The following is a 72,089-nucleotide window of genomic DNA, read 5'->3' as shown; positions in this document are numbered from 1 at the left end:
AAATGGTTAATTTGCATGTTTTGAGATTAGAGACTAAATTATATAAAAGTAAAATGTTGGGGAAAATTTTGTAAAAATGTCAAAAAGGACTTAATTACATAAAATGAATTTATTTTTCTGTTAGAATTGGTGAATTGAATGGGATTATTATTTTATATTAAGAACGAGTGGAAAATCGAGGAGAAGAGAAAATTACCAAATAGCCCCTGTACTTAGTTGTTGTTGCAGTTTAATCAGGTAAGTTCGTATCAACTGTAATCATTATAATGTTTTTTAAATTAAATTTTTACTATGTTGTTTGTACTGTAAATGAATCAATATATATATATATATATGAGTGTATCCATATTATAATGAATTGACGGATATCAAGCCCTGGTTGAACCTTAAGAATTCATAGGATACAAATGACATGCCGTTAGGGATTTCATGTTTCGGGTACTGGTTTTGAATGTCCTATCGATGGCTGAGTTCCTACATTTTTTACGGATTCTCCACAGTTTCTGTGAGCAGGCACATTTCACAGCTCGTGTGAGCAATGATATAAAGGAAATGTTATGGTTATTTGTAAAGACACACTTCGTGTGAGCTTTCCCAAGTATCTGATGTAATTCTAGATTGTTCAATGGGTAAGAAAAGGAATGGAACAATAAATGATTTAATAGAAGGATTCATGACTTTATGAAAGGGGTTGATTCATATGTAATGTATCTTATGAAATTTACTTATGATGTAAATGAGTTTATATGTGTTGTTGATGAACCTACTAACATGTGAGCTTGATGATGCTTGAATAGGCTTATATTAAACTCATGGCATTGGTATTGATTTATGTTTAATCTTTGAATTGTATTATTGGGAATGGTAAGTATGCAAATAGAATGAATCATGATCTCATGGAAATATTGATGAATTAAATGATATGTTTACATATGGAAATCTACTTATCTTATGGTTAAATTTATTTGAATCATGGACAAGTATACTAACTTGTGAGTTGATGATGTTGGATAGGCTTTTATCAAGTTATGGCATTAGTAATGACTATACTATTTCTATGAATTGTATAAATGAAATGGTAAGTTATGTTTAAAGTTTATACGAGCTTACTAAGCACTTGTTGCTTACGTAGTTTCTTTTTTTTTAGATTATCAGAAGCTTGATCTATTTGGAAGCTCGTCGGAGACCTATCACACTATCTAGTAGACAATTCAGTAGTGTTTGAGTAACATGTATAGGGTGATTTGAAATGGTATTATGGTGTATGTGTTAATGGTGTTTTTTCATGTATAAGCTTTGGAAAGCTATGTTTATTTGGTACACTTTGATGCCTTACCAAGATATGTGATTTTTGTTACTTTAAAGTGCTTGTTTATAACGTTATCTTAGCATGTTAATGCTGGCTTGAAAATGATTGCTTGTGACATGTTTTAGTTCATATTTGAGTTACGTTATCATGTATGGAAATGGCAATATTATCATGATAGGTCGTTTGTATTGATAGCTCATGGATATATTAAATGGTTGATTTAGTAAGTTTATGTCTTTGAATTTTATGTTTAGTTGAATAACTTATATTGCTTATTAAGTAATGTTTTTTTTACTACTTTAGCGTAATTGAAAGGTATGGTATTTTGGTATGCTAGTCGTGGCTTGAAAATAGTAAATGTGATGTGTTTTGCTAGGTGTTTGAATTAGGTTATTATGTTTGAACAAAATGGCATGTATTGATAATTGATGTTTTGGTATGTTTGTAGCGCCTATGAATGGTCTATTGTTTAGGCAAGTTAAGATGTTTTGAATGGTATGTTTAAGTGTATTTGGATGATGTTTGAGTCCCTTGAAAGTGTGTACACATGGATTGGATGTTTATGCATGGTTTGGTTATGAAATGGTTTGATCTTAAGTGAATTTTGGGTTCGCACAGCCTGAGACACGGGCTGTCACACAGCCGTGTGAGACACATAGCCTAGCGACATGGCCGTGTGTCACTTGTGATTCATTAGGGTACTAAGTCAGTGAGTTACACGAGCATGTGAGGCGTCTCAGAGAGTTACACGGGTGAGGACACAGGTTAGGACATGGCTATGTATCCCTTGTTCGAAAGTTGCATGGCCTGGGGTGATTCCACACAGCCGTGTGACCCTTGTTTCCAATTTTTGCAACTTTTTCCTAAACTTTCCATTTTGTTTCAAATTGGTCCCGAATTGGTTCTATGTTATTTTTAAGGCCTCAAGGGCTCGATTTAGGGATAGAATGCATGTAATTGAATGGACAATGATATGATTAATTTATTTAAATATTATTATGTTAAATGTTTCTGATAGTACGGTAATGCTCCGTAATCCTAGTTCGACAACGGAGACGGGTTAGGGGTGTTACAGTAAATGTCTTATTTTTACTCATTTTAATACTCAAATTGGCCAATAGTGTCATTGGGGGGCCTAACGTATGGTTGAGAGAGTAAGGACATGTTGGAGCTAAAACCAAGCGAGAATAGCACCAAAGGAGAGGGTATTGCGATATCCAAACCATAGAATCGTAATACCTCTAACAGACCTGAGATTGGGGACCACCCTTCAGTGGTATCGTGATATCCACTTTGGGTATCATAATATCCACCCTCCAAGAAGTTCCCCAAGTTTGAAACTTTCTAAGGTATCGCGATATCCTCTTCCTTGTATTGCGATACTGATATCATGAGGAGACAAAAAAGAAAAAAAAAAGGTAGTCTTTGTCCACCCGAAGCACCAATCATTGAAGGCCTATTCAAGGGTATTTTGGGCATAAGAATTGGGTCATAATAGCTGCTATATCAGCCAAAATTTGGCTGAGAGAAAAAAAAGAGGCCAAATTACCTTAGTGTAGGCTTAGTTTTCTTTAGATTTTCTTTTAGCTTTTCTTCCTTTTTACTAGGGTTTCTTATTTTCATTTCCTTAGTTGTAGATTTTACATTTCCCAGCAACTTTTCTTCTTGTTTTAGTTGTTCCTATTGTTAGTTAAGTTACTTCTCACTGTAGCTTAACTTTATTTGCACTTTTAGTCCCTGTACCCTAGTTGTAAGACATTTTCAAATTTAGTTTAAAGTATTTCAGTTTCTTTTACTTTGGACTTGTTAAATTTTGTCCCTTTTATGTTTATTGCTTTAGATTTTCTTGTTAAATGCTTCTCTTTACATGTCTTTTAAACTTTCTTGCATAAAAATATGAACTTTTATATTTTTCTCAAGTTTTTCTTTAATGAATTCTTTTCTTTTCATTTTCATGGTTGTTAAATTTATTTCCAGCATGAGTAGCTAAACTTTTAAAAGGGGTTGGTTGATAGAGATGTGATGAGCTGATTTTTGGATGAATAACCAAATTGTAATAAATTGGACTCATTTGAATGAACTTCAAAACTTAGGATCGACGACCCTAAAGGAACATTTAGGCAAGCGAGACGAGAGGAGATCTTGTTTGGCACCAATTCATTAGTCCCAGGTTAATCGGTGAGATCAAGAAATAATCCAGATTAATTTATCTAACATGGCAAAATGGAAACCAAGAGGTAAAATGGAGTCATTTTGGGAGTTTAAGCGATTTGGATCGCTAATTCGAGGATTAGTAAACCACATCAATGTCAACCAATCACTTTTCATTATTTAATTGTTAATTTTGTAACTTTGCATGTTTTACAATTTAGTCATTGCTAGTTAGATAGTAGAGTAGATTAACTTATTTTGACTATATGATTTTCCCTAATATAACTTTTGCGATTAGTTGGTTAAAATTTTTATTTTACATGCACGCTATTTAGAAATTATTGAATCCATGATTCTCTTGGGTTCGATTCTTGGAATACTCCAGTGTTCTATTCTAACACTATAAATATTACAACCGATCTATCACACTTGGAGTAAAGCCGCAATAATTATATTTTATTTTAATTCTCGAATGTTGGTTTTCATATCTCTCTCTTTTCGTTCGCAATGACAAAGAGAGAGAGAGAGAGAAGTGGTCACCTCTCAGCCTCTACTAATTAATTACTCGACTAATACTTATTTATCTCTCGACTTCACTTTCCTAACCAGGATAAATCACGATTTACTCAACAAACTTATCTATCGACCTCGTTTAACCTAGATTACTTCCTAGGGTCGTCAGACCTGGGATTTAAGCATGCATAAATTTATACCAACTAACTCACATGAGAAACCCTCATTCTTCTGTTAATCACTCCCACATCCACTTGTTAATCTCCCTAAGGGACTTAGCTACTCATCTATTCAATTACCATCTTCATTAGAATTGAATTAATCATGCAAAACACATGAATTAAATTAAAATGAGAGAAAGATATAAATTGATAAACTAGATTTGCTTAGATTTGTGAAATCTTTTAATAGTTGTTGAGATGTTGTTTGCAAGAGAAACGTAAAAAAAATGAAAATACTAAATAAAGAAAACTTGGACTTAAATTGAATCCAAGTTGAATAATAAGAAATAAAAATATTTTAAAATAAATAAAACTAAAAAAATATTTTAAAATAAAATAAAACTAAGTTAAAATCCTAAACTACTAAACTAAAACCCTAAAATGGCTTGACAAAAGCTCCCTCTAGTTGAGCAAAAGCCTCCTATTGTAGGCAAAGTTAGCAACCCATTTTAGGTCAAATACAAGCCTTAAACACACTAAATATGGATTGTGCAGATGGAAACACCCTTAATTAATTTTTTCCCTCCATCAGACCTATGTAGCAACACAGCCTAGTGCGTGTCGCGACACACAACTTCAAATATAAATTCTTGTATTGGTTCAGTTTTGTTGCGACACTAGATGCTTGTGTTGCAACTTAGTTGTTGTTCTTGATGCTTTTAGGCCTGAAAATAGGTGTCTTGCACACTCAATTAGATTGTTAAAACTACCTTAAGACTAGTATTGGCCCAATAGGTAAACTAACTCGAACTATTGCACGAATTACTTAGCCAAATTACTTAAACAAATACCGTACGAATCATCGAAATCGAAAAATCATCCATGAATACCTCAACAAAATTTTCAACCATATCAATAAATATTGCCATCATGCATCATTGAAATGTTGCAAGTACATTACGTAAACTGAAAGGCATGTGTCTAAAAGCAAACGTAGCGTACGAGCAAGTAAATGTTATTTTGTATTGGTCTTCTAGGGCTATAGGTATCTAGATGTACCTCGAATATCTATCTAAGAAACAGTAATATTCTTTACCTGCCAGCCGGTCCAACATTTGGTCCATGAAAGGAAGTAGGAAGTGATCCTTCCCGATTGTCTTGGTCAACTTTCTGTAGTCTATACAGATTCTCCAGCCTGTAACCGTCCTCATTGGGATTAATTCATTATGCTCATTTACAATCGTGATTCCACCTTTCTTTGGTACACACTATACCAGATTTACCCATGAACTATCTGAGATAGGGTAAATAATTCCCGCATCTAACCATTTGATAACTTTCTTCTGAACCACCTCTTTCATTATAGGATTGATTCTTCTTTGCCCATCAATTCTAACTTTCTCGCTCTCCTTCAATATAATCTTGTGCATACAAAAAGAAGGGCTTATTCCTCGGATATCATCTAAAGTCAAACAGATTACCTTTTTGAATTTCTTCAAAACTTTAATCAACTACTCCTCTTAGCATTTTGTTAATCCTGCTTAAATAATCATAGGAAAAGTAAAACAGTTACCTAAATAAACATATTTCAAATGAAAAGGAAGTACCTTTAATTCAAGTTTGGGTGGTTTCTCGATTAACTTTGGTTGTGTGTATTCCTGAGATTCCAACTCTAATGATTCAAAACGTGCTAGTTGTACATAGCCTTTTGGATTAGCTTCCATTAAAGCCATATTTTCCTTACCTTATTCATCTTCTAGTGGCTCAGACCCTAAAGTGTTTTCCAAGGGGTCTTCTACAAAATTGCACTATCATTCTCTAGAAATTAACGATTCTAGCTCCTCATTGCTGAGCATTCTTCCACCGGATCAGGGAATTTCATGGCTTTAAGAACATTAAAAGTCATCTGATCATCTTGAACTCACATAGTGAGTTCACCTTTCTACATATCTGTTAATGTTCTCCCCATTGCTACAAAAGGTCTCTTCAAGATGATTGACACTTCCTTATCTGCTTCAAAATCTAAAACAATAAAATTAGCAGGAAAAATAAACTTATCTACATGTACTAGAACATCTTCGATCTTTCCTTCCGGGTATGCTAGAGATCGATCTGCCAGTTGGAGTGTCACAGTTGTTGGTCGAACATCACCTATACCCAATATCTTAAAAACATACATTGGCATCAATTTTATGCTTGCTCCTAGATCGCATAGAGCTTTACCACAGTAAGATTCTCCAATGTTACAAGGTATAGCAAAGCTCACGGGGTCCTTCATTTTCATAGATAGCTTGTTCTGTAGGAATGCACTACACCCCTTTGTTAATGCTACAATCCCAAACTCGCCAAGCCTCTTCTTCTTGAAAAAAATGTCCTTCATGAACTTGACATAGTTAGGCATTTGTTCTAAGGCTTCTACCAATGGGATATTGATATGAAGCTGCTTAAGAACATCACTAGATTTCTTGAATTGCACCTATTGTTTCTATTTCTTAAGTCTTTATGGATACGAAGGTGATGGAACCTTGGCTTGGATCGGATAACTTTTCTAAGGTATTGTATCTGCATTTGAAAAAGGTGTTAGCTTATCAGAATTGACTAGTTTAGATTTTATCTCTTCAGAATTTTCAGAATCTGGAATCTGTAGTGCATATATTTCAATTTTCGGTTGATTTTCCTTTTTCTTGGCAGGTTCAACTTCAACCTCAGCTTCCTTAGGTTTCAAAGTCCTTTCGCTTCGTAAAACAACTGCTTTGTAGTGTTCCTTACCCGTATTCCTTGGATTTTCTGTGTCACTTAGCAAGGCTCATTGGGGTATATTACGAAGCTCCGTAGCTAACTGACCTATTTGGTTCTCTAAATTTTTTAGTGTTATTGCTTGGCTTTGGATTAAGGCGTCATTCTTAGCCATGTACGCCTTCAACAAATTCTCCAAATTATTGGAAGGCTCAGCTTATGGTGGTTTCCAAACTTTTTTATTGAACCCTGGAGGTTGATTTGATCTAAGTTGTATGCAGGTGTTGTTCGATCTAACTCCTTGGTTACTCCAAGAAAAGTATGGATGGTTTCGCCATGAAGGGTTATAGAAGTTGGGCTGTGGTCCTTATACACTTCTATTCTGGTTTTGATTTCCTACGTAATAAACAGACTTGGGATTTGATGGAAAATTCTCAAACAAATGTCCATCCCCATAGTATATGGAGGAAATAATGTTTAATTAACTTGGTGGTTAAGTTGCAACATTATTTAGACCATTAGTAGAAAAGTTTTTAAGCATTGAAAAAATTGAAAATACCTGAGCTGCAAGTGAAGTGAGAGCATCCACTTCATGCACTCCTACTACTCGTCTTCCTGGAGCTACTTGATTGGTCTGTCATTGATAGTTGTTACTGGCTACTTTCTCGATAATTTCATAAGTCTTATTATAAGACTTAGAAAGTACAGAAGCATCTACCACCGTCCTAGTGCGTACATTGAGACCATTATAAAATGTCTTCACCTTAATGCAATGCGGAATCCCATGGTGAGGGAATTTACGTAGTAACTCTTTAAATCTTTCCCATGCCTCGATAAAGATTCATCATCCATTAGCTGAAAATTAGTGATCTTATTCTGTAACTTAGCATTTTTGCTAGGTGGGAAATACTTAACCAGAAAGCGTTTTGCCAATTCTTGCCATGTAAAAATAGAATCGGGTGGCAATGAATTAAGCCATGCTCGTGCTCTATCTCGCATTGAGTATGGAAACATCTTCAATCTCAATGCGTATTCAGATACATTGGCTATCTTGAAGGAATCATTCACCTCTAAGAGCAGTCAAAGGTGAAGGTACGGATCTTCTGTGGGCATTCCACTAAATTTACCCACTATTTGAAGCATCTGAAACATCACAGGCTTCAATTCAAACTGTGGTATCAGGACCACAAATCCGATTAGGAAAATTTTATTTTTATTATATTTCTATGGCCTACAATTTCACGAAAATATTTCGTGAAAATTTCGCTCAAAAATTTTGACGTTTGGGCACTCAATTTAGTCAAAATGACTAAATTGTAAAAAGTGCAAAAGTTGAGTTCTATATGTTAGAGGTGTCCAATTGTTATGAAATTTTAAATTGGAGGTCTTTATATGGTAATTAGACCATTGGTTAAGTTGGTGGACAAAAATGGACATGGTTAGGCATGTTTCCAAAGTTTTTCATTAAGGGTATTTTAGTCATTTAGTTATTAAAATGAATTAAAAACAAAATTAAAAGCCAAGTTTTGATCATCTTCTTCATTAGGCTGAGTTTAGCAAGCGGAGAAGCCATAGTTAGGGTTTTCAAGCTTCCAAGCTCCATGGTAAGTGATCCCAAGCCCCGTTTTTAATGCTCTTTACGTTTTTGAGATCCCGATAGCTTAATTTAGCTTATTCTAGCAATAATTTAACCTAGGCTTTATATTTGGAAAAATACCCATAGGTGAAAAGTGTTTATTTTGATGTTTTATGGTGGAATATAAAGCTAGGAATTATGTTAAACAACTTTTGCTAGTCGATTTTAAGTGAAGACGAGTATATTGATATAATCGAGAAAAATACCTAATGTTCATAAGTAAATGTTAGAGTAAGAATTTGATGTTGTCATACAAGGGAAAAATGTTCAGCATGTTATAAAACATAAGAAAAAGAGTTGAAGTTTAATTTCCGAGCTTTGGGGAAAAAGTGTAATTCTACATAAGTTTAGGGGCAAAATCATAATTTTGCCAAAGTTAGAGTCGATGGCTATTTTGATTGTGAGTATTAAATGAGTTAAATTTGCTATTTTAGATCAAGAAGAACAAAACTCGAGGTTAGACAAATGAGAGAATAAAGTTGAAGGCTAAGTTGGTGAATTTGGCTATATTTTGTACTGAGGAAAGTTTACGGTAAATAAATACAATATTTCAATAATTATTATTAATATTGTTATTTTCCAGCAATTATGCATTTATTTTATGAATTTATTTAATGTTGACTCAAGTATGAGATGACAGAGAATCGGTGTTAAAAAGCCCCGTTGAAACATGAGGAACGTATCGGAGACAAATGTCATGACATTTGGGTAAAGAGGTCTCATGTAAGACCATGTCTGGGATATGACATTGGCACCGAGATGAGAGGTCTCATGTAAGACCATGTCTGGGACATGGCGTTGGCACCGAGATGAGAGGTCCCCCGTAAGACCATGTCTGGGACATGGCATGGGTACCGATATTAGAACATCCCATGTAAGACCATGTCTGGGATATGGCTTTGGCATGTTATTATCAGAAAAGACCCAAGTGTCCTTATTATTCCAACGTGGCTCAACGGGCTAGTAAACGAATCATGTTAGTGAAAGTTCATTTAAAAGCATAAATGGCAAGCTGTGATGAGTTATAAGAGTTAAGAACTTACGTATTATCAATTGATACTCAATGTTTTAGCAAGAGAAGAATAAGTTACGATCATGAGTTAACTAAGTAAACCAACAAGAGAACGAGAATGAGATTAAATAAAGAGTAAACTAGAGATCTTGACATTTGAGTTTAATTATTTGTGTTAAATGTTGTTATTTATTTGCTAGTAAACTTACTAAGCTTTATGCTTATTTCTTTTATTTTTCTTTCTCTTATAGTATTGTAAAGCTACTTTCAGGAACTTAAAAACGTCGGAGATCGTCCACACTATCAACGATAACAACTCGGTATTTTATGATGAACCATGTTTGCGTTATGGCATGTATAGGGACGTAGTTATTTTGAATGTTTGTATTTATGATTTTGCTAAAAAATGATATGTAATTATTTGATGATGAATGGTTTTTAAAATGGCTAAGTATGAAGGTGTTTGTTGTTACAAATGTTTAGGTGATAAATCATGCATAGAAATCATGAAAGAGTAAAATTTGCCAAGAAACAGATTTCAACCAGCAACAGTGATGTGGATTTGAAAAATCACCTAGGATAGTATAAATTGAATTAGAAGATTAATTAAATATAGAATTAAATATTATTTAGTCTACTTTCATATAAAAATAATGGTGTAGCAAAATAAATTTTATATTTTAAGATATGTGAATTTTAGTGAGATAGGGTCAGAACTGTTTTTGGAGTCCTCTGTTCTGAGTTTAGAAAATCATTAAAAATTTCACAAAAATGTTTATAAGTTTTAGTTTATATTTCTAGATTCCTTGTTGAGTCTATTTTCTGTAGAAGCAATTTATAACACCATATGAAATTCCTACAATGAAAAAGCTTATTTTTAGTGACAAGAGGTCAGGATAGTCGAGTGGTGAAACAGGGGAGACTTTAACAAATAAACTGTGCCAATTGGCTAAACCAAAAATTCTGAAAAATTTATGGTAAGAATAAGTTTAAGTCTAGTTTCAGGGAAAATTTACGGATTTAAATTTTGTATTTCGTAGCTTGAGTTATAACTAAATTAGTAACTGCTGCACAAGTGGACATCTTTGTTGTGAATAGTGAAATTAATTTCAAAAGTAAAATTATATGCCCCGAATTTTTAAGATAAGTAAAGTAATGCCTCGAGCTCAACTCCGGCAACGGTCTCGGGTAAGGGGTGTTACATTTTTTTGGGTATCAGAGCAGGGTTAGCCGGTTCTCAGAATATTTAGCATGAATAAGAGTCTAGCTATACATGCCATACTTTTTTTTGATAGTGTGACGACTCCTGACGATTTTAAAATGTTTTTCTTTTATAGTTATGGATCCCGAACGAGTTGGCACTGATGAAGTAGAGAGTAATGCGCTCGCTCCCGCAGAAGAGACGGTGCCACTATATGTTAATGTTAGTGAAAGGCCCATATCAGTTAGTCAGGGAGGAGGAGCTAGAGAAGCCTTCTTCCAAGCTATGAATGATTGGTTTGCTAAGTTTGGTCGTACGAGTCCGGCTGTGAGACCTCCACCCCCTCATGATTCTCAAGTTCCCCATGTAGCTTCCACAGCTACAGGTATAGTTATCAAAGAGAGACCACCAGTTGATAAGATCCGGAAACAAGGGGATGAAGAGTTTCGGGCTACCAAAGACGATGATGTCGAGAAAGCTGAATTTTGGCTCGAAAATACTATTCGAGTTTTTGAAGAATTATCTTGTACACCTAAAGAATGTATGAAGTGTGTTGTTTCACTTCTTCGAGATTCAGCCTATCATTGGTGGAAGACTCTCGTGTCTGCGGTACCGAGTGAGAGGGTTACCTGGGATTTCTTTCAGGAGGAGTTTCGAAAGAAGTATATCAGCCAGAGATTTATAGATCAGAAAAGGAAAGAGTTTCTTGAGCTAAAACAAGGTAAGATGACTGTGACTGAATATGAACGCGAATTTGTCAGACCTAGTAAATATGCCCCGGAATTTGTGTCCACCGAAACTAACATGTGCAAAAGATTTGAAGATGGGCTTAATGATGACATCCGACTATCAGTGGGTGTATTGGAAATCAGAGAGTTTGTTGTTCTGGTGGAAAGAGCCTGTAAATTAGAAGATTTGTTAAAAGAAAAAGAGAAGGCCAAAGCTGAAGTTGAAGTGCAAGATACAAAAAAGAGGCAAATGAGTAAATCATTTCAGTCTACGTCTAAGAGGCCTAGAGAGCTCTCTAGTGGATCAAATTTTCCAGCCAGATATTCTAGCTGAAGCAGAAGCAGAAGATTTGAGGGTTCTAGAGCTCAAATCACTACAGCCAAGTGCAGGCAAGATTTCGACCTTCTAGGCCAGAATGTCCTCAATGTGGTAGACGCCATCCCGGAGAGTGCAGAGCAAGTGAAAATGTTTGTTTTAGATGTGGTGCACTAGATCACTTTATTCGGGATTGTCCTGAAACAGCTAAGAGAGAAGTTATACACAGTGCGAGATCAGGAAATCTTTCTACCAGAGGTAGACCACAAAGAAACCCAAGAGTTAGAGCGAATAATAGGGGTTTTCTATGATGGCTTCTCCGATGACCCGTTTATTACAGAAAGATGTTAAATTTGAATGGACAGATAAATGTCAGCAAAGTTTTGACTGATTGAAGAAATTGTTGACGGAAGCACTTGTGTTGGTACAGCCTGAATTGGGTAAGGAATTTATTATTTATAGTGATGCATGATTAAATGGTTTGGGTTATGTCTTGATGCAAGAAGATAAAGTAATAGCCTATGCTTCAAAACAAGTTAAGCCACATGAAAGAAACTACCCGATACATGATCTTGAATTAGCTGCTATTGTATTTGCATTGAAAATATAGCGGCATTATTTGTATGGTGAAAAGTTTCATATTTATACTGATCATAAAAGCTTGAAGTATTTGATGACACATAAAGATTTTAATTTGAGACAACGCAGATGGCTAGAATTGATAAAAGATTATGAATTGGTTATTGATTATCATCCGGGTAAGGCAATGTTGTAGCTGATGCTTTGAGCCGAAAATCTCTATTTGCTTTACGAGCTATGAATGCTCGGTTGTCACTGACTGATGATGGTTCAATCATAACTGAAATGAAGGCTAAATCGATGTTTTGTCAACAAATATGTGAGGCTCGAAAAAATGATAAGTTACAGGCTAAATGGGTACATTGTGAATCCGGTAATGATTCAGAATTCCAGATTGGGACTGACGGTTGTTTATTATTCAGAGGTAGAGTATGTGTGCTGAAGGATACAGAGCTCATATAGAAGATTTTACACGAGGCCCACAGTGATACTATGTCTGTACATCCGGGGAGTAATAAAATGTATAATGATATGAAAAAGGTGTATTGGTGGCCAGGTATGAAACGGGATATCTCTGAGTTTGTATCAAAGTGTTTGGTATGTCAACAGGTTAAAGCTGAACATCAGGTGCCTTCGGGGTTACTTCAGCCAATCACTATACCGGAATGGAAATGGGAAAGAATCACTATGGATTTTGTATCTGGGTTACCGATGTCTCCGAAGAAGAAAGATGCCATTTGGGTAATTGTCGACTAATTGACAAAGTCAGCACACTTTATTCCAGTATGTATGGATTATTCTTTAGATAAATTGGATGAATTGTACATATCTGAGATTGTCAGACTACATGGAGTGCCAGTCTCCATTATATCAGATAGAGATCCCCAATTTACGTCTCGTTTTTGGGACAAATTACAAGAAGCTGTGGGTACTCAGTTGCGTTTCAGCACTGCATTTCATCCTCAGATAGATGGCCAATCTGAGCGTGTAATTCAGGTATTGGAAAATATGCTCTAATGTTGTATATTAGAGTTTGAAGGTAATTGTGAAAGGTATCTGCCTTTGATTGAATTTGCTTATAATAACAGTTATAAGTCTAGTATTAAAATGGATCCATATGAAGCTTTGTATGGTAGAAAATGTAGAACACCGTTATATTGGACAGAGCTCAGTAAAAAGAAGATACATGGGGTTGATTTGATCTGGGAAACAGAAGAAAAAGTAATGTTGATTCAGGATAGTCTAAAAGCAGCTTCCGATCGTCAGAAGTCATATGCTGATCTTAAACGAAAAGAGATTGAATTTCAGGTGGGTGATAAAGTATTCTTAAAAGTGCCTCCTTGGAAGAAAGTTCTCCGGTTCGGTCAAAAAGGTAAATTGAGTCCAAGATTTATCGAACCATATGAAATCATAAAAAGAATTGGACCGGTTGCTTATCGATTGGCATTACCACCGGAACTCGATAGAATTCATAATATTTTTCATGTATTTATGCTACAACGATACCGATCAGATCCTTCACATGTTATTACTTCGACAGAAGTGGAGATTCAACCGGATATGACTTATAGTGAAGAACCGGTTAAGATATTAGCACGGGAAACAAAGGAGCTTAGAAACAAAAAGATAAAATTGGTGAAAGTATTATGGCAAAAGCATGGGATTGAGGAAGCGACATGGGAACCGGAAGAGACAAAGAGGAAACAATACCCGAATCTCTTTACTGGTAAGATTTTTGAGGACGAAAATCTTTAAAGGGGGAGAGTTGTAATGGCCCAAATTTAAGGTTATCGGAACAGTAGTTTCGGGACCACAAATTCGATGAGGAAAATTTTATTTTTATTATATTTCTATGGCCTACAATTTCACGGAAAGATTTCGTGAAAATTTCGTTCAAAAATTTTGACGTTTGGGCACTCAATTTAGTCAAAAGGACTAAATTGTAAAAAGTGCAAAAGTTGAGTTCTATATGTTAGAGGTGTCCAATTGTTATGAAATTTTAAATTGGAGGTCTTTATATGGCAATTAGACCATTGGTTAAGTTGGTGGACAAAAATGGACATGGTTAGGCATGTTTCCAAAGTTTTTCATTAAAGGCATTTTAGACATTTAGTTATTAAAATGAATTAAAAACAAAATTAAAAGCCAATTTTTGATCATCTTCTTCATTAGGCCGAATTTATCAAGGGGAGAAGCCATAGTTAGGGTTTTCAAGCTTCCAAGCTCCATAGTAAGAGATCCCAAGCCCCGTTTTTAATGCTCTTTACGTTTTTGAGATCCAGGTAGCTTAATTTAGCTTATTCTAGCAATAATTTAACCTAGGGTTTATATTTGGAAAAATACCCATAGGTGAAAAGTGTTTATTTTGATGTTTTATGGTAGAATATAAAGCTAGGAATTATGTTAAACAACTTTTGCTAGTCGATTTTAAGTGAAGACGAGTATATTGATATAATCGGCAAAAATACCTAATGTTCATAAGTAAATGTTAGAGTAAGAATTTGATGTTGTCATAGAAGGGAAAAATGTTCAGCATGTTATAAAACATAAGAAAAATAGATGAAGTTTAATTTCCGAGCTTTGGGGAAAAAGTGTAATTTTGCAAAAGTTTAGGGGCAAAATCGTAAGTTTGCCAAAGTTAGAGTCGAGAGCTATTTTGATAAATGTGAGTATTAAATGAGTTAAATTTGCTATTTTAGATCAAGAAGAATGAAACTCGAGGTTAGACAAAGGAAAGAATAAAGTTAAAGGCTAAGTTGGTGAATTTGGCTATATTTTGTACCGAGGTAAGTTTACGGTAAATAAATACAATATTTCAATAATTATTCTTAATATCGTTATTTTCCAGCAATTATGCATTTATTTTATGAATTTATTTACTGTTGACTCAAGCATGAGATGACAGAGAATCGGTGTTAAAAAGCCCCGTTGAAACATGAGGAATGTATTGGATACAAATGTCATGACATTTGGGTAAAGAGGTCCCATGTAAGACCATGTCTGGGACATGGCGTTGGCACCGAGATGAGAGGTCCCATGTAAGACCATGTCTGGACATGGCATTGGCACCGAAATAAGAGGTCCCATGTAAGACCATGTTTGGGACATGGCGTTGGCACCGAGATGAGAGGTCCCCCATAAGACCATGTCTGGGACATGGCATGGGCACCGATATGAGAATATCCCATGTAAGACCATGTTTGGGACATGGCTTTGGCATGTTATTATCAGAAAAGACCCAAGTATCCTTATTATTCCAACGTGGCTCAACGGGCTAGTAAACGAATCATGTTAATGAAAGTTCATTTAAAAGCATAAATGGCAAGCTCAGATGAGTTATAAGAGTTAAGAACTTACTGTATTATCAATTGATACTCAATGTTTCAGCAAGAGAAGAATAGGTTACGATCATGAGTTAACTAAGTAAACCAACAAGAGAACGAGAATGAGATTAAATAAAGAGTAAACTAGAGATCTTGACATTTGAGTTTAATTATTTGTGTTAAATGTTGTTATTTATTTTCTAGTAAACTTACTAAGCTTTATGCTTACGTCTTTTTTTTTTCTCTTATAGTTTTGTAAAGCTACTTTTGGGAACTTAAAGATGTCGGAGATCGTCCACACTATCAACGACAACAACTCAGTATTTTATGATTAACCATGTTTGCGTTATGGCATGTATAGGGATTTAGTTATTTTGAATGTTTGTATTTATGATTTTGCTAAAGAATGATATGTAATTATTTGATGATGAATGGTTGTTAAAATGGCTAAGTATGAAGGTGTTTGTTGTTACAAATGTTTAGGTGATAAATCATGCATAGAAATCATGAAAGAGTAAAATTTGCAAAGAAACAGATTTCAAGCAGCAACAGTGACGTGACTTTGAAAAATCACCTAAGATAGTATAAAATGAATTAGAAGTTGAATGATATATAGAATTAAATATTATTTAGTCTACTTTCATAGAAAAATAATGGTGTAGCAAAATGAATTTTATATTTTGAGATATGTGAATTTTAGTGAGACAGGGTCAGAACTGTTTTTGGAGTCCTCTGTTCTAAGTTTAGAAAATCATTAAAAATTTTAAAAAAATATTTATGAGTTTTATTTTATATGTATAGATTCCTTATTGAGTCTATTTTCTTTAGAAAGAAGTGAGAACACCATATAAAAATCCTACAATGAGAAGGCTTATTTTTAGTGACAAGAGGTCAGGATAGTCGAGTGGTGAAATAGGGGAGACTTTAACTAATAAACTGTACTAATTGGCTCAACCAAAAATACTGAAAAATTTATGGTTAGAAGAAATATGAGTCTAGTTTTAGGGAAAATTTATGTATTTAAATTTTGAATTTTGTAGCTCGAGTTATAACTAAATTAGTAACTATTGCGTAGGTGGACAGCTTTGTTGTGAATAGTGAAAATAATTTCAAAAGTAAAATTTTATACCCCGAATTTTTAAGTTAAGTAAAGTAATGCCTCGAGCTCGACTCTGGCCATGGTCTCGGGTAAGGGGTGTTACATGTGGTGCCTCGATCTCCAGTCTCCTAATTCTTGGATTAAGCTCATTAAAAAGTGGCACAACATACTGCCTTATAGCTCAATCCTTGTCATCAGCAATAAGGATTAGATTACGAGCATTAGCAGCTCCATTCCCTTGAACTTTATTTTGATTTTTAGGGTCCATTTTTTCGGCTTGTCTCTAGCTAGTCTTTCTCGTCTCCTTTGTTTGAATGTCCGCTCAATTTCAGGGTCTATAAGGAGTAAATCGATGATTCGATCAATGCTCATAAACACCTGAAAAGGAAACCAGAAAAAATAAAAGATAAATTAAATAATAATAAAACTAATCCAAATTGTAATAAATAATATCACAAATAATGATTAAATTAACAATCCCCAGCAATAGCGCCAAAAAACTTGGTTCGCGACGAAATGTGCAAGTATACATAGTTGTTATCAAGTAATAAGTGAGAAAAAAATATATCGTCTCCACAGGGACTGTGTTGATAATCAGTAATTGTAGAATTAATATTGAACAAGTTAGTTATAAAAATAAAATAATTGAGGGTGATGGATGTTAAATTAAATTAATAATTAATATGCAAATGACATAAAATAAAATGCAATGAATGTTTAGCAGAAATTCACAGGGTTTAACAACAATAACATGAATAAGCTAGAATAATTACAACTCTTAATTTAATTCATTCATAATAAATGTTCCAGAAAAATTCCATGGCAACTCGATCATTTATGAACTTGGAATCTCAATCTTAAGCTCTTTTGATATCTTAGACTTATCACTTTAAAAAATGAGCATATTTCTATGTCAACATTTAACTAAGGATTCCTTAGAATTTATGCAAAGTAATAGAGACGGGTCAGATTTGAAACAATTTAATCACATAAATCTAAAGTTATATAAGGTAATAGTGTTCTTTCAGGATTATTATGAACATCTAATTTATTCTTGATTGGATATAAATTAAGCATGCATCTTCCAATTATTACGTCCATTAATCACCATCTAGGCTGGATTAAGCGATTAATTCTAATGCAGTCAAACATATCTTAATACATGAAAAACATGAATGATTTTAATTGGAAGCATAAACAATTGAGGCATGGAAGAATATAAACATGAATTGAACGAATCAAATCAAGGCATTGCAACCATTCTAGCTAAAATAATTTAAGTCATTATTATTAAATAAAAAGCAATAAAATAATTTGCAATGTTTATAAACTAAGAACAATTAAAAAAGAAAGGAAGAAGAAACTCTGAGATGATTTCGGTGATTTCCCAAGAACTATTCGTGGTGGCTTCCTCCGATTTCCATCATTGCTCTGATGCAAATTACGCCTTGAGGTGGCCAACCAAGAGAGATTTTCTCTTAAGAACTTCTTGCTAAGGGAACTCTCAAAGAAAGGATGGGAAAATGAAGGGAAATGGAAGGCTTTAGGTGTGGAAGAGAAAGGGGTAATGAGTGTGTTGAATGAATGAATTATGGGATGAGTTGAGAGGTGAATGAGGGTGGTATTGATACATGAGGGAAGGCTTGGGAGTTTGCTAAAAATAACATGAACATCCCTTAGAAATCTCTCATGCATGGCCGGCCATATTTCATGGGAAGAGGGTTGATTATTTTCATGATTCAAGCTTAATATTTGCTTGATTTAAGGCATGGGTTGGGCAGCAACTATGGGGTTTGATTGGGGCTCATTTGTGACTTTTTTTTACACATGTAAGGACCCTTAAATAATTATTCCAAAGTTGATTGGGCTGCTTTACGAAGTAATTTTTGAATTTGGGCTCTTTCCCCCTTAATGGACGATTTGGGCTCCAATGAAGAAGGCAGACTTATTCTCTTTAGCAACCTATTTTCAAGCTAGGTTAAAATAATTTTATTGAGTTCAATGCCATAGCTTGCCATCCCATGCTGATTGATTCAGCTCACGTGCATGTGTCACCCATACTGGCTTCGAACATCGAACAAATCAAAGTACCAAGCTACAACAATTATAGCACAAATTATGAAATTTTCATGCAGCAACGTAAAGTAGAATTATGTGAAATTAGCATCAAATTACTCAAAAATTATAATCTTGCTTTAATTGTGCCAAAATTCTCAATATGTACTAAAAACACATAATTAGCTTTCAAAATATTCGGGATTTGCATAAAGTTTAAGTAAAAAGGTGCTCTAAAAACCTATATAATTTAGAGTTATCACATGTATACATCTAATATTCAATCAATTCATGTTCCAAAATGCCAAGCAATTTCAGTTGTTGACTTGTACATGTAACATGCTTATATCAATACCAAAACAACCTATTCAACATTGTAACTTGTATGACCAACTTCAAATTGTTTAGCAATTAAGAATTATTCAATGCATATCAATTTCCATATCATTCAGTAACCAAAAATTCATATTTGCATCTATACAAATTATCAATAACATCATATCTTTCATATTTCGTGGCATTCATTTCTTTTACTTTGATTTCATACCATTCAGCTCATTTCTGGAGTCTATCGAATCATTTGTATTCATTTTGGCCCCTAGAGCTCATTTTCAGCTACTTTTCATGCTAGATTACATGCTTTTCACAATTTATAAATTATATACATATATACAATCTGTAATAGGCCCAATTTTCCCGGGCCCAAATCAGACATAAATAAAACCAATAGAAAATAAAAACCAAAGTCTAAAATAGTCCATTTACAAAGACCTAACCCTCCAGCCCAATCACTAGTCTAGCCTAACTATCATGGCCCAACGCAACCCAACACAACCAGAAACCCTAGCACCAAACAGCTTCCAACGCCGTCGAACCCAGGGCCTCTTTCGTGCGTGCTGCGCCTCTGCGTGCATGCGTCTCCTCCAGCTGGCCTCCGTACGCTCTGAGCCCTTGCCCTCTCACGCGCCTCCGTACGTGCCACGTCCACCTTCCGTATGTCGCACCTGCAAGTCTAAAATAGTCCATTTACAAAGACCTAACCCTCTAGCCCAATCACTAGTCTAGCCTAACTATCATGGCCCAACGCAGCCCAACACAACCAGAAACCCTAGCACCAAACAGCTTCCAGCGCCGTCGAACCCAGGGCCTCGTCCGTGCGTGCTGCGCCTCTGCGTGCATGCGTCTCCTCCAGCTGGCCTCCGTACGCTCTGAGCCCTTGCCCTCTCACGCGTCTCCGTACGTGCCACGTCCACCCTCTGTATGTCGCACCTGCAAGAAGGACAAACAAACGCAACAAAACAGAAATCGGCAGCAAAAAAAGAAAAGAAAAGAAGAAAAAGGAAAATACATCTTTTGTAATTTTCATTTTACTTTCGGCTATAAAAGCCATTTTTACAAAAATCTGTAACACACGGATACTGTATCAAGAAAAAAATGAAATCAATACACAAGAAAGGTTTTCTTTTTCCCTTTTTCGATTGGGGTTCTTTTTTCGTTTGTTCTTCTTTTTTTTTTGCTATTAACCACGTATTAAGCATGCATTAAAGTCCACTGAAAGGGCCTAATTGAGTAAATTTATTTCAGCTAATCTGGAAACCGACAAAAGCTCACCCATTAAGCATCCATACGGTACTCGTCGAAAGACTAAGGAAATGGACCAAAGATTAGAGAAACTGGAGCAAATGCAAAAGGATATGCAAGAACGGTTACAAGTACAAATGCAAGAGTGACTAGATAAAATTCAAGAAGACATGATGGAAAAATTGATCAAGGCTCAAAAAAATGCGATGACTGAATTGACCCACCTACTGACTAAAGGTGTAAATAAGGGGAAGGGTCCTATGGTTAATGATGAAGGAGAAGATAAGGATAGGCCTATCTATCCTCTAGGCTTTACACCTTTGCATGTGCAGATTCAGACCGAGGCTGGATCAGGTTCTAATCCTAGAGATAACCCAGTGAATCTTGTTATTCCGGACTTCGATGAAATGGCTGAAAAAGAGAAGGCAAACGTCGAACTGTCAAAACAATGGGAGGATAGGTGTAAATGGTTGGAGGAAAAATTCAAAGCCCTGGAAAGCGCCGATAGTCACCATGGAATCAATGCAAAAGATCTGAGCTTGGTTCCAGACTTAATACTCTCTCACAAGTTTAAGATGCCTGAATTTGAGAGATATAGTGGGACCAGTTGCCCAAAAGCCCATATCACCATGTTCTGTAGGAGAATGACTGGGTATATTAACAATGATCAGCTATTAATACATTGTTTTCAGGATAGCCTCATTGGAGCAGCATCGAAATGGTACAATTAGTTGAGCCGTACCGAGATTGGTTCATGGAGGAACCTAGCACAGGCATTCATGAAACAATACAGTCATATGACAGATATGGTTCTCGATAGAATCACTTTACAAAACTTGGGAAAGAAATCGAATGAAAGTTTTAGGCAGTATGCACAGAGGTGGAGGGAGGTTGCAGTCCAGGTTCAGCCACCTCTCTTGGAGAAAGAGACGAAAATGCTCTTCATCAATACATTGAAGGCCCCATTCATCACGCATATGTTAGGAAGTGCAACAAAAAGCTTTTCTGACATAGTGATGAATGATGAAATGATTGAGAATGCTATAAGGACCGGAAAAATTGAGGCGGAGGAGAGTGATAAGAGGTCAACCCCAAGGAGAAGAGAAAATGAGGTGAACAACACAGGTTACTCAAGGTCAGTAAGTCATTCAGGTAAAGGGGTCGCTAGTCAACAAGGTTCATCAAGACAAGAATCTTATGTGAAACAAGGCACTGAGAACCTTCAGTTCACGCCAATTCTGATGTCGTATAAGGAGCTGTATCAAAGCTTATTCAACGTGCACATTGTTGCCCCTCTCTACACGAAACCTCCACAGCCTCCGTACCCCAAATGGCATGATGCGAATGCACAATGCGAATATCATGCGGTAAATACGGGGCATTCCATAGAAAATTGCATTGCCCTTAAAAAATAGATTGAAAGGCTTATCAGTATGGGCGTCGTTAAATTTGATGATTCCTCCAGTACGGAAAATCCATTACCCAATCATAATTGATAAGTAGAGTGAATGCAATGCACAAGCAACTGAAGAAGGGACCTTGTTAGATATCCGCCCTTATAAACGTGGAAGTGTTCTAAGCAATTCGACTGCGGAAGAAAACCCTATAGTCTCTAGAGCTTTTTTAAAGTAATGTTCGAACATTTTGTTGTTTTTAGCCTAAAATGATAGAAATTTCCTTTGTGAAATAGGCTCATGTCTGAACATTGTTATTTTAATGAAATACATCTTTGCAATTATTATCGAGCCAATATTTTCATTCTTTACAAATAATTCCAGATTCTTTCATTCTTTTGAATTTTCTTCTAAATTGTTATTCATTCATTCATAATCATATTGTATAAATAATTATTCATAAATTTATACATTCTTTTGCATATTCTTTGGTACTTACTATGGGTCCCCAGATATCAATTACATGAATGACGCTGCTACAGACTCAGATTTTCCTCTTGAGCGAGGCATGTGTTTAGACGGATCTCATGGCTTTGGAAGTGACATAGATCGTAGCTTATCTCTGAACTTGTTGAGGATGGTAGAACAAGAGGATAAACAGATCCTACCTCTCAAGGAATTATAAAAAAAATTGTGAGCTTGGTAAAGATTAAAATTGACCTGACCTCAAAGATGAAGCAAGACCTTGTTCAAAGATGTCTTTGTAGGATCATACTAGGATATGTCGGTTTAAGCGTTGATAATGAAATCTGCGCAACAACACAATGACAAAATTTGCAGTGTGAATGACGCAATGAAAATTCTTTACCGGGGCAATGCCTTTCTTGTTAACTCAGTATAGCTTTGCCCGTTTGAAGTCGAGTTTCTATCTCTTCAAGTCTTGTTAGATTTTATCCTGATTGAAGAGGAGGATCCAAAGTTTTCTATCGTAGTTTCGCCCAAGAAGGCTCTATGAAAGAAACCTGATACCAAAGAGGGTTTTTCACATACAAGATGAAAGTGAGAAATCTTATCTATAAAAACATTGATTCTGATCGAAAGGGTTCAGATTCAAAAAAAAAAAGAGAGAAAAAAATCAAAATCAAAAACAAAAAAAGAAAAGAAAAAATCAAAGTCAAAAGCAAAAAAGAGAAATCAATCAAAGTCAAAATAAAATATGAAAAGAGAAAAAGAAAAGAAAAGGAGAGGTCAAGGCGAAAACCCAAAAAGGGCGCTTTGTGACCAAATGTCGTTTTGAGTTGAAAACCCGAAAAGGGCGACTCAAATTTCGAGCAAAATGGGGCATGGACATCACCATTATTGAAGACTTCTAATGGGCATTACTTCACTATTGAGATAATTAATTACTTCATCAAATGGATAGAGGCTATTGCATGGGTCAATGTCATCATATGCCGATATAGAATTCCAGAGAGGATGGTATTGGAAATTGCATTGAACTTGAATGACAGCACGATAGCTAAGGGCTGTAATCAATTCAAAATTAGACACCACGGTTTGTCACCGTACTGCAAGACAATGGATTTCAAAAAAAAAGAAAAAAAAAGAGAGAAGATGAAAAATGAAAAATGAAAAATGAAAGAGTAAAAATGGAGAGGCTAAGGGGAAAACCCGCAAAGGGCACCTTAGGCCAAAGGGGATTTGAGTTGAAAACCTGAAAAGGGTGGCTCAAATATTGATCAGAATGGGGCATGAGGTAATCAAAGCAACTCGAATCCTGACCAAATTGGGCATGTGGTGATCTTGCTATGCCTGAATCAACAGGAAAGGATAGGCGACATCTTGGGGCATCAACAGAGCACTGTAGATCTCCTAAACACATGGTCTTCAGAAAGTTTATACAAAGAAGTTCAAGATGCGATATCTGGGGCACCCAATTCTCATATTATTTGTTGTTCTTGGAATACTTTTTTCCTTTCCAAGATATACATTCCCAATCAATTTCTTTGTCATCCTTCTTTACTATTTTCGATAATTTGTTCTTTCGAGCTATGCTCAGAACCAACTTTATTCTTATCCATTGTTATGACCTTTCTTTGCAAACATGTTGCATTGGAATAATGATTAATGGACTAATAAAACTTTCATAAAGGAAGTTTTACATATTACTCTAAAAAGTTTCTAAATAATATAGGAGCCTGAAACAGGACTATTGTTTAGAACACACCAAGTTTAAAGGTTGGAAATTTGAGAAGGAATAGTCTAAATTTAGACTTTCTCTTTGGATTTTTGTTTTCAAATGTATTGATTGACAAGACGCCATGTTGGTGACAAAGCTTACATAAACAAGCAAGCAATGATCATCAGGCAATAGGAAGAAGTTACCTTGGAGAAGAGAACCTTCATTTGCACATAAGTATGACACCCTGGGAATGGTGTAAGGAACTAGAACGATGTAGATCCTGTATCCTTGAATTGGATAAGAGAAGGATTGAGGAAAAGCCATATTTCTACCCTTGGATTACAGTGGAAGAATGATGGTACAAATTTTACGCCCCAATGGATTAAACTTTAAGGTTTACAGTGGTGGGCAACCAGGCTAAATGTTTCTTCAGAAGCCAGTCAAGTGAGAAGGCGTTGTAGCATGTTGGTGTTAAAGCCTTAATAAACTTCAAGTAATGACAACCTAAGCGGGATCATTCTCAAAAAAAATAAATAAATAAAATTCTGCATTCATGCAAACACCATTCACGCATGTCTAGTTGGGAGCATTTGATTCATTTTAATCATGCCATCCTAATCATTAGGCATAATTAGGTTTATTACACAGGTCATGTTCCCCAGACAATAGATCAATGAGAATCGAAAACAAAGCCTTGCCTCCATCTGTTGCAGTGGAGTTGGTTAAAGATAGCAGATCTTGCATTCCTGCGTTAACAGCGAAGCAGAGCCTCCATCGGTTGCAGTGGAGCTGGTTAAAGATAGCAGATCTTGCCTTCCTGCGTTAACAGCGAAACAGATCGAAAACAAAGCCTTGCCTCCATCGGTTGTAGTGGAGCTGGTTAAAGATAGCAGATCTTGCCTTCCTGCGTTAACAGCGAAGCAGATCGAAAACAAAACCTTGCCTCCATCAGTTGTAGTGGAGCTGGTTAAAGATAGCAGATCTTGCCTTCATGCGTTAACAGCGAAGCAGATCGAAAACAAAGTCTTGCCTCCATCGGTTGTAGTGGAGCTGGTTAAAGATAGCAGATCTTGCCTTCCTGCGTTAACAGCGAAACAGATCGAAAACAAAGCCTTGCCTCCATCGGTTACAGTGGAGCTGGTTAAAGATAGCAGATGTTGCCTTCCTGCGTTAACAGCGAAGCAGATCGAAAACAAGGCCTTGCCTCCATCAGTTACAGTGGAGCTGGTTAAAGATAGCAGATCTTGCCCTCCTGCGTCAACAGTGAAGCAGATCGAAGATTACAAGTCCTATATCCCTGGCCAGTAGTGGAATAGGTTGGAAACTACAGATCTTATCTCCCTAAGCACTAGCGGAGCTGATCGAATATGACGAACCTTATCTTCAAGTGTAGGGAAGCAGATTGAAGCCGGTAATCCTATCTCCTTGAGATTACAGTGGAGTGGATTAAAAAGCTCTTATCTCTCTGAAGTTACAGTAGAGTGGATCGCATCAGGTCCTGTCCCCCTGAAGTCACAGTGGGGCAGACTGAAGAAGCAAATCTTATCTCCCTATGGTTGCAGTTAAACAGATTAAAGTTATGAGTTACAAATCATATCTCTCCGACGTTGCGGTGAAGTGGATCGAAGCACCAATTCCAATACCTCTGAAGATGCAGTAGGATGGAATGAGGCAACTCGAAGAAGAAGAGCACCAAAGTCCAAGCATGACCGGGAAAAATTGGTCCTCTTTAGTCTTTGCTCTATTCTCGTTACACGACAACGAGCAAAGAGGGGCAGCTGTAATAGGCCCAATTTGCCCGGGCCCAAATCAGACATAAATAAAACTAATAGAAAATAAAAACCAAAGTCTAAAATAGTCCATTTACAAAGACCTAACCCTCCAGCCCAATCACTAGTCTAACCCAACTATCATGGCCCAACGCAGCCCAACACAACTAGAAACCTTAGCACCAAATAGCTTCCAGTATTGCCGAACCTGTGGCCTCTTCCGTGCGTGGTTGCCCACAAGGCGTCGTCTCCTCCACCGGCCTCCAGACGCTCTGAGCCTTTGCCCTCGCGCGCACCTCCATACGTACCACGTCCACCTTCCGTATGTCGCACCTGCAAGAAGGACAAACAAACGCAACAAAACAGAAATCGGCAGCAAAAAAAGAAAAGAAAAAAGAAAATACATCTTTTGTAATTTTCATTTTACTTTCGCCTATAAAAGTCATTTTTACAAAAATCTGTAACACACGGATACTGTATCAAGAAAAAAATGAAATCAATACACAAGAAAGGTTTTCTTTTTCCCTTTTTCGATTGGGGTTCTTTTTTTGTTTGTTCTTCTTTTTTTGTTTTGCTATTAACCACGTATAAGCATACATATAGATATAAAAGAGGGGTTTAAGGAAGAGGGGTTACCTGATGACGGATTCCTGGCCTTCTCCGTCGTCATCGGAGTATAGGCTGGGTTGAGAAACCGTTCGTATGCCTTCGGTGTGGAACGGCGCAACCTTCATCTGATTCACTTTAGGTTTTTAGGAAATGAAAGTATTTTAGGTTTTGGCTTCTTAATGCGGACTCACACGACGACGTTTGGAGTCAGTGCAATGACTTCGAAACGGCGCCGTTTAAAGATCCAGACCCGCGTGTGTGACCCGACCCGGGGAAGGATCCGCGCGTTTTAAAGCCGAATGGGCTATTTGCGCAATGAACCCCTCTGCGTTTTGTGTTGTTTCAAATTTGATTTTCATTAATTTTTTAATTTGTATTGCACATTTGGTCTCGATTTCAAATGGATTCGCGTTCAAACGGTGCCGTTTCCTATGTTTGATTTTGAATATCAGGATTTATGTGTTTAATTGCTACATTAGTTTTATTTCCCCTTTTTATTTATTCGTTAATATATTGAATAGTTTTGCTCTTTAGGTTTATTTTTTTTATTCTATATATATATATATATGCATTATGCTTGTACATACATTTTTATAATTTATTTATGCATGCATACAAACGCATTTTTATTTTATAATATATGCCTATATATATCTATATACCTTTTATTATTTTCCTATATATATACATACATACATGTATCTTTTATATTTATAATTTCTAAAATATGTATATATGCATATATACTTTTTTTGTATTTTCATATAAAGATATTTTATAGAATATTATTTTATATATATACAATTTATATATAATTTATTCTATAGGTAAATTTTTGTATGTATTATTTATTTTAAAGGTTTCAGATGGTTACTTTATTGATTTATATGTTACCTTCTTGCATACCATTTTTTTTAGTCATTTCAAAACTTATACGTTGGATTTGCGTTTGTGTTAATTTGCTTGCTTTTTAGGTTTTACTAGCTTTTAGATATGAACTTTAGTAGTTGCATAATGTATAATATAAGATGGTTGCCTTTATGTGCATTGTATTGTTTATTTGTATCATATAGATTCTTTGTTGCTCATTAGCTTATATTAGACCTACGAATTTTTCTTTCGCGATATACATTGTCATCCCATCTCGTTTTATTCGTCAAAAAGTTTATATTCAATTTAAATATTAAAGTCGTTTTACTCAAAAATTTTCAAAATAACGCGATACTCGGAATTTGGGGATCCTTGAAAAGATTGTGTCCTAACTTACTGGATTTCAATCTTCCTCGGGATCTAGGAGACATAATATTCCTTTTAATAAACATACAAATTTCAAATAAAAACCCATTCTCGGGAATTCGACACGTTGTGTCCTAACACATTGGATATGACATGTTATTTTCTCGAGACGAGGATTTTAAAAATAAAGGCAATGTTCGATATTTAGGAATTTTGTGAAATCGAATCCTAACTTACTGGGTTTTGATTTTCTCATTTGACCGAGATAATCGGATATCCTTCTCAAAATGCATAGGTTTTAAAAGACGAGAGATAAATTTAATTTTGAGGATTTAAAATGTCGCACTCTAACTTACTGAATGTGACAATTTATTTCTTCGAAATAAGTGACCCTTACCATCCAATTCATTTTACTTAAATTTTCTTTTCAAAGGACCATATTCTAAAATCTTTTCAAAATTTCGACATTAAGACATTAAACAATCAATTCGGTACCAATTTTGGGCGTCACGAGGGTGCTAACCCTTCCTCGTGCGTAACCGACTCCCGAACCTATTTTCTCAAAATTCGCAGACCTAAAATTGTTTTCAAGGTGATCCGATTACACCACAATAAAAGATCGGTGGCGACTCCATTTCCATTTTCAAAATCGATCCATTTTTCAAATTTAAAAAATGGTTTCGACACAATCAATTCCATAACATTACCAATTTCATTTTCCACGTTATATATCATATTTACCATTTATAACCTCTATTAACCTGACTCGGACTTCAATACGGATACGTGAATTAATTAATTTGCATCTCAATCTAGCACCGCAATTCATCACTGAATGAACCGAAGGAAATATACTAGCACCTTTAGTGCATCATCAAGCAAGCCAAAGCAATTATACTGGCACACAAGGTGCATCATCGGATGAACCAAACCGATCATACTAGCACATAAGTGCATCACCAGAAAAACTGAGGTAAATATATTAGCACATGTAGTGCATCATCAGTTAAATCGAAGAAATATATACTGGCACGTAAGTGCATCATCAACTACATCGAAGTATAAACCCGTACAGTTAATAGGGTAACTAATTTTAAATTTCATTACATGGTTCAATTCACATTCCATCATTTTCAATTCACCATTTCAATACAACATATAACACCTTTCAACTCAATTTCATACCAAATATCACATATCAATTAAATCATGTTACTTTCTAATTTATTCAATTTAGTTCTTTATCTCGATATACCATGCCAATCACCATAATTTAATTCATAAAATCATTATATACTCACCTCATTACTAAATCATGCACTTTAACATGAATATGTAATAATTAAATTGATTTCAAAACATAAAAATACAAATCAAAAGCTCGTGTCACTTGTCATCGGCTCTCGCCTTTCCTTTCTCTCTCAACAGTGTTGCTTCACTTTAGCTATGAATAACAATTCAATAATAACACAATATCAAATTCCATATCAAATCACATTCAATTTCTAAGTCATACATATTTTTCAATTTATTCAATTGAGTCCTTAAAATCGAGATAAGCATAACTTTCAATTCAATGCCTCGAATTAAAATCTGATTTGACCAAAACCCATTAAGGGCCCTCTATTTTCTATCCCTACCAAAAATTCTCAAAAAAAATTTATTTTATTCAATTTGGTCCCTAATGTTTGAAACTAACAATCAAGCTTAATTTCTAATAATTTAACACCTAAATAATTCAATTCTCAACTATGGAAACTTTCTAAAACTTCAACGATTTTACAAATTGGTACATAGGCTAGCTAAATCAAGCTATCATGATCTCAAATCCACAAAAATTACAAGAAAATAACCTAAATGAACTTACCAATTTTTGGCTGAATGTTTCAATCTTTGAAGGTTTCTTAGTTCAACAATGGTGATCGGTTTAGGTGAAGAAGAAAGTTGATTTTGTTTTTCTCTTTCTTTCCACCGAATTCACATTTTATACACGGGTTAATGTTTGATTAATTTTAGTTAATTATACTTAAACTATGATTAACCTTAATTTGACCTATTTAATATAATATCATCATGTCGTCCACTAAATCTTATTTGAATATGGTCTAATTGCTATTTTAGACCTTTGGTTAATTGCAATTTAAGTCCCCAAGACATATACCAATTAAAAATATATAGCAATTGGACTTTACAATTTAATCCCTGGAACCTAATTAACCACAATTTTTGCTAAATTACTAAGTCGAATTTCAACCCATCTATATACTAACTCTGTAAATATCCCTATTTAATTTTTACGAACTCGGTTTGAGAAAACTAAGTCCCAAAACTGTAATTTCTGACACTATTAACTTTTGGGCCGTTATATTATTTTGGGTTCCAAAACTATAAATTATTTTAGGCCTGCTCATATTTTTTAAAAATATATTGTTTTAATTTAATATTTAATAATTTTATATATTTTTATTTATTAAATTTTTATATAGTCTTCTTAATATTTTTTTTAATATTTACATTAGAGTAATATTATATATTTAATATAGATTTATTTTTTGTGTTATAAATTTCATAATATATACAAATAACGTAACATAAAGTATTATAAACTTTAAAAAATGGGTCAGGTTGGGTCGTGCTCAAGCCTTGAATGTTCAAGCCCGGCTCAGCCCATATTTTAAACGGGTATAATTTTTTTTGCCCAATCTCATTTTTTAGACATAATATTTTTGCCCAAACCTTCCCAAAATTTGAGTGGGCCTTTGGGCCTAGACGGGTAGCTCGACCCATAAAAAAGTCTAACCACAATTCAAGTTTTATGTATATAATTGTACCAAATTAAAATTCATATATCAAATTACATATTAAACTAAAATTTATATATAAATTTGATATTTACCCTGTTCTAAAGTAAAGCCTACATCATTCACCAACCTACCTAAATTATTCATAATTTATGTTTTCATGTATTCTTCGTGTACTTTCTTATGTTACAATCACATTTAGATGCTATTTGAAAAATTAAAAATTAAATATTGAAATTAAGTTATAAATTTTATTTATAATATTACTTAAAATTAAATATAAATTATAATTTGATTATTTAATAAATGTAAATTTTAATTTATGATTTTAATTTATTTATTTTAAATAAATTTAAACTTTTAAAGGATAATATAATATTAAAAGAAAATAAAAATAATTAAAAACCCAACATTAAGTTATAAGTAGTTCTTATCTGCTTATCCTTTTATAGACTTTTTATAAAAAATATATTTCCTTTGTTTTTATTATAAATCAGACAAATTTTAAAAATAAATCAGATTTAATATTTTCAAGATCTTAGTTAAATAATTTTAAAAAATTGTATTATATAAATTTTGTTATTTTCATAATTATGACATGTTATATTATTTTTAAGTCAATTTTCCAGATTATATTTGATTCGAACTAGATTTTATACCACGTGAAAGTCACTCACCGCGTTGAACGACGTAACATAAAGTGTTCGTCAAACCAGGTTACCCATGAAAGGGTTATGTTTGTACTTCACATCAAATTTATTTATAAACCTTTTCGTCAGCTGAATTGTCGGCTAAAGGCCAAACCTTTTTGCTTTCCTTTTTCACTTGTTATTTTTTTTGCCCCTAATTATCCACCTCTTCCGACCATAGATTTTATTTATTTAAATAATTAAATGATTTAAGGAAAAAGCTAAAAAAACCCACAACAAATAATTTCCAAATTGAAATTAAAGGAAGAAAAAACTTATACTAATGGAATTTTATAATCTTATATATATATATATATATGCTATTCGGGAAAAATAAATAAATAGTCATATTCACTCATTTACAATTTGGATAAATTATTAATTTATACATTTTCTTTTAAATGTTTTAAGTTATATCATGACTTTTGTTTAAATTTTATGTTATAATTTTTATATGCTAAATATAAAATTGATTTTAAATAAATTATCTCTTTATTTTAAAATTTTATTTAATTAAATTCACTTTTAATGTTATTATATTAAGAGTAATGATTATTAAATTTTTACATATAAAATATAGTTTTTTTTTTAAATGCATTGTTACAACTCCAGTGGAGCTGGACATGTGGCACTCCCAAAAAGTACTAGGTGGACACTTGAAGACGGTTCTCCTTTTCTCACACTATCCTTAATCACTTAACCTCCCGAATTAACCACCTGTTATGAAATTGCCGGTTGATAGAGGGAACCTCCCCTTCCATCAAGCTTCCCGTTTACCATGGTTGGCCACCCATTTTTCAGTGTGAACACTCTCTTTAAGGACCACTAGGGCCCACTTAAGAATAACAACCTCATACTCCTTCAAAAGGAGTAACAGAATGAGTCCCACCGTGCATGTTCCTCTCGTACTCCATAATGATAACTACCCTACCATGTCACTACCAAACAAAGGGAATCTTTTATAAATACTATTCATACGATGGAAAAGGAATCTTTTGCCCCATTAGTAACCTCGAGCACATACTCTCTCACTTTTTGTCTTCCTTACTTGGTAACCTTCTTTCTCCTCCTATACTTCTTCGACTCTTCCTTACTCATTACCATATTTCTATCTCCAGCTCTTCCCATATTGAGATTTGTATTAACAATTGATGTGATCAAGCGGGTTCAACCATAACTACTATTTTAGTGTCAAGAGGTTGAGATAGCTTACTCTTTATATACATTTAAAAAAATTACTCATATAAATCTAATATTTATTATCACTCTTATCCATTGTTCTGCAAGACATTAGCTATAATAAAATTCTAACTTGTATATACTTTATTGATTTTGTATTTATTAAAGAAGTGAAAAGACGAGTAAATATATATCAGACTAAGTTTTTTTTTTTTGCACGAGATTATTGTATGTATACCATAAAACAATTCTATATTTCACATTTTATGTATTAAAGATATATTATAATTTTTTTTATAAAAAAAGCATTATAAAAATTTGAAGCCTATTAAAGAAAATGTTGGGAAAAAATAGATTTTTGGAAGCTTTGAGGCATATTTTCGATTGGTAAAGGTAGAGATTTGAATCATAAAATTATGGTTTTATATTCTACCCCATGATACCTTTACAACAGTATATCCTATGCTCAAAATGGTTGAGTGATGAATGGGAAATTGATGATCAAAGTAAGCCACTTGTGAATTATGTTGAGGAAAATGGAAAGCTTAGTTCTATATTGGTTAGATATCAAGTGTGGAATATGTTTATATATATAAACCAACTTAATAGTTATTAAATGACTAAGCTAATACTCTCCTTTAAATAATATATTAAAATTTTAATTATTTACAATTCAATAAATAAGTATTAAAATATTCTTTTATATTATGATGGTGATTTTATTTTATTTTTTTACCATTTCAACTAACACGCTACGTCAAAAAAAAAAAAACTCTTATTCTCTTGGTGAATTCATTTCGTAAAACTTAGGGTTTTTGACCAAAATATTACAAAAAAATAAAAAATACCAAAATAATATACAAAAAAGATTATTTACCAAAATAATACAAAAAAAAAAACAGCTGAATGGAGGGCCTGCCACAGGCGGCACCAATGGTGCCTGTGGCAAAGGCGGCACCAACATGTTCGTATTTCAGCCCTTTGTTCATATTTTTTTCCCTGGATTTTATTACTTTAAAAAAATATACTATTTTCTAGTTTTATTTTTTTACATTATTTTAGTACATTATGTTTGAAATGTATTCATTTAGTATGTTTTTTATTGAAATTAAAAAACTCTTATTTCGCCATTTGTTTGTATTTATTTCCGGATTTTATTACTTTAAAAATATACTATTTTCTAGTTTTATTATTTTACATTATTTTAGTACATTATGTTTGAAATGTATTCATTTAGTGTGTTTTTTATTAAAATTAAAAAAACCTTATTTCGCCATTTGTTCGTATTTTTCCCGGATTTTATTACTTTCAATAAAAATATATTATTTTCGTATTTTATTATTTTACATTATTTTAGTACATTATGTTTGAAATGTATTAATTTACTGTGTTTTTAAATAAATTTAAAAAAACTCTTATTTCGCCCTTTGTTCATATTTTTTCCTTGGATTTATTACTTTTAAAAAATATACTATTTTCTAATTTTATTATTTTACATTATTTTAGTACATTGTGTTTGAAATGTATTAATTTACCGTGTTTTTAAATAAATTTAAAAAACCCTTATTTCGCCCTTTGTTCGTATTTTTCCTCGATTTTATTACTTTAAAAACATACTATTTTTAATTTTATTATTTTACATTATTTTAGTACACTATGTTTGAAATGTATTCATTTAGTGTGTTTTAAATAAATTAAAAAACCCTTATTTCGCCCTTTATTCGTATTTTTACCGGATTTTATTACTTTCAATAAAACCACACTAAAAGAATACATTCAAACATAATGTACTAAAATAATGCAAAATAATAAAACTAGAAAATAGTATATTTTTTTAAGTAATAAAATCGAGGAAAAAATACTAACAAAGGATTTAAATAAGGGTTTTTTTAAAATTTCAATAAAAACACACTAAATGAATACATTTCAAACATAATGTACTAAAATAATGTAAAATAATAAAACTAAAAATAATATATTTTTTAAAAGTAATAAAATCGGGAAAAAAATACGAACAAAAGGCTGAAATACGAACATGTTGGTGCCGCCTCTGCCACAGGCACCATTGGTGCCGACTGTGGCAGGCCCTCCATTCAGCTCTTTTTTTTTGTATTATTTTGGTAAATGATCTTTTTTTTGTATATTATTTTAGTATTTTTTTATTTTTTTGTAATATTTTAGTAAAAAACCCTAAAATTTAAAATATACCTAGACCTCTTCTTCGGAAGGAAAAACATATCTATTATCGACTAAAAATATGAGAAGTAGTAAAATTTTTATAATTAAATATTTTTAATTATTAAATAATATTTTAGGCTGAAGCCCATTTTATCTTTATTTATTTTTATATAAAGAGGAGGAGGTAATGTTTGAAGCATATCCTAATTAGGGTTGATCAACAGGGGCATAGCCAAAACAACTTTTTAAGGGGCCGAATAAAATTTTAATTTTTTATAATCTATATCTTTATAAATTTTAAAGGATTAAATCGAATTTTTATAATTTTAGGGGGGCCAAAGTACAATTTTACCTTTACTAATTTAAAATGTAAAAAAAATTAGAGGGCCTAAATAGTAATTTTTTATTTTATGGGGGGTCGGGGCCCATGCCAGCCCCCCTAAAATCGCCTCTGGTGATCAAAACTCATTTCGATTAAAAAAATTGAATTTCAAGTTAATTGAATCGAGTTATTCAAATTATTCAAGTCAGCACGAATAAGTAATTTGAGTTTTGAGTTCAAATCGAGTTGAATTTTACAATTTGAATAATTCAAATAACATATTGGTGTAAATACCCTTTTGGTCCCTATCAAGCTTGAAAATGAGCAAATTGGTCACTCTCTCAACAAAAATTACAAAATAATTCAAAATATTTATAAAAATTTCAAATTTTATATTTTTAAAAATTATAAAATTTCTAAAATTTCTAATATATATATATAAAGAAAGTTAAAATATTAAAAATTTTCTAAGATAATAATTTTGGGACCTTAATAAGTTAATTAATTATTCAAGTTTATCATACTAAAGAAATTTTTATTATTTTGCTCTGAACAAGTTTTCAAATTTATATACCCCAACATGGAATTAGTTATATTGTAACAAGATTTTAATTTGGCATGTTTAATTTTTTTATTTCAATTCGAACAATTTCACTCTACTCGATTTGAAAAAATTAATATTGAGTCGAATGATAAAATAAAATTCTTCAAGTCAATTAACTCAATTTTTACTCAATTTAATGTGAACCCTAAACTTAACCACGCAAGTACTTTCTCACGAAACTATAACTTAGATGAACAATTTTTCCTTCGTATATAAATAAAAATAAAAATAGATTTAATTAAAATTCGGAATAATTTTTATAAACATAAGTACGTAAACATATTCATTTCAAACTATATTTTATACATTTGTAAGTGTAAAAATAAAAATAAAAGGGATTGACCAGCCGTAACAAATTAAGCCCTTATCTCAAAAAAAAAAAAAAAAAAACAAAGCCCCAGAAACCCAACCGACCAATTAAATTATAAATTGTCCTTTTCAGTGATTACTATTATTTATTTCAGTCAAACACCTCGTCCAAACGACAAACGTGCTTTTTCTTTTCTTTTCATTTATTTTTTTTATCATTTTTTTCCTCAATTTCACCATGAGAGAAATGCCTTTGTCACTTCTTAAGCTCTCTTATCCTTCATATATATATATATATTGAATTCCTTCCTATTTTATATTCAAACAAATCGAGAGTTCTTTTGATCTCCTCAGTCTCCGTGTCTCTCTCTCTCTTTCACTCTCTGAAATGGCGTCCAAAGTGTTGATGGCAAGCTTAAACCTAAACAATGTAACCTTTCCAGGGGACAATAAAACTCAATCACATTCATTTGGGCAAGTTTCATTCCCTAATAAAACTGGGGTTTCTTCATCAAGACAATCGGTCATCACTAGGAGCTGTGCAGTTGCAGTAAAACCAGCAGCTCTTATGGCGACGAGTACAGCAAAACCAGCCACTAGTTATACCTTGTCTCACTTGTGGAGAGAAGTTCAAGGTTCAAATAACTGGGAAAACCTATTGGAACCATTGGACCCTCTTCTTAGAAACGAGATTATCCGATACGGAGAGTTCGTGGCAGCCTGTTACAAGGCCTTTAATCTGGATTCAAGCTCCAAGAGGTACTTGAACTGCAAGTACGGGAAAAAGAATATGTTGAAGGAGATTGGGATGGAAAATTCAGGCTATGAAGTGAGCAAATACATTTACGCTACACCCGATGTCAATATCCCCATCCAAAACGGGGCTACTTGCGGTCGTTGGATCGGATATGTCGCCGTTTCATCGGATGAAGCTGTGAAAAGGATTGGGAGAAGGGATTTGCTGATAACCTTTCGAGGCACGGTTACCAACCATGAATGGGTTGCTAATTTCATGAGCTCACTCACGCCTGCACGGCTCGACCCGCACAACCCGAGGCCCCAAGTGAAAGTGGAGTCTGGGTTTTTGAGCTTATACACGTCTGAAGAAGCTGATAGCAAGTTCGGGCTTGAAAGTTGTCGACAACAGCTCTTATCTGAGGTTTCCAGGCTAGTAAACAAGTATAAAGGTGAGGAATTGAGTATAACTTTGGCTGGTCATAGTATGGGGAGTGCTTTGGCTCTTCTTTTAGCTTATGATATAGCTGAACTTGGGTTGAATAGAACGGATACCAATCACCAAGACCAAATACCAATCACTGTCTTCTCCTTTGGGGGACCTAGAGTTGGGAACTCGAGTTTCAAGCAAAGATGTGAGGAACTGGGAGTCAAAGTGTTGAGAATAGCGAATGTCAATGATCCCATTACAAAGCTTCCTGGTGTTTTCTTCAATGAAAACTTAAGGGTTTTGGGAGGAAGATATGAGTTGCCATGGAGTTGTTCTTGTTATGCTCATGTTGGAGTTGAACTAGCCCTAGATTTCTTCAATGTCCAAAACCCCTCTTGTGTTCATGATCTTGAAACCTATATCAGCTTACTGAGATGGCCCAAAAGATCAGTTCACAGTAAAATTGATGAAAATGATGGGGTCGATTTGTGGAATAGGGCAAGGGGTTTTCTCTTGAATGCCCAAAATTTTTACACTTGTTTGCCTTGGATTGGTGCTGCCATCGACATTGTAAACATGGTTCAATCTCAAAATCTTAGTTAATTAGGGTAGATGAAGAATCCCATAATATAGGCCTTATACCTTGTTCGTTCCCCTCATCTTTTAGTGGTTTTTGCCAAGGAAAAGGCGATTCGTTGTGACAATACATGTATTTAGAAGTAGAGCCACAAAATATTAGTTAAGTGTAGATTTAGGGAAATATTTTTGTATAGTCTCTTAGAAAAATTCAAGAGGTTATATACATCTCAAGCACAAAGAAGTGTAGAATGGACATATTATAAATTTAAAGATCTTATTCTTGCTTTACAACATTTGGGGTTGGCTGCCTTGATTCTTCTCTTTTCCAATTTATCTATTTTATTTCCATGTTCCATTATATATAGACGTGTGTGTGCTTGTGAAGTTTAAGTGCTTGTTTGTTTTGAAGGTAAAGTTTATGGGTGTGTTTGGACAGATTTCACTTGTATTAACGTGTAGATCGGATATAAGTAATTTCTAAGAAAAAAATTTAGGAGTTCAATTTCCATTTTATATTTCACACAAGTGGTTTTCTAAATTTTCTTATAATTTTATTTCAGATAATTACTAAAACTTTAAAAATCATTTTAATATCATTATTCTTTAATTCATAAAAATCTAATAACTTATTTTTTTCATAAAACAGTTATTTATCCAAACAAAATAATTATAATTGTTAAAATTGTGAATTGATAACATTTTAAAAAACTTTAAAATTTTCGTCCAAACAGCATTAAACAGAAGAATATATGGGTCAGGAACCTTGTGCTGCAATGAAAATTCTCTCCCTCTTTTCTTTACAAACTTACTAGACAAAAGCACAAGAGTGCATAGAATCCCATGCAAAGCACAAAACATGCAAACCAAGGATTTGGTGATCATAATTTTTAATTTAAAGTCAAGATTTTATTTAAATTTAAGAAAAAGTAATAGATAAATTTATATTTCATCAACCGAAAGTATATAAATACATTCAAATAACAATAAATTAGAGACAATGTGATCTAGATAGATATATCATATATTTTTAACAATTTCATTATAGGTTTTGATTATATTTACTTTTTTTGACACAATACATCGAACTACACATAGTCCCTCCCCGACAATTAAATAGGAGGATAATGCGCTTTAACGCACTTGAACCTATGTCTTTCTGCATTGACAACAATGCCCATGCCAATCAAGCTAAGACTTAATTGACGATATATTATATTTATTTTTAGAGAATAATTTATATTAGGATGATCTTAAAAACTAAAGCACCAATAAAATAATAACATCTCATTAATTTTAAAAATATAAAATTAATATTATACGCTCATCCGTATTTAATATATTATCTAATTTAATTTCATTTTAGTTAAAACATTTAAAAACAAGTAATCTAAATGATAAAGGAAACCTTGAATGAATCGGAAATTAAGTCATTAGTAGCCTTTGTTTTCTTTTAGATTTCTTGATGGATTTCATAATATTTTTGTCATCAAAGTTTTAATTAAAAATATTTATAAAATCGATCAAGAAATCTAAAAATAGAAATAAAGGCTATTAATGACTTCTTTTCAAATGCATTCAACGATTTCTTTATAAATTTTAAAGACACAAAAATAGTATTATACATTTATTTTGATTTAATTTTAATTAAACTATTTTAAAACAAATTAATTAAATTATAAAAAATGTTAGCAATATTTTGTTGAGAGCGCCATTAGCAATATTTCTTTTTCTTTTTTTTTTTTCTGTCTCGACCTATCAAAACTTTGATTTTTTTTTGAAAAACTAAAACAGATGGATTAAAATTGAAAAAAGGAAGAAACTAGTGGTACAAATGCTATTAATGGCTTCACTTTCTTACTTTATAAAGTATTTAAAATTTTAAGTTCAATTATTTATCCTGTTTAAATTCTTCTATTAAAATCGCTAATGTGACATTTTAGAATTTAAAAAGAAACATATTCATTTGCTAGTCATATACAAAAAATAATATGGTAATTGACCTAAATTTAACAAATTTTTTAACAATACTAATAATTAAACTTAAAATTTTAAATCCAAAAAGTAGAATAACTAAATTATTAAAAATAAAAGTACAATGACTAAATTCCAAATATATGAAGAATGAATAAACTTAAAACATATTTTAACCTAATAAATTTTTTTTGGACATAAAGTAACAAAAATATATAACATGCATTCTAAATATGTGATATATACTTGCAAAGTAATTTTGAAGGATAAATTTGTAGCAACTGCAACATTGGAATAATTCAGAAACAAACTAAAGATATAACAATTTGATCAAATCGTTGAAATTTGGATCCTAAACTCTCCATAATCAAATCAACTTGATGGTGAGCACCAATCAACCAAGAAAAAACTGTTAAAAGCCTCAAAAGACCCATCACATATTGATGCACAAAAGGCCAAGTCTCAGATGGCTTATCATTCTCCTTATAATATTGAATCTATCAAAGTCGCTATAATTTATCATGATAAAACACTTCGAGAATAGTTTCTAATAGATATGGTGGCACCCTTATATTGGCAAATATATCATATACACTAGAACATGACTAAAAATTAAAAGTAAAAATAAGACCATCTCCGTTTTAAAAAAAAAACATAATGAACAAAACAAAAACCACAAAAAATGTAGACGGAATACAACCACAAAACTGCGAACAAAACCACAAAAAATGCGAATTGAAATTAAAAACAAAATACACTACAAAAAAAATGTTGCAGAAACCGCGATTAGCAACCAGCCCGAAGGTTGATGCTGCCATCAACAAAGCAAAGATTTAGTTTGGAAAAGTTGAAGAGCTAGGGTTTTTTTATGAAAAGAATAATATTTTTATTTATTTATTAAAATTAAATACTTAATTAAATTGATTGATAAAGAATAATGTAATCATAAAAGAAATAAAATAAAATAAAAAATAATTAAATTTATTCTCTGATAAGTAGGTCCCAATTTACTTATAACTTTTGCACATTTTTTATAGAAAAAATATATTCAATAAATTTTATTATGGATAATTAAACTGAAAATATTGAGTTATTAATTTCTTCAAACACTTAGTTGAAAATGGCTACTGTTTCATATGATATCATTTCGGTTATCCTACTAAAGTTAAAAAGAAAAGAAAGAAATAGTAGACATTGTTAATTACTTATAATAAGTAAGGTATAAAAAGAAACATAATTTTATTTTAGTATTCATGCCTGAAATGCAACCCAACACATGACTCTTCATCCTACACCAATTCTCAAGTTCGTATGCTAAACTAAGGATAATTTATTCAAGTAGAGGGATTTAACTAAAGTCAAATTAGTTGACTTTAATTCAATTGATTAATGAGTTGATACATAATTTTCATATGATAAATTCATTTTGAGCACTCAAAATCTTAAGGAATAATTTTTTTTACCAATAATACCAATACCTCATTGAATGATCATCTTATCATCTTTTTTAAGAGGAGATTGGGTTGGAGGTTTGTATTTGGGTTAGAAGAGCTAAAGAGTTTACAAAACAAGGAATAAAAATGTCGAGATGCTCTTAGATGCTTCAATCAAAGGGGTGATTGGTATAAAGGATATACTTTTGATGAATGATGGGAAGGCTTGGAGAGGGAAATGATGAATATATATATATATATATATATATATATATATATATATATATGGATAAACTACAAAAATAGTCACTTTTGTTTGCCTCAGGTTACATTTTAGTCACTTATGTTTGAAATGTTACGTTTTAGTCACTTATGTTATTATTTTGTTACGAAGTGATCATTCTTCCATTAAGTTCCGTTATCTCCCTAACGGTAATCCTACATGGCAGTCCAACTAGATTTTAAGTTCCAACTTGAATTTCCTAATGGGATTAGAATAGATTTTTAATTAAATAATTAAATATTTTAAACTCTAAATCTTAATTAAAAAACCTTCATCTCCTTCCTTTTTTTAGTTTTCTTTTTCAGGTGACTAAGAAAGCTATTTTCATCAGAATTTTTTATTCACCTACAAAAACAAAAGAGGATTCGATGGAGGGTCCAGGTATGTCTTCTTCACCGAAAAATTTATGTTCTAAAACTTAAAATCAAGTGGTTGTCGACAAATTTATGTAATAAGATGAACTGCAATGACTGCAGCATGTGAAAACCAAGCCAAAACTTGAAGAAGCAAAGGGTTGCCATTACACCATCTGGAGACTTTCTGAAGGAAAGTCCAGAGGCAATGGAACAGATCACCATGAGCATCAAGGTGAGTCCATAAACTCGTTTTCGTCCTAATTTATCACTGAGCCAACCAAATAAAAGCTGTCTAGCTAAAGTTCTGCAAAAGGCCACACCATTAACAACAGCTGCAATACGAGGAGGCAAAGTTCCAGGGTTTTCAGAAGTGCATCGAAGTAGTAAATACGACCGAGCAATTTTGTGATAAGAGAGATGCTAAAAAGGTCATTAGCGTCAGTGAAGAAACCCATTCCAGCAATCACAATTGCGGTGAAATGGTACCATTGTGTCTTTGCTGCATGCAACGCATTAAGAACTCCAAGCTGGTTTGCGATTTCTGTCTTTTTTTACTTGAAACAAGATCAAGTAGGAAATTAACAAAACATAGGAATACTGAGTTTTATCTGAATAAACAATCCCATGTCAAATAAAAATGGAAAAAGCCCCAAGTTGAACAAAAGTTGGTTCAGCCATTGAAACAAACTGTTTTGGCTTTTCATTCTAGGATGTTAACTAGAACATCATTTTTTCACATGCTGCAGTCATTGCAGTTCATCTTATTACATAAATTTGTCGACAACCACTTGATTTTAAGTCTTAGAACATAAATTTGTCGTGAAGAAGACATACATGGACCCTCTATTGAATCCTCTTTTGTTTTTGTAGGTGAATAAAAAATTCTGATGATAATAGCTTTCTTAGTCAACTGAAAAAGAAAACTAAAAAAGGGGGGAAGATGAATGATTTTTTAACTAAGATTTAGGGTTTAAAATTTTTAATTAGTTAACCTTATTTAATTAAAAATCTATTCTCATCCCATTAGGAAATCCAAGTTGGCACTTAAAATCTAGTTGAACTGCCACGTAGGATTACCGTAAGGAGATAACAGAACTTAACGGAAAAGTGATCACTTCGTAACAAAATAATAACATAAGTGACTAAAACGTAACATTTCAAACATAAGTGACTAAAATGTAACCTGAGGGAAATAAAAGTGACTATTTTTGTAGTTTACCCTATATATATATTTTTGAGGATGAAAATAAATATACCTTTCTGAAGTTGAAAATGAATATAAACTTGAGTATTTTAATTGTTAGAATTGATCTTGAAAAGGAGTGTTAATCTTTGCTTTCCACACTCCCTTGTTCGATTGATGCTTTTTGAGTTAATGAGGATTGTAACATGGAATGTTAGAGGGATGGGGCTTGAAGTTCAGAGAAAATTTGTGTCGACTCATAAAGTTGATATGATTTTAATTCAAGAAACCAAACTCTAGAATATGGAATTTAGGAGAGTAAGGCGACTTCAGGGGAAATGGCTTCAAGCTTATTTTTGTTGTTACATTACTAATGTATATGCACCATGTTCAATGGAGGAGCAAAAGCTTTTATGGGGTGATTTGCTACAGGTTGTATTTTCAAATAGAGGTTGTAATACCCAATTTTAGCCCGGGCTCACATATGGAAATATAATTTTTGAGGATATGAAATCTTAGATATGATATGCAATCCTAGATATGATATGCAATCTTAGATATGATATATGCAATCTTAGATATGATATATAATCTTAGATATGATATGCAATCTTAGAATATATGATTTTGTAATCTTAGAGATTTAATTTGTAGATACCCTTTAATCTCAGCCGTTGATGTAATTGATCTGTACCGTTGGATTTGGAGAGGCTCAACTATAAATAGAGGCCTCTCCCTTCATTGTAAAAAGAAAAGAGAAAAGAGGAAAGAGGAGGAGGAATAAAAAAAGAACGATTGGCAGTTTTTTAAAGGTGGCTTACTATTTTTTTCTTTCGATTATTTTTTTTTACTTATTTACGATTTTAAAAAAGGGAGAAGGTGATACCACTGCGAATTTTATTTATTTATTTTTATTTAGCCCCTCCGCCTTTTAATGTTTTTGTAATTAAGTTTTTCTTTTTTAATTTACCCTTTTATTTATTTTAAATTCCAATTTAATCCTTTTGAACGACACCGCTTTTAGAGGAGAAGGAAATTTTCCTTCCACCCCTCTATGTAACTCAAGCGTTCAAATTAGTCCTTTACTTTTATTTATTTGGATTTACCCAGATATTGTAATTGCAATTCAATTTAGTTTTTATGTTCTTTTATTTATTTGATTAATTAATAGTGTAATTATTATTTTTATTCTAATTTTTATCTATATATATTCTTTTTATATGTACACATATATATATTTAAAAAACGAATATTTTCCTATTTTTTAATGAATATTTTCATATATATATGTATATATTTACGTTTTAAGTGATTAAATACTCCCTTTTTTCCTTTTTAAAATATACTTATTTTTTATTATTTTATATATGTGTGTATAAATTTTTTATTTTCATAAGTATATTATGTGTTGTATTTATATATAAATTCTATAACCTAAAATTTTATTTGTAAATTATATGTATATTTTAATCTTCATAATTTCCATGTGTACATCTTTTGATCCTTATTTATTTGTTTGCTATCCCATCCATTGTATAATTGTGTTTACATTTAATATTTTGCATGTCATGGATTACCTTTTTTATTCATTTGCTTATATTATTTTTATGTCGATGATGTATTTATTATTGTTATTATTATTATTATAGCATTTGTATGTATAAAATCACATTACATCATTTTTACTCAAATTTAAAGATAGAAATTTTTTTAAAATTGAGATAATGTTCGTATTTAGGATTTTCAAGGGAATTGAGCCCTAACGTATTGGGTTCCGATTTTTCTTCGTTAAATCTGACAATCGAGCATTTCTCTTCAATCAAAAAAAATAAAAACTCATTATTGGGAATTCAACACGTTGTGTCCTAACGTATTGGATGTGACGCATTGATTTCTCGAAATGAAGATTTTTTTAAAAATAATAAAGGAAATATTCCGAGTTTGGGATTTTAAAGGAATTGTGCCCTAACGTATTGGGTGTGATTTCTTAAATCTTGGATAAGTGGATGTTCTTTTAAAGTAAAGGAAATATTCCGAGTTTGGGATTCTAGAGGAATCGTGCCCTAACGTATTGGGTGTGATTTCTTAAATTTTGGATAAGTGGATGTTCTTTTAAAGTTTTATTGTACAAGTATTTTGGCCCAATTCATTTTGGGGAAAATTAGAATGCTGTGCCCTAACGCATTGGGTGTGGTATCTTCTTTCTCTGAAATAATAAGGGTCTTAATACGTAACCTTTTAAGTTTTGCTAAGGATTACGTTTTTTTCTAATTCTCGACCTTAAGACACTAATTAATTAACTAGGTACCAATTTTGGGCGTTACGAGGGTGCTAATCTTCCTCGTACGTAACTGACTCCCGGATCCGTTTTTCTAAAACTCGTAGACCAAAGCCATTTTTTTAGGTGATCTAATCACACCTCAATAAAAGATTGGTGGCGACTCCCAATTTTAATTTTTTAAAATGTCGACAACCTAAAATTTTTGTTTTTTTCAAAAAAATGGTTTCGACAGAGGTAATTGGTGTATAGTTGGGGATTTCAAAAAGGTTCGATCTGTGGAGGAGCGTCAAGGTTGTAGGGTTGTCACTGTGGGGATTGATGAGTTTAACAAGTTCATTGATGATTCCGAGTTAGTGGACTTACCTTTTAAGGGTAAAGCTTTTTCCTGGTTGGGACCCGAAAATAGGAGGAGCTGGCTTGAAAGGTTTTTGGTGTCTTCGGAGTGGCTCTTGCATTTTGCTTTTTTAACATGAAGTGGGTTTAAAAGATCTGTGTCAGACCGTGTTCCCATTCTGCTCTCGCCGAAAGATGTCACTGTATGCGTAAACTTAAGGAGGTCTGTCAAAATGCTCCCTGCCATGGTGATGTTGGGTATTCATTGTTAGTTAAATTAAAGACCACAAAAGCTTTTCTTAAAAGGTGGAATAGGAAGGAGTTCGGTAATATTGGTACTAAGGTTGAGAATCCAGAGAAATTGGTGGATGAATTGGACACTTTGGGTATCGCTAGAGAATTAAACGTGACTGAGTTAGATTTGAAGAGGAGGTGTCAAGCCGAGTTATGGAAGGCGCTTCGTTAAACAGAGTCTATGTGGTGACAAAATCCAAAGCATTATGGCTTAAAGAAGGTGAAAGAAACACTCACTTTTTCAACGTATGGAAAAAATAGAATGACCAGTGGGACTCAGGTCCAAAACTAATAAGAGGAGGGGTCTTGGAGTTATTAAAAAAACAATGGAATTGTAATGACCCGTAAGTCAGGGGTGTCGAGAAACATGCTATCAAAACTCTGTATTTGTGGATCGGGCTCATAAAATATTATATCATTTAAAGTTTGGAGTTACCTTAGAAGTAAAATTAGATGATAGATAATTTCAATTATTAGGGTTTAAATTAAAGTATGAGGAGTAAGTTATATATATGATAGAAGTAATGGTTAATATTAAATTACATGGTGAAACTAGAATAAGGAGGGGACTTAGTAAAGAAATATACCATTATTGTTATAAATTGAGTTAGTGGAAAATTATGATTGAAATCACATATTATATGATAAATATATATTATTAGTTATTTAATAAGTTATGTTTAATAAAAATAAAGAAATGATAAAATATATAGAGAACCAAATAGATTAGTGGGAGAAAAAGAAAAAAGACAAATTTTCTTTCTTCTTTTGCATGCCGAATTGTTGAAGGTTGGGGGAGACTTTCGGCCATTTCTTTCCCATTTTTAGAAACTCAATTGGTTGGTATTCTTTGATCCTTTTAGTATAAATTTAATATTTTTGGAATTATAAGATCTTGAATTAATTTATCCATGTTGGAAATTTTAAATTTAGTGAAGTTTGTGGAAGTTTCCATTGTAGATAATTTGAGTTCTTAGTGTTATTATGTTAGTTATTAAGTTTGGTAAATAAATAGAAATATTTGCTAAATGATTCTTGATGATATTAGGATTCCAGGATTAAATTATGAGAATAATAGATCCAATGATTAAATTGTAATTTAATTGAAAGTATGAGTTGTTCTTGGACCTTATGAAAAATTGGTTGACAATAGACCACCATAATTTTAATTAATAACATGTTTTAGAATTGAGGAGTAAATTGAATTGAAGATTTATGTTGAATGAGAAAATGTGAAATGTGGTTTGAGTAAATGTCTCTTGGTGATTATTAATTAAATTAATTATGTGATTAATTTTCGATCGAGAAACAAAAAGATCGGTTGGTAATCGCAGAAAAGAGAAGGTTTTCGTGTAACCATTCTCGACCTTAATAGCCATCACAATTCTGTAAGTTCTTAGTCTCAAACTTAATCTTTTTATTAATCTTTTATTTAATTGATAATTAGATGTTATTTAAATACTTGATATACAATCTTATGTTCATATTTAAATGATGATGTCAATTAATGAATGAGGAAATTTGTGAAAATAAATAACTATTTATTCGTCGGTTTATCCAACTAACAATGGGCGCAAATACCGTTGGTATATCCAACTAGAGCTGGACTCACTAATTATTTGTAGGTTTATCCGACTAGCGCTGGGCACAAATACCGTTGGTATATCCAAGTAGAGCTGGGCTTATTCGACTAGCACTAGGCGCAACTTCCGTCAGTTTATCTGACTAGTGCTAGACATACATTTGTCGGTTTATTCGGCTAGCGCTGGGCACAAAATCTTTCGAGGTTTATCCGCTAGGCACCGGGTGTCATGTATCAATTGGACTATACAACAAGGTTATATGAACCATTGAAAAAGGTTGGTTATAGATATTACTAAGGAAGAATTATATTTACTTATGTATATATGTGTTCATTGGAGGATATGATATATATCTTGAATTAGATCATTAAAGTTGTGAGGTTAATTTAAATGCTTTAGATATATTTGTTGTTATTCAAATAAGTGAAATCAAATTAATATGGACCGGTTCCCATGTTTACAGGTTAGGTAAATAGTAGACCCAGACTTAGTATCCTACAAGAATCCTGTACTTAACATCGGTGATGTTCTCTTTTGTATTTTTGGCATGTACCTAAGAGGTATTAATTGATTAAAATCTTTGATTCTAGATAGTTTGTATAGGATATTTTGTAGTGGTATATTGTGAATATGTTAATGGTGTTTTGGTACATATATGTTTTGAAGTTTGTATTTGGCTTGGTGAACCATAACACCTTACTAAGTTATGTCATTTTAGTACCTTAAAATGCTTGTAAATAAAATGCTCTTGCTACGTTGATGATAGTTTGGAAATGGTCATTTATGGCATATTTGGCACATAATTGAACTAGGTTACCATGCATGAAATGAGGCCATATTGGCATGTTTTGATTGTTGAAGTTTTGGTACAATTGTGGTACATTTGAATGACATATTGGTTAGGTGAATTAGGTTGTTTGAAATGGCATGTTTATATATGTTTGGATGATATTTGAACCCCTTGAAGATGTACCTAAATTGTATGAATGGTTAGGTAGGATTTGGTTTTGGAATGGCTTGATTTTAGGTAAATTTTGGGTTCACACGGGCTATTACATAGTCGTGTGAGGCACACGGCCTAGCGACACGGTCATGTGTCATCTGAGGATTTTCTTAGGGTTCAAGTCAGTGAGTTACACGGTTAAGCACACGGACGTGTGAGGCAATTAAGAGAGTTACACGGGCGTGTGGCAGAGGCGTGTGACCCTACTTAGTGAGTTACACGAGTGATGACACGACTGTGTATCCCTTGTTCAAAAGTTACACGGCCTGGGGCTATGTCATACGGCCTCGTCACACGACCGTTTGACCGTTGTTTGAATATTATGATATATTTAATCTATTTGAATATTATGATGGTAGAATATTATAATGTTAAATGCTTCCAATTGTACGATAATGCTTTATAACCCTAATTTGGCGACGGAGACGGGTTAGGGGTGTTACAGGAATGTTGTGGAAGAAGTTGGTTTTCAGGAACTAATCTAGTTTTGAAAAAGATTTCTAAGGAGGAAGCAATATATTTGGAGAAACCATGTTCCTTGGACGAAATAAAAGCTACAATTTGGGATTTGGATGGATCCAAATCTCCGGGGCCTCATGGTTTTACCTTACAATTTTATGGTTAAAGTTTGGACTTTATCAAAGTATAGGTGTTGGCGACAATGGTTGAGTTTTTTTACTAAAGAGAAACTTTCAAAAGGGTGAAATACCTCATTTACAACACTTGTTCCTATGGTTGGAAGCCCCCAATCTATCAAGGTCTTTCAACCCATTAGCTTAATTTGTAATGCCTTGAATAATCTATTTCTACTTCTTAAATATCTAACATAATGTGTATCTGTTTCAGTGGTTAAATGTTCTGGGTGTGTGTATGAGGTCTAGGGTTCAAATCTCACCTTTGCCAAATTTTGTATTTTTCTAATCCTGGCCTTACCCATGCCGAGTAGGCTTATGTAAAATTTTCTATTAATCTTTATCAGAATGAGTCTGTTGGTTCGAGTGGTAAGGGGGTCTGTTATGTTGGAGGTCCTATGTTCGAATCCTTGTGTTAGCGAGGGTGTTAATTTTTGCTCGAAGGTTTGATAGAATTTCGGTTGAGTTAAAATTCTGAGGGAGTTGTGAGTAGTGGGGTTAGAGGGAGAAAAATAAGGGATTTTTTTAGCATATCTTTTATTTTCTCCTTTTCAAATTTTAATTAGTTTTTCTCCTTTCTTCCAAATTGACGTCGGTTTTAACTCATTTTTAACTTTTTTGTCAATTTTATTTTTGTTCCTCCTCTTTCTGACGTAATTTTTGTTCCTCTATTACGTTCGATTTTCTTTGTTAGTTATTCTTGTTATTTACGTAGGTTCGGTAAGTCTCTTATTTCTATTTCGTTGTAGTAGCGTAATGATTGTCTAGGAATCTGAATTCTATGAACGATTATGTAGGTGAAGGCGGTGAATCTGTGGGTTTCACTTTGACAGTTTAAATTTTGTGTATACGTCTTTGCGATGGTAAGTTTTGAGCGTTGCTCAGTTTTGGGTTTCTTGAATTCATAAATCGCGCTAATGGGGCTTCGGGACTCTGATTTTAGGTTTTAGAAGGCTCGGGAGTGGTTTCACATCAAAATTGTACCAGGTGTGTACCTGAAACATAGAAAGTCGAGCTTCGGTAAAAGCCAAAAAACCTTACTATCGATGCCACACGAGTGTATGCTTGCCCGTGTAGTTGGCCGTGTGCGAGACACGGCCGTGTGATCGATGAAGGCTTGGTTGTGCGCTAGACACGGTCGTGTGATTGTGTGGGCACACGGGCTAGGCTAAGTTGGGTGTGTGGGCCACACGGGCATGTGGGCCCACACGAGCATGCCACACAGGTGTATGGGTTTTTGGGCCAGACTGTGTGGGCCACACATGTAAGGCCAATATGGGCGTGTGGACCCATATTTCTAAAATTTTCCCTAGGGTCGCATGGGTCATTCCAATCGACTCTAGGCTTACCGTAGGATCGGTAAGGGCTAACCAAACCCTAAAACTATGTAATCTGATAGTCTTAAATTCTGCTCTGAGTATGACACTGATAAACATGACTGATCATTCTGTTAAGTATATATATATGACATCCTTATATAAGCATGATATGCATAATATTACTGAATCTATTATTTTTGTATCTATTATTGGGGTGGGTTTTGTATATGTAGAGGAAGTAATTTGTACGGTGACTTTTCACCTTTATTCTGGTAGCTTGGCTGCACATTATCTGTAACGTGTCGCATCGACACTATTTGGTGTGTAGGGATGAGTGGGTGTTTTAAACCCCACATGGTGTAATGGGATGGCCAGATATGGTGTGTAGATGATGGGGGTAGGATTTTGCATATATGTATTACTGATCTGATTCTATTATTTGTATCTGAAATGAGCATAAGTCTGAATCTGTACCTGACTGTATATAAGTTTACTGTATGTATTGCATGTCTAATTCTGTTGGGTTACACACTGAGTTTACGGAAAACTCACATCTGTTTGTCTATTCTGTTCAGGTAATCCACAGACTTAAACGGGTCGGTGCGACGGAGGCTCAGCGGTGACCACTTGATCGAGAACTATTTCACTTAGTAATTATGTTTTTATTTATAATTCCGGTTTCATTCGAGAGTTTGTAATTTTTGGGACTCTCCGGACTATTGGTTTTTATTTTGGTTTTGGATGTGCTTTGACTCTTCCATTGTGATGCATAAACGAAAAATATGGTTTTATAAAAATAAAGGTTTTCCTGAAAACATGAACTGGATTTCTAAAATATAACGGTTTTAAGACTTTCATTGTAAATTATGTCTTGGTAAGAAAATGAATTAAATAACTTTTTGAAAGTAGATATAAACGAATATGAATTATGAAACTAGGATGATTTGACGAAATGACTCTGTTTTCGAAACCCATTATTTGTGACGACTCCGGACTCATCCATAACGTCTAGGCCATGTTTGGGGCGTTATTTTAGTGGTATCAAAATCAGGTTACAAAACTCGGGCTGTGAAATTTTGGGTTTCAAAATTATGTTTCAAAAAGAACTGATTCTTTCAAATAATTTGGGTAATTTGAGGAAGTATGTGGTACACCGAGTCTTTGACGTCAATCCTGTAAGTACTTTTGAACTTAGATAGAATATTTTGAAACACTGTTGTTAGTACTTTCTGAAAACTGCACTGAGCTAGTTAAGAGACTGAAACCTTTGAAAACATTTCTGAACTTCTGATTATTTATGCATAAAATATCTGCTAATAAATACTAGAACTGATACATAAAATTTTATAATGTAGATAAAATTTTATTCATGGCCGCGGTAGAGGCCGTAGGGGGCGCGAGCTAAGTCTTCCTCTCTAGGCAGTATGCCACACTTAGATACGAGTGAGACACCGGTTTCGTCTGCTACTGAGAATGGGTCTCAAAGACGTTCAACTGAGGACGATGCACTATCCAAAGCCATTCTGGATCTGGAGGCCGTGGGTCTGTAACTGAACAATTCTAATTCAATGGTGCTGAGCTATTTAGGGGTGTCATTAGAGTCGCCTCTATTGTGACCGAGTATTGGTTGGAGGCCACTGAGAGGATCATGAATGATATAGACTGTACTCCTGAGCAGAAACTTAAGGGTGTAGTCTCTTTGCTTCGCAACGAAGCATATCAGTGGTGGTTATCGATTGAGGAGGGTACTCAGCCTGATCGTCTGAATTGAGATTTCTTCAAGACTGCCTTTCAGGGAAAATATATGGGTGTGAGCTATGTTGATGCTCGTAGGCGTGAGTTTATGAACCTTACGCAAGGTGATAGATTATGGCCGAGTATGATGCCGAGTTTTTGAGGTTGAGCCACTATGCTCTAGGTATGGTGGTGTCTCAGTATGAGAAGTGCGTCAGCTTTGAGGATGGTTTGAAGGATAATTTACGGGTTCTGATTGCTCCACAAAGGGAGCGATAGTTAGTGGTTCAGGTTGATAAAGCGAAGACCGCCAAAGAGGTTAAGCGCGTGGAGCGCCAAAATAGGGTTCGTGAAAAAGGCAAGAATAAGAGAGAGTCGAGGCCCTCTAGTTCAATTCAAAGGCCTAAAAAAAGGCCAAACCTGATGGGCCGGTTAGAGTAGGGGTTCTTATTGCTCCTACTGGGAATCAACCATGCAGTAATTGTGGTAGGTGCGATTCGGACGAGTGTTGAAGGAAGTTAGCAGCTTGTTTAAGGTGTTGATCCTTTGAGCTCCGTATTAGAGAGTGTCCACAACGGACTGATCATATGCAAGCTTCGGGACCAAGTTCTGTACCACGTCAGAGGGTAGTTCAACAGCCACCTAGAGGCTGTGGATCGGCTAGAGGTGGTAATGGTATAGACCGAGGGTAGAGAGCACCGGGTAGAGGTGCTAGTCAGACGGAGACGAAGTAGCCTGCACTGGTTTATGCTGATCGATGTCAAGAGGATAGAGATGCTTCCGATGTTATCACCGGTATGTTCTTAATTTTTGATGTACCTTATATTGCTCTGATAGACATAGGTTATACATACTCTTATGTAGCTAGTTCTGTTTCTGAAAACCTGGGGATTTCGGTTGAGAGCACTTTTACTGAGATTACTGTACTGAGCTCGTTGGGGCAGTCTATTCGGGTTAGTAAACTTTATAGAGATGTTCCGTTAGAGGTACAAAGGGCTGTATTTCTGGAAAATCTGATAGAGTTACCGTTTGGGGAGTTCGATTTGATTCTGGGTATGTACTAGTTGGGCGAGCACCGAGTTAGTTTGGATTGCGTGACTAAGAGGGTAGTTCTGAGGATCGAGGATGATAAGGAGGTGGTTGTGGTCGGTGAGCGTTGAGATTATCTGTCCAATGGGATATCCGCTCTTGTGGTTGAGAAACTAGTTCAGAAAGAGTGTGAGGCGTAATTGGCTTACGTCAATGTTTCTGTTTCTGAGGACTCTTCTGTTGGTAATATCAAAACAGTAATGGATTTTTTGGATGTCTTTCTTGAAGAGTTTTTAGGTTTACCTCCGGATCGAGAAGTTAAGTTTGGCATTGAGCTTCTATCGGATACAACTCCGGTGTCTATCGCTCCATACCGTATGGCACCGAAGGAGCTTACAGAGCTTAAGGTTCAACTTCAAGAGCTTTTAGACCATGGTTTCATCCGTCCTAGTGTGTCTCTATAGGGTGACACCAGTTCTGTTTGTTAAGAAAAAAGATGGGACCATGAGGATTTGTACTGATTATCGACAACTGAATAAACTGACTGTGAAGAATAAGTATTCACTTTCGAGGATCGATGATTTGTTTGATCAGTTCCGAGGGGCTTCAGTGTTTTCGAAGATTGATCTTCATTCTGGGTACCATCAGCTTAGAGTTAAGGAAGCTAATGTTCATAAGATTACATTTAGGACTCGTTATGGACACTACGAGTTTCTAGTTATGCCTTTTGGTCTAACGAATGCTCCGGTTACATTCATGGATCTGATGAATCGAGTCTTCCAGCCATATCTAGATCAGTTCATCGTGGTTTTCATCGATGATATTTTGGTTTACTCTAAGACTGATGATAAGCACGATAGGTATCATAGAGTAGTGCTTCAGATACTCCGAGAAAAAAATAGCTTTATGCTAAGTTGAGTAATTGTGAGTTCTGGTTGCGAGAGGTAACTTTTCTAGGGCATGTGGTTTCTATTTAGGGGATTCAAGTTGATCCGAAGAAGATTAAGGCTGTGCTTAAGTGGAAATAGCCTAAAAATTTATCTGAGATTCATAGTTTTCTAGGTCTTATGGGGTATTATTGGCGGTTTATCGAGGGGTTCTCTCTGATTGCAGCTTCTCTCAACTAAGCTTCTGTGCAGGGGTGTTCCTTTTGTTTGGACTGATGCACAACAATCGAGCTTCGAGAAGCTCAAGTCTGTTTTGACTCAGGCTCCTGTTCTAATACAGCCTGAATCGGTAAAGAGTTTGTGGTCTATAGCGATGCATCGCACGTCGATTTGGGATGTGTATTGATGCAAGATAGTAAGGTTGTGGCTTATGCGTCTTGTTAGCTTAAGACACGCAAGGGAAATTATCTGACTCATGACCTCAAGTTAGCTGCTGTGGTTTTTCCATTGAAAATCTGGAGGAATTATTTGTATGGTGAGAGTTGTATTATCTACACTGATCACAAGAGTACCTCCTTACTCAAAAGAAGTTGAATCTTAGATAGCGTCGATTGATTGAGCTGCTCAAAGATTATGACTGCACGATAGAGTATCATCCTTGTAAGGCCAATGTGGTGGTCGATGCTCTCAGTTGTAGAGCAATGACTGATTTGATAACGATGTTCGCTCGCCTTAGTCTATTTGATGATGAGAGTCTGTTAGCCGAGTTGCAAGTTAAGCCGACTTAGATTTATCAGATTTAGAATATGTAGTTGGGGATGAGTCTCTGAGTTTGTGGTTTCATCAGATTGAGAGTGGCAGTACTTCATATTTTGGGCTGAATCATGGAGTTCTATGTTTTCGAGGTCGGATCTATGTGCTGAATGATTTTGATTTGAGGAAGTCAATTCTGAGGGAAGTGCATAATAGCCCTTATACTATGCATCCTGGTGGTAATAAGATGTATCGGGATCTCTGTGAACTGTATTGGTGGCCAGGTTTGAAACGTGACGTTACGAATTTCATTACCCGTTGTCTGACGTGCCAGCAAGTTAAGGTTGAGCACCAGTTGCCTTCGTGTTTTCTCCAACCCGTTAAGATTCCCTTATTGAAACGGGAATGAGTAACGATGGACTTTGTTAGCGAGTTGCCCTTGTCTTGCTGGGTCATCGTGGATCAATTGACCAAATTTGCTCATTTTATTCTGGTTCGGACGGACTACTCTCTGCAGAAGTTAGCGAAGCTCTATATCTTCGAGATTGTAAGACTGCATGGGGTTCCTGTTTCGATTATTTCAGATAGAGATCCTCGCTTCACTTCTCGATTCTGGAAGAAATTGCACGAGGCTCTGGGTTCGAGATTGAACTTTAGTACTGCGTTCCATCCTCAGACTGATGGTCAATCTAAGAAGGTGATTCAGATACTGGAGGATATGCTTCGGAGCTGTGTAATAGATTTTCGAGGTAGTTGGGAGGATTATCTGCCGCTAGCTGAGTTTGCCTATAATAACAGTTTCTAGTCTAGCATTCAGATGGCACCTTATGAGGCTTTATATGGTCGTAAGTTTACTCTGCTATGTTGGACTGAGTTGGGTGAGCGTCGGGTTTTAGGTCCTGAGTTGGGCTCTAAGATCGTAGATAAGGTCAGACTGATTTAAGATCGCTTGAAAGCGACTTCTGATAGACAGAAGTCTTATGCAGATCTAAAGAGGAGAGATATTGAGTACTCTGTGGTTGACTTTGTCTTCCTTAAGGTTTCTCCGTGGAAGAAAGTTTTGAGGTTTGGTCGTAAGGGCAAGTTGAACCCTAAGTTCATTGGGTTGTATCAGATTCTGAAGCGTGTGAGACTAGTCACTTATCAGTTGGAGCTACCTCCAAAGTTAGACCGTATACATGACGTGTTTCATGTCTTGATGTTGAGGTGGTATCGGTCTGATCCATCTCACGTTGTTTCTGTTGAGGAGATCGAGATTAGACCGGATTTGAGTTTTGAGGAGGATTCGGTTCAGATCTTAGATCGTGATGTTAAGGTTCTGAGGAGGAAGTCTATTCCGTTAGTAAAGGTTCTATAGTTGAATCATGGCACTGAGGAAGCCATGTGGGAACCTGAGGACTCAATCCGTCAATAGTATCCTCATCTATTCTGATCAAGTAAATTTCGATGCCGAAATTTCTTTTAGGAGATAGAGTTGTAACGCCCTGAATAATATATTTATGTTTCTGTAAATATCTGACACAATGTGTGTATACTTTAGTGGTTAAGTGTTCTGGATGTGTGTGTGAGGTATTGGGTTTAAGTCTCACCTTTCTTCTAAATTGACATCGATTTCTACTCCTTTTCAACTTTTTTGTCAATTTTATTTTTGTTCCTCCTCTTTCTGACGTAATCTTTGCTCCTCTGTTCCGTTTGATTTTCTTTGTTTGTTATTTCTGTTATTCACGCGAGTTCAGTACGTCTCTCATTTTTATTTCGTTGTAGTAGCGTAACGATTGTTTAGGAATCTGAATTCTGTGAACGGTTGTGTAGGTGAAGGCAGTGAATCTGTGGGCTTCGCTTTGACGGTTTAACTTTCGTGTATAGACGTCTTTGTGGTGGAATGTTTTGAGCGTTGCTCGGTTTTGGGTTTGTTAAATTCATAAATCATGCTAAAGGGGATTTGGGACTTTGAATTTTGGTTTTGGAAGGCTTGGGAGTGGTTTCACATCAAAACTGTACTAGGTGTGTACCCGAAACACAGAAAGTCGATATTCGGCAAAAGCCCAAAAACCTTACTGTCGACCCATACAGGCATGTGCTTGGCCGTGTGGTTGGCCATGTACGAGACACGGCCATGTGATCAATGAAGGCTTGGCCGTGCGCTAGACATGACCATGTGATTGTATGAGTATGGTCGTGTAGGTCACACAAGCTAGGCCAAGTTGGGCGAGTGGGCCGCACGGGCTTGTGGGCCCATATTTTTTAAATTTTTCGTAAGGCCGCACGGGTCGTTCCGATCGACTGTGGGCCTACCATAAGGTTGGTAAGGGCTAACAAAACCCTAAAACTATATGATCTGATAGTTTGAAATTCTACTCTGAATGTGACACTGATATGCATGACTTATCATTCTGTTAAGTATATATATAGGACATCCGTATATGAGCATGATATGCATGATATTACTGAATCTGTTATTTCTGTATCTGTGATTGGGGTGGCTTTTATGTATGTGGAGGAAGTAATTTGTACGGTGACTCTTCGCCTTTATTCTGGAAACTTGGCTGCACATTATCTGTAACGTGTCGTATCGACACTATTTGGTGTGTAGGGATGGGTGGGTGTTTTTAACCCCACATGGTGTAATGGGATGGTCGGAGATGGTGTGTAGAGGATGGGGGTAGGATTTTGCATAACTGTACTGCTGATCTGATTCTGTTATCTGTATATGAAATGAGCATAGGTCCGAATCTATACCTGACTGTATATGTGTAACACCCCTAACCCATGTCTGTCACCGAATTAGGGTTACGAGGCATTACCAGACATGACATTTTTGTTTTTCGCAAACTTAGTAGCATATACAAAATAACACAAAATAGTTATACTAAAATTTGCATGCTTAATAATTAAACCAAATACATATTCCAACCATTCAAAAGAAATAAAATGCTCATTTTACGACCACAATTAAATCAAGAACACCATATCTATTCAAACATATACCGATAATTTACTACTATTTTACACACATGTCGCATATATATATTTTATAAACCATTAACCATTTCATAAATCCATACATCGTGGTCATTACAAAATTTAACTAATGCACATTCGAACATCATAAAACTTAAGAACCATAGTACATTTGTGCCTATATAATATTTCTTAAATATATATATATAAAAGGTACCATTTAATACGTAAAATTTCAGCCTAAATATTCACCTTCATAAATTCATTACATCTAAAAATCATGTATTATACCAAATTCATTTACACTATATTTAATTATATAATGAAGGCCATACCATAACCAAATTTGCATGACTTATAATATTATCATGTGGTTAAACCAACTTGCCCTATTTAAAACCGATTGCACACATGAGCATAGCAAATATTCTCTATTAAATAATCAATTTGATGTAGCCAAAATGATACTAATTTGTCTATTGCATTAAATACCTAATATATATCTAAATCAAACTAACCAAATTGGCCACCCATTACCAATACATATACGACATATCCTTTATTTGTCTTAAACACATATAATCGAACCATCCATTTAAATAAAAAAACATATGTCATAGTTCAATACGTATCTCAAACTTACATTTATTCAATTACCCTATCATAGTCGATCACATAGTAGCTAACAACCAATTCATCATGTTTCAATTTATAAGTCATGAACTAAATTTTTCTTTAATTACTAAAACAAACACATTGTATGCATTACCCAACCAATTCCACATAACCAAACATTATGTAACTTAATACATATATCAAATATACTCACACCACATACTTAAGTGTCAGAAATTCATAATTCAAACACTACCATGATCATATATATACCTTGCCTTATAAGTACTATCCATAAAAGATTAAATGATGATCAAAATGTAATCAAGCCATAACTCAACCAAAACCTGACATAGATACAAAATGCTTGCCATTTTTGCATGGCTTTAATACATACATTTACTAAAATAAGTTATTTCCCAACCAACCTATACATGCCATAATTTCAAAAGAGATTTCAGCTTATAAAATACCGTAGTTGGTCGATAATGTGATAGACTTGATTGACGATCCCCGAGCTCGTAACTACTTCAAGATCTTAAAAAAAACAGAGGTACACAAATACAAATACACAGTAAGCTTTATAAAGCTTAGTAAGTCGTAAACATAATTAATATTTAATTAGTAAAACTTAAAGGCGCATAGTTAATATACAAAGATATTATATATATAATTATAATCACACTTTTATCGCATATACATGTAAACTAATAATCAATCATGTTCTTGTATAAATACTTATAAACTTTTACCTTAAGAAAATAGTTATCAACCAAAATTCAAATTATGCATATATATATATATAACCATAACAATTTGAAACTTGTATACTTATACCATATATACTTCCAAACAAATAACCTACCTTAATTCCATATATTTATTTAACTAACCTACCTGCACATATATTTCAAATACATAACATCTTCATTTACATTACCTGTTGAACCAATCAAAATTTGATAGGATCCACAAATAGTCGAAAGATTCATACAACGCCAACCCCCAGACATGGTTTTACATATAATCACAAATCGATGCCACTGTCCCAGACAGGGTCTTACTTGAAAATACAAGTCAATGTCATCGTCCCAAAAGTGGTCTTACACGAAAATACAAGTCGATGCCATCGGCCCAGACGTGGTCTTACCCGAAAACACTTATCAGAAAATCGCATGCAATTTTTAGGTTCAAATGTGCTTACAGACATTAAATATCAGTTAAATCAAACTCAATTAACTTACCTTTTTCAACAAATATATATATTCGGCCAAAACCCCCTAATACATCTAGTAATTCCATATATCATCTATCTACTATATACCATGAATTTAACAAAATTTAAATGCTTATCAACTTACCTCGGATGTCGTCGACTGTTAAATCGGCTACTCGGCCACTTTTGTCTTTCCCCGATCCAAAACCGATTTCTTTAATTCTTGATCTAAACATATTCAAATTAAGCTTATTTAAACACCATTCTATTCAATTTAGCCTAAAAACACATGAATGGGCAATTTACAATTTTGCCCCTAACATTTCACACTTTTTACAATTTAATCCTTTTTGCTCAAAACACAAAATACACAAAATTTGACTACACTCCTTAAGGGCCAAATTTTCCTAGTGTCCATACAAGTTCATATTTTTCATTCATTTAGCATTTTAGTCTCTAAAAAATTTATTTTCACAATTTAACTCTAATTACTCAATTTCACCAAAAATTCAAAAACAAAACATGTCAATCTAACAAATATATTTCATATTTCACCTACTAACATCATAAAACTCAAACGTTCATCAATGGCACATTTCAAAATCATCTACAATTAAAAAAATTATGACATGGGTTTTGAAGAACACGAAGCAATGATCTCAAAAACGTAAAACTTATCAAAAATCAAACAAAACACATACTTAAATCAAAGAACACAAGGGCCGAACCTAGCTTTATTCTTTTCTTTCTTTTTCTTTTGAAGTTTCGGCCATAAGATGAACCATTGCATGGTTCTTTTATTTTATGTTTTATTTTATTAACATTATTATTATTTTACTAAATTAACCTTTACTAATTAATATATATAACAATTAATATAAGGTCATTCTTGACCATTGCCATCCACTAACTTATATAGTGGGCTAATTGCATCATAGAACCTCCAAATTATAAAGACAACAACAATTAGACACTTTCATATTTAACCACTAAATTTTCATTTTTACGCGATTAAACCCTTTTATCAAATTAAGCACTCAAACAATAAAATTAATTCACAAAACTTTCACACATGTAAATTCACACATAATAAACACAGAATAAAAATATTAAAATATTTGTTGGACTCAGATGTGTGGTCCCGAAACCACTGTTCCGATTAAAGTCAAAATCGGGCTGTTACAACTCTCCCCCTTTAGGGATTTTCGTCCCCAAAAATCTTACCGGTGAATAAGTGTGGGCAACATTCTTTCATTGCATCCTCTGGCTCCCAGGTTGCTTCCTCAACTCCGTGTTTATGCCATAGTACTTTGACTAACAGAATTTTCTTAATTTGTAATTCTTTAACCTCACGAGCCAGAATGCTAATCCGTTCTTCTTCATATGACATATCAGACTTAATTTCAATCTACGTCGGACTGATCACATGCGAAGGATCGGATCGGTATCTACGAAGCATTGAAACATGGAATACACTGTGAATCCTTTCTAACTCAGGTGGCAACAACAATTTATAAGTAACCGGCCCGATACGCTCTATAATCTCATACGATCTAATGAATCTCAGACTTAACTTACCTTTGCGACCAAATCTGAGTATTTTTTTTCCACGGTGAGACTTTCAAAAACACTTTGTCCTCGATCTAAAATTCTATATCCTTTCTTTTCAAGTCTGCATATGATTTCTGATGATCCAGTGCTGATTTCAGACTATCCCGAATCACTTTCACTTTCTGTTCAGTCTCTTTAATCCAATTGACCCCGTGTATCTTATTTTCACTAAGCTCGGTCCAATACAATGGTGTACGACATTTATGACCGTACAAAGGCTCGTAAGGTGACATTTTAATACTAGATTGAAAGCTATTATTATACGCAAATTCAATCAAAGGTAAGTATCAATCCCACGTACCTTCAAACTCGAGAATACAACATCTCAACATATCCTCAAGTATCTGAATAATTCATTCAGATTGGCCATTTGTTTGCGGATGGAAATTTGTGCTAAAGTGTAGTTTCGTACCTAAAGCATCTTGCAGTTTCTTCTCTAAAACCGCGATGTAAACCTAGGGTCTCTGTCCGAAACAATAGAAATAGGTACCCGTGCAACCACACAATCTGAGAAATATATAATTCAGCAAGTTTATCAAGTGAAAATCAGTACGGACTGGAACAAAGTGAGCCAATTTTGTCAATCTATCAACAATAACCCAGATTGCATCTTTCTTGCTCAGTGTCAACGGTAAATCGGACACAAAATCCATTGTGACTCTGTCCCATTTCCATTCAGGTATCATGATCGGCTGAAGCAATCCAAAAGGTACCTAATGCTCAGCTTTTACTTGCTGACATATTAAACATTTCGAAACAAAGTCAGAAATGTCTCGTTTCATACCGTGCCACCAATAGTGCTGTTTCAAGTTGTTATACATTTTCGTGCTACTTGGGTGAATAGATAATCGACTATTATGAGCTTCCTTCAATATCATCAGAATTAACTCTGAATTTTTTGGAACACATAATCGGTTTCTAAATCTCAAACAATCCTCAGCATCAACTAGAAACTCTGAATCAACATTCAAATCACACTGAGCCCGTTTTGTAATTAAATCATTGTCGGCTTTCAGAGCTTCACAAATCTGTTGAACAAATAACAGTTTTGCTTTCAACTCAGCTACTATCGCACCATCATCAGACATAGCTATATGCGCGTTTATTGCACGCAAAGCAAACAACGATTTTCGACTTAGGGCATCAGCAACAACATTAGTCTTTCCCGGATGATAGTCAATTACAAGCTTGTAGTCTTTTAGCAACTCTAACCACCGTTGCTGTCTCAAATTCAGATCCTTCTGAGTCATCAAATATTTCAGGCTTTTTTGATCAGAATAAACATGAAATTTTTCACTGAATAAATAGTGGCGCCATATTTTCAAAGCAAAAACAATAGCGGCCAATTCGAGATTATGCGTCGGATAATTCTTTTCATGTGGCTTTAACTATCTCGAGGCATAAGCTACAACTTTGCCTTCCTACATCAAAACACAGCCTAAACCGTTCAAAGATGCATCACTAAAAATGATAAATTCTTTACCCAATTCTGGCTGAACTAATTCTGGAGCTTCGGTCAACAAGGCTTTCAACTGCTCGAAAGTTTTCTGGCACTTCTCTGACCACTCGAACTTGACATCTTTCTGCAATAGCTTCGTCATCGGGGTTGCAATCATAGAGAATCCTTTCACAAACTGTCTATAGTAACCAGCGAGCCCTAGAAAGCTTTGAACTTCAGAGATATTTCTCAGAGGTTTTCAATCAAGTATAGATGAAATTTTACTCGGATCAACCCGAATACCCGATGCTGGTACAAAACTTCACATAACCAAAACTTGCATTTACTGAACTTTGCATACAACTGTTTATCTCGCAAAGTTTGTAACACAAGTCTCAGATGTTCGGCATGCTCGACTTCATCACAAGAGTAGATCAAAATATCATCTATGAACAATACCACAAATAGATCCAAATACTGTCTAAAGATCCGATTCATCAAATCCATGAAAATAGCAGGTGCATTAGTAAGTCCAAAAAGCATAACCAGGAACTCATAATGTCCGTATTGCATTTGGAAAGCTGTCTTTGGCACATCAGAGTCTTTAACTAGCAAAATATATTTTCGAAAACACTGAAGCCCCTTTTAACTTATCGAACAAGTCGTCAATACGTGGCAACGGATATTTATTCTTTATAGTCACCTTATTGAGCTACCGGTAATCAATGCACATTCTCATTGTTCCATCTTTCTTTTTCACAAATAGAACTGGCGCACCCTAGGGAGAAAAACTCGGTCGTGCGGAACCTCTATCTGTCAACTCTTGTAACTGCGCTAACTCTTTTAATTCAGTCGGTGCCATACGGTACAGAGCTATCGAAATCGGAGTCGTCCTCGGTACTAACTCAGTACCAAACTCTACCTCTCGAACAGGTGGCAAACCCGGTAATTCTTTGGGAAACATATCCAGATACTCACACACAACTGGTACGGATTTAATCATCTTTTCAGTCACTTTACTATTAGGAACATATGCAAAGTAAGCTTCACAACCTTTTCTTACATACTTCTGATAAACCATTCAGATCATTAGATTCAATCCGAATAATCTCGTCATTCTGGCGTCTTAAACCAATAGTCTTTCTTTTGCAGTTAACCACAGCATCGTGTAAAGTCAACCAGTCCATGCCCAAAATTATATCGAACTCGTCAAATGACAACAACATTAAATCAACCAGAAAACACAAATCTCGAATCATAAATAGACAATTCTTACACACTTTGTCAACCAAAACACACCGGCCTAGGGGGTTTGATACTCTAATCACAAACTCAATAGACTCAACAGGCAAAGTCTTACTGGATACTAAAGTCTCACACACATATGAATGAGTCGAACCAGGATCAATTAATGCAATAACATTAGTATCATAGAGAGTGAAAGTACCAGAAATAACATTTAGAGATGAGCCTTCATCACGTGTGCGAATGGCATAGGCTCTGGCAGGTGCGCAAGCCTCGGATCTAACAACTGTATCTTTAGTACCTCTCTGACTGGCACTCACATTACTCGTGTTTCTAGGGGGTCTACCTCTAGCTGCAGTGTTGCCCGATCTCGTATTCTGTACCAGATTTTGATTCGCTAACTCTGGGCACTCACGAATATAATGATCTCCTGATCCACATTTAAAACAGGCTCGATCAAGCAATCTGCAACTGCCGGGATGTCGTTTACCACAATATTCACATTTGGGTTGATTTGATCTGACATTACCCACACTAGCTACTGAGGTAGCTCTCGAGCTCATAGGTGGTCTATCCCGACCCCGTCGTGAATACCGCGCAGTAGTCTTTGAACGGCTAGTATCATCTCGAAACCTCTTTGAGGTCAACTGAAATGACTTACTAAATGATCTTTTACGGGAATCTCTAGCTTCAAAGTCAGCTTTTTTTTTCTCTTTTCCGAGCTCTTCGGCTTTGTAAGCTTGCTCAACAAGTATCATGAACTCTTTTATCTCGAGTATGCCAACTAACAGTTTAATGTCTTCATTCAACCCATCTTCAAATCTTTTGCACATAATAGCTTCGGTCGAAACACACTCTTGGGCATACCTACTGAGTCTCACAAATTTTTGCTCATACTCTGTCACTAACATCCGACCCTGCTTCAGTTCAAGAAATTCCTTACGTTTCTGATCAATGAATCTCTGGCTGATGTATTTCTTACGGAACTCAGTCTGAAAGAATTCCCAAGTCACCCGCCCTTTCGAAACCACCGATACTAGTGTATTCCACCAGTGATACGCTGTGTCCCGTAGCAAAGCTATGGCACATTTTAAACACTCATCAGGGGTGCAAGATAACTCATCAAACACTCAAATAGTATTATCGAGCCAGAATTCAGCTTGCTCAGCATCATCATCATCAGTGGCTCTGAACTCTTCAGCCCCGTGTTTTCTGATTTTATCAATAGGAGGCTTAAGCAATCTCAACGGATCACTCACTTGAGGTATAACAGGTATTGAAGTTGGATTAGTCAGGGGTGGAGGTTGTTGTGCAGCCGGATTAGTTCAGATATATTGAGTAAACCAGTTGTTCATCATTTGGTAAAAGGCTTGTTTAGCCTCTCCCTCCTGGTTACTCGAGGTCGGTCGAGAATCTACCGGCTCTGTCCCTTACGTGGGAGCAGGCGCTATACTCTCAACATCATTGGCTACGGCTCGATCGAGATCTATTACTATACGAAAACACATTTTCAAATGTCAGAAGTCATCACACTATCGCAGTATAAAGTATGGCATGTATAGCTAGACTCACACGCGCTACGTTAGTCCTAGAATCGACTAAGCCGTAGCTCTGATACCAATCAAATGTAACACCCCTAACCCATGTCCGTCGTCGAATTAGGGTTACGAGGCATTACTAGACATGACTTTTTTTTCCGCAAACTTAGTAGCATATGCAAAATAAGACAAAATAGTTATACTAAAATTTACATGCTTAATAATTAAACCAAATACATATTCCAACCATTCAAAAGAAATAAAATGCTCATTTTACGACCATAATTAAATCAAGAACACCATATCTATTCAAACATATACCGATAAATTACTACTATTTTACACACATGTATGCATATATATATCTTATAAACCATTAACCATTTCATAAATCCATACATCGTGGTCATTACAAAATTTAACTAATGCACATTCGAACATCATAAAACTTAAGAACCATAGTACATTCGTGCCTATATAATATTTCTTAAATATATACATATATATAAAAGGTACCATTTAATACATAAAATTTCAGCCTAAATATTCACCTTCATAAATTCTTTTACACCTAAAAATCATGTATTATACCAAATTCATTTACACTATATTTAATTATATAACATAAGCCCTTACCATAACCAAATTTGCATGACTTATAATATTATCATGTGGTTAAACCAACTTGCCCTATTTAAAACCGATTGCACACATGAGCACAGCAAATATTCTCTATTAAATAATCAATTTGATGTAGCCAAAATTATACTAATTTGTCTATTACCGAAACGACTGTGTTTTCCAAACCCATTCTTTGTGATGACTCCAGACTCGGCCATAACGTCTAGGCTGAGTTTGGGGCATTACATGATTGGGTCTGTTTATAAGATTGCAAGTAAGGTGCTTACTATCATATTGAGGGAGGTAATCAGTAAACTTATGTGTGTTCATAGCAGATAGACAAATTATTGACGGTATTCTATTAGCAAACGAAGTAATTCATTTCCTACGGAGTAAAGAAGAGGACAGTGTGTTGAAAATTGACTTCGAGAAAGCGTATGATTTTGTTAGATAGGATTTTTTGCTTCATCTTCTTGAAAGAATGGGTTTTGGTGAAAAATGTTGAGGTTGGATAATGAAGTGTTTGTCAATGGAAAATTGTCTATTTTGTTGAATGGATCCCTTATAAAACAATTACGTATGGTGAGCGGACTAAGCTAAGGTGATCCTGTTTTGCCTTTTCTGTTTATTATTATCACTAAAGCCCTTTTATATGATTTTGGTGCAAGAAGAGAATAAAGGAGCTAAATTAGCCTAATATGCCATTTTTTTAATTGCCATATTTGGCCATTTTTTTATATTTAGGGAAATAGGTCGATTTCGGAGAGAGTGTGTGAAAGCGTGTCCAGTTGGGCTCTCCTCTTTTTAGGGTTAGGTTTATACTTTTTGGTTAAGAATTAGGGTTTACTGTCTAGGGTTTTAGGAGTGAAACTTTATAGGTAGATTTGAGGGGTCGAGGATGCGATAACGTGTATCAAAACACACACATTTAATACGTTATGTCGGGGCAGGACCATTACCTTAGAAACCTATATTATGGAAGTCAGGTTTTAAGGTGGTAGTGCTTGATATGGTCACAGGTTGAAGTCTAAGTGGAGGTCCTAATCGGCAGTCGTGATGCGGTCACAGGTTCGAGTATAACTGGAGGCCTGTTGACGATTGTTATGCGATAATGAGTTCAAGCTTTTTAGATTCCCGCAAATGATGCCTTATATATTCCATACATAAAATTGAGGCCATAATCTTAAGGAAAAATGAAAAGCTTTCCAAATTAATTAATGTAATTTTTTTCTATATTTCCAGGTAGTTGGTACCTTTAACCTTTCATTCTTATCCGAAGACTAACACCGAGGTGGACATAAGAGGGCTCTCAAGCGAAGAGCAGATGTTTTGGCATAGTAAAGGTCATAAGTTGTTTAATAATGATAACTGTTGTCACCCCAAAATGAGCATCACTTTTATTGCTTTGCAACAGTCGTTCCCACCTAAGAGTTCTTCTACGTCTAGGTGGTGCCGGCCTTCGGATAAGAAGGAAGGTTAAAGATACTAGTTGCATGGAGATGGAGTAAAAAATTACGCCGATTATAGAGAGAAGCCCCACAAATTTTCCCTATGATTATTGTAATGAATCGTAACGTGTTTATGCAAGTGTACGTAGTCGTGCAAGTAATAAGTAAGTAAAATAAGTTATCATCTCAACAGAGACTGTATAAGCTTAACCAATTAATTGCAAAGTTATAAATAAAAATTTGATGTAAAAACTCAATAATTTTGGAGGATGATTAAATTAATTATATTAATTAGATGCAAAGATTTATCCCCATGCAATTCTAATCTAGATGCAATTTACCTAAATTAATGAATGAATGACTTTAGCAACAAAAAGAATCAACATTAAATGGGGTAGGATAGTTATATTAATTAAATTAACTTACTTTAATCATGCTAACATGTTCAAAATTACTTCCATGGCAACTCAATCACTTATGGGTTTGAAAACCAAATTAAGTTCTCTCGGATTTTTTACTTAGTTAAATATGCATGTTACTGATTATATTAAACTAAGGGTTTCTTAGAATTTATTCAAGGTCACAGGAACATTCATGTTTGCAATAGTTTAATTACATAAACCTAAAAACTATGCAAGGCAATAGAGCTAACTAAAGATATTACGAACCTTAACTTAGTCGGTTTTAATGACCTAAATTAAGTTTGCACTTTTCAATTATGCGTCTACTAGTCGTCGTTTGGTTAGGATTGCTAAACTAATCTGAGTGCACCCAATCACGTATAAATGAAATGCATCATGATATTAATTGAAAACATAATTGACTGAGGCACAGAACATGTTACCATGAATTAAATAAATCTCATTAAATTAATATAATCATCATAGTTGCTAGGAATTAAAACTTCATAGTTGATGTCAAAAACATAAAACACAAAGCAAACATGTTTAAAATAAATAACAAGAGGAAAGATTTTGCTTAGTTCAACAGCCTTTTGGATCTATTCTGACTGATTTGCGCAACTCTGCTCAGTTTAGCAACCTTTTGGATCTATTCTGACTGAAGCGCTCCTTCGTTCTGATTGAAGCTTCTTTTGCTAAGGGTTTAGAAGGTAGCCGGCTAAAGAGTGCTTTTGAAAAAGCTTTTGTGGCTAAAGAAGGGAGTGGGGATGGACGGCTATGCAAGGGAAAAAGGGAAAAGGAATTGAGAGAAAACTATTGAGAGTGAGAGAACAATGTTGAATGATAAGGGATGATGGAAAAGTGAGGAATGGCCAGGTATTTATAGGTGAAGGTAAAGGGTTTAGTTTAATAAAAATAGGTATAAATTTCCTTCATTCCCTCTCTCATGATGCCGACCATGCTTCAAGGAAAAGGAATGACCAAGTGTTCTCAATTTGAATTCGAATTTCAAGCTAAAAATAGCTATAGAGTGGACGGTTTCAACAGGGAAGTTGTTGGGTTGAATTCTGATTATTTTCCAACTACAGGGACCTTCCATTAAATATCCCAAAACACATTATGGGTAGCCAACATCAAGTGCCAAAATTGGGCTTTTAATTTCCCTTGTTGGACAGTTTTTTCAATCCAATAACTTAGCAGACATGTCCATCTTTTATCACTTTTTTTTTGGGTCAAGTAGTGAACCCTATGCCCGAAATTGCATAGTCTTGCTGTCCATATGGATAATTTGTGCATGACCATCTTTTATTTATTTAAATCATGTCTCTAATAGCCTACTTACATAGTGAAAACTACATACATTAATAAATTAACATGAATTAATATAAAATATGCATGAAAATCATGTAATTAAGCATAATTTCACATGCTTTCCAAATTCATGTCTAAAATTACTAATGAAGTAAAATTTATTTATTTCAATAATAATTACTCGAGATAAACATAATAGTTAAGTAAAAAGTTGGTAAAAATATATAGAAAAACCCTATAAATTTCGAGTTTACACCCCCCCAAAACTTAAATCATTGCTCATCCTGAGTAATGTTCATGCATAGCACAATTTTTTCTAAGGCAATTTTACAAAATCATAAAGAAGCATCAATCGTCGCACATAATCATGCATCAACAAAATCATGCTCAAAAATACTTTTTATTGATAGGTAACTCTAATTCAAAAATTATTTCTAACTCTATACTAAGTACATCATAATGTCAACATGAATCATAGTTTGCATGCATTTTCAAAGTCATACATAACATTCACCAATCAATATGCTTCCCTTATCAACTAAACATAGCAATCCCAAGGTTTAATTAGTTTCTTCATATGTTGAACTTAGTAATTCATCTCCACTAATGTAGTCGGTATAATCATCTAATCAATAGGTCTTTTATTAGGTTGTAATGGAGCTAGGCTAAAGGTAGGGATAAAGAGAAGTGAATTTTAGGTTCAAAACATCTTAACCCAAATTTTGTCTTGGATCCTTTTCATGTAACAACTTTCATACAAATGGGTCTTTGGAATAACCCCAAACTTATTTCGAACTTATGCTCCACTTTTATTTTTCTCGAACTTTGAACAAACTTTGCTCTTTATTTTTGAGACTTTGAGCACTCCTTTATTTACTCTTATTTTTATGCATTTGAGTAGAATTTTCTTTGCTTTTTATTCTTCAAACTTACATTCATCTCTTTTTTTTAATAATGTGAAGAGCATGTACATCTTATCGTAATTTTCCTCAAACTTTGATCACTAAGACAAATTTTTGGTTAAGATAGGTGCAAAAGAATAGGATAAAAATAAAAAAGATATTAATGTGGTTTATAATGTAGGTAATTTGAAATAAATAGGCCATTAAGCTCAAAATTAAGGTTCAAGGGTTAAATTTCATAAGGTCGCCTTGAAAGGCTCAAACGATCCAAAGAAAGTGTGCCTATATCATATTAGAATCTTATACCTCTTAGGGTTTCACCTTAAGAAAGTTACTAAGTTAATTCTAAAGATTTAAACCTTCATACATGTCTATTTCTAAAGAAATCAAATTTTCATGGAAAATCCTACATAAGACTAAGATTATACAAGCATTTCATCACTCAAGATAACATATGAATAACTTAAATAAAATAAAAAAATCATACTTGCATTTGAACATACTTATGAAAAAAAATACTTTCTGAACATTCATTCATTTTAGCATACTTAAGTACAAAGATTGAAATATACTTCAAAATTTATGCAAAACACCTTATTAAAAATTCATGCGAAATGCCTTACCCCTTTTAAAAAGAAGCAATGTCCTCATTGCGAAAACAAAGTAATGAATGAAAACTGAACACCCAGTAGGGTTGCAAGAAAAGAGAGGTGAGTCATAAAGACTACTTAAATACCAAGTCTTTCTCACAATCCAATCTTAGACATGATCATTCCCATTACCACATTATTTTATTTTCTTACTATTGAAGAGGCATTGAGCTTATTCTATTCATGCTTGCTATTTTATTATACGAAAGCAAAATACTAACTAAGAAATAAAAATAAACACTGAAAAAGAAATAAAAACTAAAGGAAAAGAACTCCCCCCTTTTTATTTATTTGACTTATCCTCCTTGTCTTCCTCCTTTAATGTTTCATCATCACTTGCATTCTCATCTTCCTTCCATGACTCGAAGATATAATCTAGGAACTCAAGAACAAAATTGTTAGAGATATTTTTAAAAATATTTCCTACGGAATCATCTCTAACTTTTGTATATTTCTAATAAGCCTGTTGTTGGTTATGCATAAATTTCATCATATCCATCATAATTGACAACTCCGATTTCTTCACAGAGTTTGAAGAAGTGGGCATTGGACTAGTCAACTCCGGATCAATACTTGGTTTAACTGGCTCATCAGTATTCAGTTCCAAGACTTTCGGTTCCTTTATCAGGTCAGGCTCATTCAGTTCTTCCTCCAATTCTGCTTTTTTTATCTCATCAACTGAGTCAACTTCCATTTTGGATTCGTTCAATGACTCATCAGTTTTTGGTTCTGTTGGTTCACTCAGTTCTGATGGGTTTAGTTCATGGACAGTCTCCCCTAACCTTTCAAGATAATGGGTTGTAATGTAACCTTGAACATACGGGCCTTTAGGTTTGTTTTTGTCTTAACTTGGGCCCTTAAGCAAAATGAAGTTATCAATTATGAGAAATAAGCACTTCCAATCTTTTTCCTAGCACAATCATTGATCTCTTTAACAATAATCTTCCCAACATTGATGAACCTTTCTGTCATAATTACATACAACAAAAGTATTCGCTCCATCGAGATGGTGAAACTGTGTGAGATTGGCATGAAACTATACCGAACAAAGTAAAACCATACCTTAACCAAAAGCTTTAAGTATTTGCTTCGGTAATAATGACCACCATACTTCCTTATAATCCATTGGGATCCTGGATTTATCATAACATTAAGTATTTGTTGAAGAAAATCCCAATTTATGTTTGTCATCATGGAAAAGTACTCATCTTCTTCAACATTAAGTAGGTTAAACAAATCATTAATGGATTTAGAAGTTAGGGGTACCTTCTTCTTGCGAACAAGAACTTCAATAGCATCTGGCTTAGTTAAATTGGCATAGAAATCTCGAACTAACTCCTCATTGGGTCATGATCGTGCATCGCAAAAATAATTCCAATTGAAGGTATCAATTGTCTTTCGAATCGTCAAAGGCACAACCATCTTATCATTACTTTTCAAGTTAAAACCTCTTTTCAAGCATCACAGGTTGATTCTTAAAGGTTGAATTAAACTTTTCTTTCACTTCTTCATCTTGAATCACAATGTGATTTTCGGTAGAGGTTTTGGAAGATCTAGTTCTTTTGCGCAATATAGACATTTTTTTCCCGAAAAATAAGCAATATTTCGGCAAAAGAATTAAAAAAGCAATCGGAAAAAGATG

The 72,089-nt window shown here is 34.2% G+C and overlaps 2 protein-coding genes and 1 non-coding gene across 3 annotated transcripts; all 3 read left to right on the top strand.

Moving 5' to 3' along the window:
- The first annotated feature begins 7,649 nt into the window (after positions 1-7,649).
- LOC128034244 (small nucleolar RNA R71) lies at positions 7,650-7,754 on the top strand. Its single transcript, XR_008190374.1, has one exon. It is a non-coding gene; the product is annotated as a small nucleolar RNA R71 (small nucleolar RNA).
- A 28,214-nt stretch (positions 7,755-35,968) lies between these two features.
- On the top strand, positions 35,969-37,664 carry LOC105776038 (galactolipase DONGLE, chloroplastic). Its single transcript, XM_012598500.2, has one exon. It carries the CDS (start codon positions 36,061-36,063, stop codon positions 37,438-37,440), a length of 1,380 nt encoding a protein of 459 aa, XP_012453954.1. The 5' UTR covers positions 35,969-36,060; the 3' UTR covers positions 37,441-37,664.
- A 17,241-nt stretch (positions 37,665-54,905) lies between these two features.
- Positions 54,906-55,847, top strand: LOC105775354 (uncharacterized). Its single transcript, XM_012597879.2, has 2 exons — positions 54,906-55,239; positions 55,477-55,847. Exons 1-2 carry the CDS (start codon positions 54,906-54,908, stop codon positions 55,845-55,847), a joined length of 705 nt encoding a protein of 234 aa, XP_012453333.2.
- Positions 55,848-72,089: the final 16,242 nt, after the last annotated feature.

Source organism: Gossypium raimondii, chromosome 10, assembly GCF_025698545.1.
Source record: "Gossypium raimondii isolate GPD5lz chromosome 10, ASM2569854v1, whole genome shotgun sequence".
Taxonomy (NCBI): domain Eukaryota; kingdom Viridiplantae; phylum Streptophyta; class Magnoliopsida; order Malvales; family Malvaceae; genus Gossypium; species Gossypium raimondii.
This window is presented reverse-complemented; position numbering and strand designations above follow the sequence as displayed.

Excerpts from the sequence above, each read along its gene's own strand:
- LOC105776038 (XM_012598500.2), top strand. The coding sequence starts at position 36,061 with ATGGCGTCCAAAGTGTTGATGGCAAGCTTAAACCTAAACAATGTAACC.
- LOC105775354 (XM_012597879.2), top strand. The coding sequence starts at position 54,906 with ATGGACTTTGTTAGCGAGTTGCCCTTGTCTTGCTGGGTCATCGTGGAT. Across the intron at positions 55,240-55,476 it reads CTGTGTAATAGATTTTCGAG|ATCTAAAGAGGAGAGATATT; the intron begins GTAGTTGGGAGG and ends AGTCTTATGCAG.